At 46.5% G+C, this 71,494-nt stretch overlaps 2 protein-coding genes across 3 annotated transcripts; one reads left to right on the top strand and one right to left on the bottom strand.

Moving 5' to 3' along the window:
- Positions 1–23,773: 23,773 nt before the first annotated feature.
- LOC139703660 (olfactory receptor 11L1-like) lies at positions 23,774–27,780 on the bottom strand. The gene is made up of 2 exons (XM_071607139.1): positions 26,824–27,780; positions 23,774–23,821 (listed from the first exon to the last, which is right to left on the bottom strand). Exons 1-2 carry the CDS (start codon positions 27,778–27,780, stop codon positions 23,774–23,776), a joined length of 1,005 nt encoding a protein of 334 aa, XP_071463240.1.
- Positions 27,781–42,832: 15,052 nt separating this feature from the next.
- On the top strand, positions 42,833–57,136 carry LOC139703670 (E3 ubiquitin-protein ligase TRIM58-like). Of its 2 annotated transcripts, none has more exons than XM_071607146.1 (6): positions 42,833–43,303; positions 45,405–45,548; positions 48,667–48,897; positions 50,876–50,898; positions 50,992–51,092; positions 55,369–57,136. In XM_071607146.1, exons 1-6 carry the CDS (start codon positions 42,881–42,883, stop codon positions 55,953–55,955), a joined length of 1,509 nt encoding a protein of 502 aa, XP_071463247.1. In that variant the 5' UTR covers positions 42,833–42,880; the 3' UTR covers positions 55,956–57,136. The 2 variants fall into 2 exon arrangements, with proteins under 2 accessions (XP_071463247.1, XP_071463248.1); XM_071607147.1 differs by having other exon boundaries at positions 42,834–43,303; positions 45,453–45,548.
- Positions 57,137–71,494: the final 14,358 nt, after the last annotated feature.

The raw sequence follows: 71,494 nt of genomic DNA, 5'->3' as shown, positions 1-71,494 counted from the left end.
TCCCACTCGTAACATCAAACTTAATCATGGAAGACAGGAAGATTTCAATAAGATAAGGTTATACAATTGCCTCTTCTGTTTAACTTATTGGAAATCCTATCTAGAGAAAATAGGGAAGAAAAATCAAGTAAAGGGCATCTAGTTTGAAAAGAAAAAAAAAATGAAACTATCTCTAATCACAGATGACATGTTCTTATGTAGAGAAAGCTTTAAAGAATCCACAAAATACTATTAGTGCTAATAGCTTTTCAAAACTTTAGGGTAAAAGATGTGTATGCAAAAAGAATTTGCATATTTAGACAATAATAAAATTCAGAAAAATTTACTTACAGTTACATGAAGAATAGCACACCAACAATGAGCAGTTGAGTAGCAGACTTGGAAAGCAATTTTATTTATTATAGCATCAAAAGGAACAAAATGTCAGAGGCCTCCAGGGCCATTAAAGTCAAAATTGTTGGGGCTGGGGATGTGGCTCAAGCGGTAGCGCGCTCACCTGGCATGCGTGCGGCCCGGGTTCGATCCTCAGCACCACATACAAACAAAGATGTTGTGTCCGCAGAAAACTAAAAAATAAATATTAAAAACTTCTCTCTCTCTCTCTCTCTAAAAAAAAGAAAAGAAAAGAAAAGATACATTAAAGTCGAAATTGTAATGAGATATCACTTCACCCCGGAAGAATGACTGGGACCAAAAGGAAATTTAAAAAATGATACATATTGGTGAACATGTAAAGAAAGGGGCACTCTCATAGGTGTTGGTGGAATAAATTAGCACCACTGTTATGGAGACTTTCCACTGTTATGGAGGTTCCTCAAAAAACTAAAGTGGATCCACCATTCGCTGCAGCTGTCCACTTCTGAGTCTCAATTCAGAGGAAGTGACATGAGCATACCAAAAAGACACCTGCCCACCCATGAGTATCACAGCACTGTCCATACAGCCGACATGTGGACTCAACCTAGGTGCCCACAGATGGAAGGATGTATAAAGAAAACGTGGTGTGCAACTACACTGTAAAATATAATTTGGTCATTAAAAATGAAATCCTGTCTTTGCAGCAAAGTGGGTGCCGTTACATGCAGTGAAATAAGCCAGACACAGAGAGGCAAATTCCAAGTGTTTTCTCTCACATGTGGAAGTTTAAAAAAAAAAAAAAAAACTTGACTTGAAAATAGAATAGTGATCATCAGCACGTAGGCAGGTGAAGGGGAGGTAAAGAAAGGCTAATTTGATCAGTGCACATTGAAAGTAGGCACTGAAATATCACACTGAACCTATTAGTATACTCATTAATAGGTTGAAAAAATTAAAGGACAACCAATCAAGAGGCTAAAAGATTTGCACACTGAAAACTACAAAACTCTGATGAAAGAAAGAGAACACAAATGGAAAGACATTCCGTCTACACAAATTGGAAAAAGGGTTGTTAAGACATGGATACTCCTTATAGTGATCTACAGATTCAATGCGATCCCTGCCAAAAATCAGTGGCAATTTTTGAAGAAATAGACCTTCTTAAAGTTCATATGACCCTGAATCACCAAAGCAATCTCGAAAAAGAAGAACCAAGTGGGAGTCCCCACACTCCTGAGTTCAGGACTTACTACAAAGCTACAGTGACCAACACTGTGTTACTGACTGTGAAGACGGGCTTGTAGACCAGTGGGGTACGACAGAGGGCTCAGAAACACACCCCCGTGTCTGTGGCCCAGTGATCTCTGATAAGGGGTCAGCACTACTCCACAGGGGAAGAATCATTCTCTTTTTTTGGTACCCAGGATTGAACTCAGGAGGGCTTGGCCATTGAGCCACCTCCCCAGCCGTATGTTGTATTTAGAGACAAGGCCTCACTGAGTGGCTTAGCACCTTGCTTATGCTGAAGCTGGCTTTGAACTTGTGATCCTCCTGCCTCAGCCTCCTGAGCAGCTGGGATTACATGTGTGCACCACTGGGCCCAGTGGAAGAAGCATTTTCAACACAGTGATGGAAAAATGTTTCCTAGTATTGGGCATGGTAATTTGTTGGATAGACACCAAGAGTAAAAATGAATTAGACTTGCTGAGATTCAAAGCTCATGTGGTCCAAGGATGCAGTCAGCTGAGTGGAAGGCAGCTCAAGCCATGGGAGCAAATAGTTAATAATGATATGTTTGAAAGGTTAATACCTAGCCTATGTAATGAACTCCTACCACTCAATAATAAAAACCCAAAAGACCACTATGAAAACAGTGAAAGAATTTCAATACATAGTTCTTCAAAAAAAAGATTGAAAAATGACCACCAAGTGTGTGAAAAAAGGTTCAGTATCACTAGTCATCAGAAAATGCTAATTGAAACTGCAGTAAATGCCACCTCATGCCAACAAATAGGATCACTGTTGAGTATGCATGTGTGCACACGCACACACCCACACACACACACACACACACACACACACACACACACACAACAGAAATAATAATAGTGGTCAGGATGTGGAGAAAACCTGAATCCTTGGGCACTGTTAGTGGGACACAAGATAGCAGTTATCATGGGACACAGTATGGTAGGTGGATCCTCAAACATTAAAAACAAACGACTCTAGTCAGACACCCAAAGGATCAAAAGCATCATCTTTGCAAGATATTTGCACACCTATTTTCAGAGCAGCATTATTCACAATAGCCAAGAGACAGAAGCAATCGAGTGTCTATTAATAGATGAAGGGGTGAACAAAGTGCAGTACCGTTCAACCTTTAAAAAGGAAGGATATTCTGGCAGGCACAATGGTGTGTGCCTTATTCCAGCAACTCTGGAAGCTGAGGCAGGAGGATCACAGGTTAGAGGTTAGCCTGGGCAACTTAGCAAGACCCTGCATCAGAATAAAAAAAATAAAAAGAACTGCTCAGCGATATAGTGCCCAGGGTTCAATCCCCAGTGCCAAATAAGAAAATAAATAGAAGGAAATTTTGAGACATGCTTACAATGTGGATGGACCTTTAACTCATATGCTAGGTGAAATATACAAGTCACAAAAAAGTGTGCTATGTCCACTATGCTAGGCACTGTGAATAGTGCCTGGCATAAGGTCCAGTGACCATCCATATGGTCAAGTGATTTTTACCAAAGCCACAAGTTTATTCCATAAGGAAATAATATGCCTTTTCAATAAATGAAGGTAGGATTAGTGAATAGCCACATTACAGAAAATAGCTTTGGATCCATAACTCAGACTACACGCAATGAGCCAGTCACAAGGCACCACAACTGTGCAATTCCATTTATACAAAATATCCAGAAAAGGAAAATCTATAGACTGCAAATAAATAAGTGGTTGCCAGCATTGGGGAAAGGAGCTGAGGTTGAGAGCTAAGTAGCATGGGGTTTGCTTTGAGAAGAACGGAAATATTCTAAAAGTGATCATGGTGATGTTTGCCCGGCTCTGAAAATCTATGAAAACCGCTGCACTGTATACCATGAGTGAGTTGTATGCATAATTTACTCAATTGTTATCTTTATTGAATTGTAACTCAAAAACGTTATAACAGAGAAGGATTCACACCAACCAAGCAACCTGTGTTCAAGACATCGTGTCGGGCACTGGAGACTCTATCTTGTTTAGAACTAATATTTTTTTGTAGCAATCCTTCTCCAGGATATTCACACTTACTAGCACATTGTGTAAATATAAACACTGGCAGCAGTCTTCTAAGATAGGTAAGCATAATTATTAATTTCAAGTTCAGCCAGGCTGGGCCTTTCCGAGAGGAACCAGCACCTTCCAGGTGCTGGAGCACGTGGGATCTTCTCTCCTGAGGCTGGTAGGACCTCTTAGCACCGAGGAGGCTGGGGGCACAGGCAGGGAGAGGTACTGCCCTGCTCCAAGGCTGGTGTGCTTTGGGCTGTTCTTCTGCAGACCTAATTGCAGGATGTCGTAAGAGAGTTCTGAGATGCTGCATCGCCGGAGAGAAGGCACAAGTGTACTGAAGTTGGCCCCACAAGGCAGATCCAGGGGGCCAGATGAGGTTATCCCCTGGTTCCACCAATACAACCTTGACCTGTGAAGAGGTGAGTAATGTGAGTGGCACGCAACATGCCCTCAAAAATGGCAGCTGCCACCTCAGCCCAGCACGCAGCACTGCATTCTGCCATACTACCATGCTACGACGTGTTCCGTCACCACCAGCATCAACACTGCCATCCAAGGGTCAAACCAGAAACACAACCTGCAGTGAGCTCGGCCAGATAACTTGAAATTCACTCTACACAGAATGCCTTCTAGTCAATAAGGCTATTACAAATTTTTTTCACTGTGACCAACTTAAATAGATTTTATAGTGCATTCTGATACATACAACTGAAATCAAAGTTTCACAAAATAATACTTAGCTCCACTTGAAATGAAATCAATATTTTCTGACTTTTGTTTATGTGTGTTTGTTTTACCAATACTGAGTGACAGAAAGACATCAGGAAAGACCACAGATTCAAGGTCCAGCCCTCCTCCGTTCAAACCCCAGCTCTGCTCTGCAAGTGTGACCAGGTTATACAAGAACTCGGTGCCTCGTTAGCCCTTCTGTGATGCAGGAATAATAACAGCACGTCTCCAGGGTCAAGGTGAAGGTTAAAAGAGGAAATAAGTGGAAGGCACTCAGGACCCAGACTGAGAGAGAGGCTGTCACCCATTTGCTGCAACAATAGTAATTACCAAGCTAGTCAAGACCTGCATGCTGACCCCGTAGTGTGTCAGGACCCACTGAGGAGAATCATTAGGCTGGACTACCCCCTGGCCTGAGTCCCCGGGACCAGAGGAGGCCAGCCAGGGCAGCAGAGGAGGACTGATTAATATGATACTGACAAAAATTTATAAATAGACTTTTGCTGATGGGTATAGTTTGTTTGTGTCTCTCAGAAACTCACACTGAACCCCCTGTGTAGCAGTATTAGAAGGTGGGCCTGTGGGGAAGTGGTTAGGCCCCTGGGTCACTGTCTTTGCCTGTTATATCCTTTCTGCCATGTGATGCCACCTTGGTAGGTGTAGGAACAGCCTGGCCTGCAAAGCCTCACTGACTGGCCCAGAGCACTGCAACCAGCATCAGCAGGCACCCAAGCAAGTGGCCCATCCCCAGGTAGAGGGAGCAGCTGCCCACAGCCCTGCACCCCAGCAGCCTCCTGATCACTAACCCTCTGACTCACAACTCTGGACAAGAGGTCACCAGAATAGGTGTTGGCCAGGCGAAGGATAAGGGGGATGTGTTGATGGCACATGGTCATGGTTGGATATGTTTGAGAGCGTCCCTCAAGGGCCCATGTTGGAAGCTCAGTCCTCAGTGTGGTGGTGCGAGAGGTGGTGGATTCTTTAAGACCTGGGACCTGGAGGGAGGTTGGGAGACAGGGCTAGAGTCTCCCAGCCTCTGCGGGGGGGTGGAGGGGGTGCTTCACTCAGCAAACCACATGGGTTCCATTGGGCCCAGCCCCTCCCTGACTTTTTAATCTTCACATCTCTTCTCTACTGAGTCCCTGGTCACAGTCACGTCCCTCCTTGCTCCCCACCTCCCTTTAAAACTCCCAGCCACTTCAGCACAAATGAAGTCGAGTTCAGCTTGGCCTCACCCTTCCCTGTCACAGACAAATGATGAGAATCTGTCCTGAAGTTAGCCAGTGTCCAGCTCTGTGATGCCCCCTCCTCCTGGGAATCAGCCCCTTCCAAGCCCCTGCTGACTACGGAAATGCTGAGGCCCTGGGCATCAGCACTGACAAGGGGACCAGCCCTCCCTGTTGGGTGGATCAGGCTTGGAGGGACGTGGTGCTGAGCTGGGGGGCTGACTGGCCAAGACCAGGAGGGGTAAAAGGGTAGGTGTGGGAACAGCCTGGCCTGGGAAGCCACACTGACTGGCCCAGTGGAGACCACAGAGTCGTCTAGAACCTGCTGGGACCACACACCTGCCTCTGCTCTGTCCCCAGGCCCCAGGACCATGGCAGGTAGGAGGCTGCTTCTATTTTTAAAGTCCTGGTGAGATTGCAGAACCATGGAGAGGAGCAGGAGTTCTGAGATCTTAGTGAGACAAGTCCTGAGAAAAAGCAGGACTAGAAAGAAGACAAGAGAGGGATGGCCGTGGACAGTGGCACCGGGTGCTAGAGGAACATGCCCACCCACACGCTAACGGGCTTCAGAATCTGACTGGCCCACACCTCTTCCTGCCTCCAACCCGGCTGGAGCATTTGATGAGATGCTGTGTTTAGCTTGAGAGGCTAATGAAATATCTGGGGTGCTTTGTTGATTTTACCACCAACATTTGTACATCGGGGAGACGTGGATTGTCGAATCTGTGTGCAAATGCTGGAGGATCATCCATGCTTCACTGGGATGTGAGACTAGGGAAGAGGCTTCACACAGTAGGCATGGGCCTTAGGCATCACAAGGGGCACTTCAATGACCTCCAGGAGGGACCAGGGCAACACCCACTCGCCTTTTTCCTTCTCAGGGAAAGAGGCTGGGAGGACGGAGGATCCAGGAGCAGGGAGAGGAAGGGCATTATCAGAGCTCACAGGGCAAGGTTGGGCAGAGTAGGAGGGACACTGGGCAGTGGGGAAGGGGGACAGGAGTGGCCCCTGAAGCCAGCCTGGCTCAGGGCCTAGAGGATGCAACTCTATCCCTGGAAATGCCTCTTTATCTTCCCAGGTTTGGCTTTAATGCCTGCAAGTGGGGTAACTCCTGCCTATCCCCACTCCTTCACCCAGGGCCAAGGGGACAGGCCTCCATCTCCCACACAAAGGGATGCTGTTCAGAAAATCCCTAGCTGTTCAACACATCAGCCTCCAGAGCCCCCCACCCTGGCCATCACAGCTGACTGTGTAGGCCACTCTCTAGAAATTTCTGGTACTCTGGATGATGGAAAGAAAGGCATCACCCGCCAGACTCAGGGTCAACTCCCTGTGTGGTCTTGGGATCATCAGTGGTTCTCTCTGGAACTCAGGATCCTTGTCTATAAACTGAAATGGTTGTCCCAATTATTCCAACAACTCATTCAATTTCTGCATCCTGGGGAGGGTGTGCACAAGTCCTGAATTCCAGGGATAAGAATGCATAGTCCTTCATTTTAAGGGGCTGGCAGCCTATCAAGAGATTCAGAGACATAATGCATGAGATTATAATGGTAGATACAGATTATAATGGTAGAAGGCCCACCACCAAGAGTGAACCCTGATAGAAACCATGGGCTTCAGGCAGCAGTGACAGGCCAGAGCAGGCACATCACCTGGGGGAGTTTGAGAACAGGGAGGAGGCTCATCCTATGCAGGGCAGAGGTGATGAGGGAAACCTCTGTATCTTCTTCCCAATTTTTCCATTCACTTAAAACTGCTCTTGAGCAACCGGAAAGGCACGATTTAAAAGTCATCTCAATAACATAGGAACTCAATTCCTTTCATTTCTCCTGAAATGCAAACCTCATCAGAGAAGATTCTGGTGTCCTGAGATTAGTGGTCCGATCACAGCTAAGCTCTCCCACGCTATCCTGGTGTTACATGGTCACCAAGTCCCTTGAATTCGTCTTTCCACATCCTAGCTGCCACATCTCCAGGCTCATCTTCTAGAGCCTGCTTGCTGACAGACCCAATCCTCGCCTTCTCCCATCACAAAGGGGCTGCCCTAAAGGCCACATTTCCCAGGATGCTTTGCCCACTCTTCCAATCGAGCTGGCCAGTGAGAGGGCAGGCGCCACATCAGAGGTGAGAAGCCCATCCCCTCCTGACTATCCCATCCCCGTATGCCTCCAGCTGTAGAAATAATTTAGAGCCAATACAAGATATCCTGCCCCCTCTTCCCTACATATTTCAGAAGGGGTCTCTGAAAACAAGTTTCCTTGCACAGCCACATGGACATAAAAGCACCCTTTCTAAAGAACTCAGACACCAGCTCAGAGCCTCCAGGACCTCAAAGATTGAAGGGGAAGAAGCAGGACTCAAAAGCAAGATCCCTGACTCCACACCACCAAGCCCAGCTCACACTGTGCCACCAACGCCTATCCCACTCCAACACTCTTTGGGCAGACACAGCTTGGGCCCCCAGAACATTCTGCAGCAGTCCCAACACACGTTATCCACCTTGGCATGGATCTCAGGCTTCTGTGGAAAGCTTAGCCAGAGTAAATTTCCCCAACCCCTCCCTGCCCCATTTCTGTTCTGGTGGAGATGGATCACAGTGAATGCCCAGGGCAGGAGGGGAGCAGGTTAATCATTAATAGCACTTTTCTGTATGTTTATAATGGGGTTACTGTGAAAATAAGGAGGCTAGCACACAGAAGTCCACCTTCAGGAGTTCCTGCCCTGTAAAGGGGCAGAGAGCCTGGAGCAGAAGACAGCTTCCTCACTGGACACTTGAGCGAGGGCTGGGACGAAGGGGTGCAGTGCTCAGGACGCACCGCTGTCAGCTGGTGACCACATCTATCACCTGGAGAAGGACGTGCACACACACACACATGCTCTGACAGCCCAGAACACTGAGCCTTTTTCTAGGGCAGTCCTCTCAACTGTGACATTTTCTAAAGATCCCCAATGATAGGTGAGGCATACTCAAAACAACTTCTAACAAATAACAGCTAAGTGGCCTAAACCGAAGTCTCCCCCCATCCAGGTGGGTGTCCTCCTCAGGTCTGGCCTCCCTGTCACGCCTTTCTCCCACCCTTGTGCCCGTCTTGTATCCATGACCCCCGCCCCCGCAAGAGGCTGGCCGGTGACTGAACCCAGGATGACTCCAGCCAAGCTCTATCTCACCCCTAGTTTGCTTCTTAAAACCCTTTATTTTCCTATCTCACCATCCATGGTAGGTAATGGTACCATAATCAACCAGCTGTCAGGCCAGAAACCAGAAATCACCTTAAATTCCTCCGCCTAGTGCTCACCACCCTGGGGCCTCCCCACTGTGCCAGCACAAGCTGCAGCCCACGGTTTTCTTGTGCTGGGGTTTATGCCCTTCTGCTTGAGCACAAAAGAGGCTCCTTTCCAGAACCAGAGGGGCCGTCCATGTGCCCTGCTCCTCCTCCAGGATCTGCTCCTGCTCTGCGGTGGCCTGTCCACTGCACTATCCCACTCTCTGCACCTCCATCTCTGCCCTGCTCCCACAAGGTTCCACGTTTAGTGGAGCAGAAAGCACCTCATGCTGGCTAGTCCCTGCTCTGGAGTCAGGCTGGGGGTGGTGTGGGTCAGGGCAACTCTCGGGGACTCCAGCCTGGAGCTCAGAGCAAGGGCACCAGTGCCCACAGTGAACACCTGAGAAGGCGACAGCTATGTGCACCTGTCCCAAGAATCGGCTGAACCAGAAGGGGCTTCCATAGCTGGTGCCCAAAGAGGGTCGGACCAGCCGCCCGTGCCCCACACTGACACACATACCCCAGAAGCTGCCCACCTCCCTCTCCCACCACAACTAGCGTGGGAGCCATCAGGATCTGCTTTCTCAACGCTCTGAACTGGAGCTGCCCACTCCCCAGCCAAGGGACTTGGTGTCTTCCATCTTCCTTTCATAAATCCAGGAGCTCTATTGTACAACACGGTGACAATAGCTGATAATATCTATCTAGAAATTGCTAGAAGAGATTTTAAATGCTTTCACTATAAAAAAAATATCAGATTATGAGGTGATAGATATGCTGATTGGCTACACTTTGTCATCCCAGAAGATATACATATGCCAAACACTGTGTCACTCTCCAGGGACTTTCCTGAGGGGTGCCCAACTGTCACAGTGGACTTCTGGACTGGGGCTTTCCAGGAGGGAGGGGCTGCTGGCTGGGAATTGACCCAGGCCGTGGGGGTGGAGCTCAGGGAGGAGGCACGCTGGCCCAGGACCCAGGGCGGAAGACCCCCATTTGTCCAGCTGTCTGTGCGCGTGGAGACGGCAGGATCCCCGCGAGCTACTTTTGCGGAGCAGCCCACATGCATCCTCTGTTGCGAGCCCTGTGCAGGTCTGCGCCAGCTGGGGGAGTGGGTTAGGGTCCTGGGAAAGGCCTTGCCATGAGACCATGAGACAGTGTCCCCTGCCCACAGCCTTGGGGAATCAGACTGACAATGTTGAGCAGACTGAAAACTTCTGAAGTGATACACGACAAGCACAGGCTGCACGCGTCCCTCATGCTCCTGAGCAGCTGGTGTCAACGCTTTCTCCTTAGACTCTGGGAACTGTGCTGTCCGTACCTCCATCAGGACCAGCTGAGCGGAGGAGGCACCTGAAGAGGCTGGGTGGAGAAGAGGTGAAGGAGGCGGAGCCGAGGAGGCGAGGCAAGGCTTCAGGTGAAGCATACAGAGGAGGCCACACACGTGCTGAGGTCCGGCTTCTCTACCTCTTCGGGAGGGCCTGAGTATCAGTACTGCCCATGAGGGGTACCTGTCTTTCTGGGCTCAGCAGTGCTCAGGAAACAACCGAGCAATGGGGACTGGTGCTAATTTCCAGACTGGCTCAGGCCCAAAGTCTCCTGTGCCGCCAAGGGCTGGGCAGCACACGGGGATGGCCTGCCACTGGAGACAGTGTTCACACAGCCCAGCCTGGGCATTTGTAGAGTGGACTAATGCAGGGTCATTTGCAGTAGAAAAATGGGTGCTTCAGGATGGAGATGTTTGGGCAAAACTGGAAGAGAAGACATTTGCAGAGGCTGGCTGACTGGAATTAGGAGGATGCATGTTGGAGGAGTGCTATATTTGTCATCCTTGAATGTGAGCTAAGCATGCACAGCTGTGTATAGGCACCACGTCACCACAAATCTGAAATGACAGAGGCTGACTGGGACACACAGGATGGCTTGGTCCCTCAAATCACCACGAATGGCTCTGCTGTGAATGACAGGGATTTCCAAAGCAAAGGCTGTCCGCAAAGTCCTGAGCAAGGAAGTCCAACCCTCCCTGAAAACATGCTGTACATACATATCAATAACAGGTGCCTTCTGGGATAATTCAGTCCAAAACACATGCACTCTAGTCATGTTTGTATGTTAGCCTGAGTTAAGTTGTAGCCCCAGTAATCATACATTTCTGACTGAAGCAAGTGTCCTTCTGAACACTTGGAGATGCTCAGGATGTGGGCCAATTCTTTCCTGTTCAGGACTGTCCCCAAAGTAGTATAGTAGCCACTGGAGATATGCTTATGCCAATATATATAAGAATGTAAATACTTACTATAATAAGTATTAACAGGACATCTGGCCTTCCTATCCATGGACAGGCCATGAAATGACACAAATAGCCACTCCACTAACAGTAACTGTGAGGATGTTCAAGATAAAACACCCCAAGATGGTGCCCTGTGCAGAGAACTAATGGCCCATGGCTAGAGAGCTCAGCTCATGGAAAGACCAATGTTAACTGCATAGACTAAAGGGCAGCCAGCGGCCTGTGGGGAGAGGGACACTGACATCACAGAGCCACCTGGATGTGTCAACAGTTAGAGAAGGATGTTTTAAAGTGCCAGCCGCAGGGTTAAGTTATGCTGCAACAGCAACCCCCAGAAGTCCCTGTGGCTTCACACACCACCATTTACTTCTGTGCTCCAGGACAAGCGTGCATTGGAGACTCTACGTGAGCCTGGCCTAACAGAGGCTCCGTATTAACGCTCAGCTCCCTCTCGCAGCTGCAGGTGGCAGGTGGGGCGGAGGCAGGGGGTGGCTCAGAAAACACACTGAAGACATAGCCACAACCTTCGGAAGTCATAGGCCACTGGGAAGGTAAGACATGATTGACATGAGTGCAGAAACCTGCAATATGCTCTCCCTGCTGTGGGGACACTGCAGAGGAATAACTGGCCCATAACAGAGAACAATGAAGAGGGGACAGCAAGTCATCCGGGAGATCAAGCCATGGCATTGGCACAGAGTGAGACCTCAGACTGGGGACAGGTCCCACGTCACATGCAGGTGCCAGTCACACGCAGGTGGCTGCTGCTTCCCAGCCATGCTCTGGTCTCATGGCCCATGCCGTGGCCCCTTTGCCTAGTGGCTTTGGGGTTCCTTGCTGTCGCGATCAGATCCAGGAGCACGACCTTAGCACTTACACTGCAGTCCTCTGTTCTCCAGATGAAGACTCTGGGGCTGAGGGAGGAGGCAGACCTCGGCTGAAAGTAAAGGAGGGTTGGGCCAGGTGCCGACTTCCTCTCCTGCCCATTGCCCTCGCCCACTGCTGCCAATGTCAGGAGGCCCGGAAAAGAGGCCGTGCTGCCCGACTGCTGCCCCACCTTCCTGGTTCTGAGAGGAATTGCCATAGGCTTGCTCTTACATCCAGGCAGGGGCAGAGAGGCTGTGAGAAGGTTCCATGGCCCTTCCTGGGGCTGATTATTCTCCTGGTCCTTGGTGTCAGACTTGGTGAAATGACACTCTGATGAATGAAACATGGGAAGTGAGGTCTTGCCTCACAGTAGAGGCCTGAAAAACTAGTGAGCCTGGTTCATACTCTGACTTCCCACGACGGTCAGCAATACTTCACAGGGTCTTTGCCATTGGCCTGGCTCCCAAGTTCAGATGACATGGAACCCTAATGCAGCTGCCTCGGACAACACATGCAAGAAATCAATCTCTGATGCTATAACTCCTGGTTCTTAGGGACCACTTGTTACAGCAGCTCTACCTGGCCTGGCCTGTGATGACTGACTCACAGGACAGCACAGCCCTGTCCACACTGCTGGTTAAAGGCCATGAAGGGTCATGCTAAGGCATTTGCCTTATGCAAAGGCAGAAGGTGTGTTTCTATCCTCGGAAACCTCAAGATGCAGAACGCAAGTTGGGGTGGAAACCACTGGGAAGCAGGGTCAGAGCACATGTGAAGAGCACCACTTGCCGTCATGGGGCATGTTCCAGGGCGCATCCCTGCCTGTTGAGGGAGGCTCTGCCTTAGCTCAGAGGGTCCCTTCCATCTCCTCCTCCTAAAGAGGGGCAGGGAGGAAGAGGAGTGGGACAAGGGCAAGTTGTTTCCCAATCACTATTACCTGGACATGGGACGTTATTGCTGTCTATTCCTCACAATGTGCAGATGGACAGGACAAGGGCATGCAGGAGGGTAGGGCTGTCAGGTTGCCCACCCAGCCCGGGATAGCCCACCACAACTCCCAGCAGCCTGCACCCAAGATAACAGAGTCCCTTGGGGTACCGAAGGCCTCTGCCAAACATTGATAAGAGACAGATGGCATTTGCATGTCTTTCAAGGACAGACCTGTGTCATGCAAAGGTAGAGGAGGAAATAAGGACTGCACAAACATACTCAGTCCCTCTTTATGGCACCCATTTATGTGCCTGGCAGCCGGCCAACCTGTCAAAATGCTGTCCTTCCTGGACATGTAAAATAGGTGCAAAATGACCTGGGTCGGAGTGAGGAGCCAGGGAAGGATGATGTCCAGGGCACAGCCATCCCAGAGCAGGGCAGCGGCTATGCAGCTCTGCTGGCCTCAGGACCCTCATGGACCCACCTGAGGGAAGTATAAAAGCCTATCTTGCACAGACCCCAGTGTGAGTGCTGAGGCACCCCAATAGCCCCTGATGTGACTCAGCCTGAAGAGTTTTAACTGTGGCCACAACCCCCACACACACACTGTAGCGCTCCTGGTTCAGGAAAGCTGGTGAGGGAGGGAGGCTCTGAACTTGAGCCTTGGAAGATGCATGAGATGCAGGTGGGGCCACAGCCCTGGTCTCTGGAGGTAAAGGGAAGAGGCAGGCGTGGGGTGTGGAGAAGCCAGCAGAGTGAGGGTAAGCATCCCAGCCCCCAGCCCCACTCAGGTCCAGTTCAAGAGGGAGAGACTGGCAGCCACGGTTCATGGGGCCAGGGATGAATGTCATTCCAATCCCACCATCACTTATCCAAGAGGTGGAGGAAACAGAGGGGGAGAATGTGGAGACAGCCTGGTGACACTGGGCCCAGCTGCTGGTCTGAGGAACGAGGCATCATGCCCTGCAAGGCTGTGGCTCACAGAAGCCTCCTTCCAGGATGGTCTGAGCACCATGGCTAGGGCGGCGGATGTGGACATGATTCCCTGAGGCCATCAGGGGGACCCAGACCATGAAGACAGGGGGTGGCCACTGTGGGGGTGTGACAGGACAGGAGTCAGGCAGAGGTAGCGTCACCCTAGCTGCTGCCCTTCAGCACCTGCATGCACTCTGCTTCACAAGGACCAGCACAGCAGGGGCAAGGCAGGTGGGGCAGAGCCCCAGACCCAAGGAGTGTGGAGATGGGACATTTCCAGGCTGTACCCATCCCCTTTCCCAGGTCTCTCTACACTCATCTTTCCAGCTGCCCACCTGAGTGGCCAGCATGTCACTGCTCCAGGAGACCCAGCCCTGGCAGACCCAGCCCTGTGTGAAGCTGTTCCATCACCTCTGAGGCAGGGCTGTTGGCTAGTTTTCTTCCTTGAACTTGTAATGGCTCCTTGCTCCTTGACTGGAGGAACTCTAGTGGGCAGAAAGATGCAAAGTAAAAGATGGTCAAGACTTACCATGTGCACAAAATCACCTGATCCTCATGGAAATGTGATAGAGATACCATTGTCATTTTACAGTAAAGAAGCAATGCTCCGAGAGCTACAGTACTGCACCCTTGTTGGGAGAACTGGTGCAGAAGTAGTGGGGTTTGAACTCAGGGAGGGGTGGGTCAGGAAGCTGTTATGTAAACTGTCTCTTCATGGTCAACAAGAGCAGCTCTTTCTCTAGGAAGTCCTCACCCCAGAACCTTCCATCCCAGAGAACAATCATGGGACATAGAAGCCACCAGAGGGGAAAATCCACTTTTTGCGTATTTGTTTCTATACTCCAATGTTTTGTTTTGGTTTTTATTATTTCAAAATGTCAAAAACAAAATGTTTTTGACAACAAGCATGTATTCCTTGTAATAATATTTTTCCATCAGGTGGTATTTTAAAAATCAGTAATAGCATGAAAAAAAGAAACTATGGCTGAGTTTGTTAATATTAACATTAATCATTGACATCCATAAAAGTATTCTTAGTATCCAATTAACATGAAACTAAGTAAACATCAAGTGAACATTAAGTCAATTTAGCATGATAGTGTTGGCTCTTGAGCAGGAAAGAGGCTGAGGAAAAGGAGCCACAGCAGGTTGCTCAGGTGTGGGATGGGTGGGTGCTGGGGAGTCGGCCAGGATAAGCAGGAGCCACCTCTACCCTCCTCCAGATTACTGCAGCAGGTGCTGGGCTGAACTGGAAGCCTTGGGTCTGCACCTGTAGTCAAAGCAAAGCAAGGAAGTTGTAGACGTCAGTGGAGAATATTTTCCTCCTAAACATGTCATTGGTAGGGGCTGTCCTCAAATCTTCACTCTGTATTGGCTGATGTGCTCATTCGAGACCCTCCTTTCAATGACCCTCTGGTCATTCTGTAGTCTATCAATAAACTTGGTCTTCATAAATTGTAATGCCAGATTCGTGGGACCCCAATAGACCTCCAGAAGCCGAATCCAATGCAATCACACAAGAGTCTTTATTGCAAGCTCGACCCTGGACTCACAACCGTTCCCGACGCAGCAGTCTCAGGGAGTGAACCCCGGTCCTTTGTTCAGTGAGGATTTTTAGGTTTTGGGGGGATACTCTATGCATCACAACATCACACAGCAAATCATTCCATACTGCAGGAAAATCAAACAACAGCTCTTAACATTGATTAGCACATTCAATGGTGGGAACAAGTTGGGTAGGGGTGATTGGTTAGTACAAGAGGGGGATTCCTTTGAACTGATTGGTTTAAGCCGTGAGGGGTGTACATGCTGAACTACATGGTTTCCCAACATGTTATCAACCACCATAAACTACTGGGGGTTATCTGGCATCCCAGGTATTTTCCCTGTCTCATGCTGATTGGAGGTTGCTAGGGGGTTGCTATGGGTCCTCACCTAGACTGACTGAGTCAGGGACACCTGGTGCCTCAGATCTCTCCTGTTATTACAGACAAACAACTCAGCAGGGTGGGTATGTGCCGAGGAGTGCTGTGGGGTTTTCCAAGGACAAGGGTCACGCCCCCTTCCTTGGACAGGCTTTGCTCTGAGGTAGAGGCTGGTTTCTCAAAAATGGAGTCACATCAGTTGCTCAAAATGAAGAAGTTTTAGCCTTGATTTTAATTCCAACTTTTCAATTTAAAAACAGAGCACACGTTGGAATAAACTTGGCAGAAGATGACTCCCAGCTTTACACAGACAACCATTTTTCCTTTGAGTGTGGATTCACTCCTTCCTTTCAGAATTGTGCTGTCTTGGACTCTGGAAGCCATGAGCTTGTTCAGCTGGGAGAAATCACCTTCTGAAGAAGATGTCCAGCAGTAGGCATCATTCTCCTGGGGAAATGTGCCATCCAGGTTTCCTTTATGTGTCATCTGACATTAATTTTTTTCAGCAAAAATCCCATTATTCCAAATGGATTAAATCTGCCTCAAAATACCACTCCATATCTTTGTCAAAAGTAGATGGTGCAGATATAATTGTGTCAAGAAATCAAAGAAGTTAAGTGAAGTCTGTGTAAATAGCCCTTTTGCTTATTTAGACACAAATTTCAAAAATGGAAGAGATCTTTTTTAAATAATAGAAAATTTTAATACAAAATAAAATCACTTCTAATATGATAGGTTATTTCCTTTTATCCATACATTCTCTATTTTTCTCTATTTGCCAGATATATTCTCTATTTTGGCTTGTTCATCCTAACTCAGGTTTTGAAGGGAGCATGTGTCCCTCAGAAACACTGAGAAAATGAGCAGGCAAACTCTGAGCCATGCAAGGTGAGCTCCGGTGACCTGGTAAACATCCACACAGTGACACCGAGAACAGGGGAGGGGGTGACTCATCTGGGTCTTGGTTGACATGCTGTGGGCGTCAGCTCAAGCAAGGGTTTGCCACGGGGAGTGTATGCTCTGGCTCTGGGAATGCCTCAGCACCAGGGCCTCCAATGGTCAAGGCAGGGCAGGGCATGGACAAGGTCAGACAGCCGGGAGGCCCTTTCCCATGGAAAAGCAGCCCACGGGCACTGGTGCATGTTGGGTTCCCAAACCTGAGAGCCAGATTCTGCCTCCTCTGGGCAGCCTGCAGTTCCTCTCATCTTAGAATATTTGGTCCCTTGATGCTTTGTGTTTAGGAGGGCATATATAGCAGCACAATTCACAATAGCTAGAATGTGGAACCAACCTAGATGCCCTTCAATAGATGAATGGATTTTAAAAATGTGGCATTTATACACAATGGAATATTACTCAGCACTAAAAAATAACAAGATCATGGCATTTGCAGGCAAATGGATGGCATTAGAGCAGATTATGCTAAGTGAAGTTAGCCAATCCCTAAAAAACAAATGCCGAATGTCTTCTCTGATATAAGGGGGGTGACTCAAAATAGGGAGGAAGAGAATGAGAAGAAGACTACCACTAAATAGGGAAGAGAGGTGGGAGGGGAAAAAAGGGAGAAGGGGAGTTGCACGGAAGATGGAAGGAGAACCTCATTGTTATACAAAATACATATATGATGTTGTAATGAGAAAAAGAAAAAAAAGGTGTGTCACATTAGATTGGATAGAGAGAAAGGATGGGAGAGGAGGGGAGGAGTAGGGAGGATAGGAAGGGCAGCAGAATAGAATAGACAATATGATTGGTGTATGTACATTCCATGTATGTATTATATGTCAAAATATATTCTGCTGTCATGTATGTCTAAAAAAATTTTTTTAAAAAAAGACAAATGTCCCCAGCATGTATCACTTATAGTCCTGATCTGAGGTGAAATTTGGGGGACTGGATTTCCTGAACCATAGCTGTAGGTATCATTCGGAGATCTTTAGACACATATGAACTGGAAGAAGAGGGGCTCTAATTTTTTTTTAAATCTTCCTCAGACACTCACATGCAGTCTGGGGGTGGAAACTCAGTACAGAGAACCCAGGGAAGGGTCATAGAGTCAGAATCATCTAGTGCAGGAATCAGCAGCAAATTATAGCCCACAGTCAGTGCCTATTTATATAAATAAAGTTTTAATGGAATGCAGAAACATCCATCTATTTTCTTATTGTCAACAGTTGCTTTTACTCCACAACTGCAAAGCTGAGGACCTGCCACAGAGTCCACACAACTCACATTCCTAAAATGTTTTTCCCCATCCTGTAAGAAAAAGATTGACAGCTCCTGGTTACAAAATTCTCAAGATAAGCATAAGCTCATTTCCCCTTCTTTATTTCAATAGACTTACATTAGTTAGGACATGGTAGATTGTGCTAAGATAACAAATGAACCTCAACATTTCACTGGCTTAACAAATACTTCTTCCTTAAAGTACACATCAAATAAGTGTTGAGGGCTATTAAATAGGAAGGTGGGTCTGTTCCACAAATCACTCAGGATCCCTTGTTGATGGAGACTCCACTGTAACTGAGTCTTCTGGAATAGGAGGTCTTAGTTTCCTAGAAAAAGAAAAGCACATGTGGAAATCTCACCTCTCTTCTGACCCTTTTTCAATACTAAGGAAATAAATGTCACTTTCCTTCTCAATCAACTGGTGAGAGCTAGTCACATGGCCCCACTTTATTTAAAGGTATCTGGAAGTGAAGTCTCCAAAAGGAAACAGGAACCAGCTATCAGTGGGAATTAGCAACGTCTGCATGCCAAACTTCTGCTTTAGGTAGCCTATTAGCGTTTACAGACTGACTGACATGCAGAGTGTGTGTGAACACATCAGTATGCCACTAATCCATTAGGACATTTTTTCTCTGAACCTCCAAGGGAGCGCATCGCCCTCCCCAACAAGCTGCCAAACACCTACTACCAGCCATCCAGCCAACGTGGCAGACATGGCAAAGTGGAGAGGGCTCTATTCTGTAAGCCATGTTTACAAGTTAAGCGTTCCCAAGGAGCTGCGCATCTGAATGCTCTGTGTTGATTCTGTTGTCCTGTGGCCCCTGCAACATCAAGGAAGCTTTGGTGTGGACTGTGTGATGCATGAGAAGTGATCAGAAGCACGCAGAGCATACCCTGTTCCAGCAGGGATCCCTGAAGGCTACCCTGCTCCTCCAGGACAGCCATAATCCCTGCAACCTTCAAGGAGATGGCTCAGGAGGACGGGTCCTGGTATAAGCCATATGCCCACCACACCAATCAGTTCTCCCAGACCTCTACCTCTATAGGGAAGACTTCATCTTAAGGGTAGAGGAGTGGGACAAAATGAAGAGATGAACTTGGACATAAGGGAGAACATTCATTTGTTGACCAGTCTTGTTCCTACCAGCAGGCATCCCAAGCAAGCATATAATGCAGACTGGATTAATATCTGGAAAAACCAGAGGAAAATGTTGCCAGTTATTCTGTGGGTCTGAAAGCAGTCAGTGCATCCAGGTGAGAAGTAAGAAAGGTGAGTGGCTTGTCACAGTGAGTCAACATGGAATAAAGGGTCTCCAGTGGCAGAAGAGATAGAAAGGCAGGGCTGGAGGAGGAGTTTGGGGGAGGCAGTTGGTTCCAATGTGGTGGGAGAAGGTGGGTCTGGCTACCAAGAACCTGACTATATGACCTTGTGGAGGAAAGTTTACAGATAAAACCACCCATCGCACCCATCACGGGTCCAGATGAGTCACGGCAGGATATTTTCAAGATGGCAGTCCGAGGCTCGGAGAGGAAGAGTCAAGGACTCTGAGGAGCAGCTGGGCCCAGACAGACCTGCTTCACCCTGATCTGGCCACAGGCTCCTCTGGACATTGAGTGAAACCTAGAGAGACCCCTTTTCAGAAATATTTTTTAAATGTATAAAATAAGATACATCGGCTCATAAAATAAATTAACTATATATCTAAATACAGTTTAAAAGGTAGTAAACAACCACAAATAATAATATATGACCTTCTGTATTGACTTGAAGAATAAGCTTAGAGGAAGGCCTAACAACTAGTGACGTTGAAGTCATGGTGATGATAAGTGAAATTTAGAGTTTCAAAAAAAACTGTGGTTTAAGAGAACTTGTGGTCTCTCTTGGCAACCAAACCACCAATCTTCCTAACCCACTATTTGACAACCTTCCCTCATCATGGAAGACAAGGCTAAATTTGTTTTGTTTTGTTTTGTTTTGTTTTTCTTCTTCTTCTTCCCTTTTTGGTACTGGGGATAAGTTCCTAGCCCTTTTTATTTTTACTTTGAGATAGGGCCTTGCTAAGTTACTGAGGCTGGCCTTGAACTTACAATCCTCCTGCCTCAGCCTCTTGAGTCACTGGGAAAGACAGGTGTGTGTCTCCTCACCTGTCAAGGCTAAATTTCTTATAGGACTGGAAAAGTAAGACTTTTTCACCCCATGTTTACAGACCCTTGAATGCTATGGACAGATTCCTGGCATGCACCAATGCAGGCTGAGAACTTCTGCAGCACTGGCCTTCATGGGCGGAGGGTCTGGTTAGCCCACTCCTGGATTGATCCACCACATTTCCAGTAGTAAGAGGTGGAGTGAGGAAGCCCCCAACCATCAGGGGCAGTTAGATTCCCTGTGAGTAAACCATTCCAAAGGAACAGACTTCATTTATAACATGTGGGAATGTTCAAGTCTAAGGTACACCAAGAAGAGTGGGGTGAAAACAGCAGAGGTTGTAGGGAAGGGCAGTCAGGAGGCAACCGAACGTGTCACTGGAGACTTCCATGGCTGCAGGGCGCATGTCACCTCAAACTTTATATATTGAAATGCAGTCCCCACTGTGATGGTACTGGGGACAGGGCCCCTCGAGGGTACATAGATAAGCAGGGTGGAGCCTCGTGAATGGGACTCTGCCCTTATCAAAGGGACCCCAGAGAGCTCTCCTTTCTCATGTGAAGGTCCAATGAGCAGTCACCCATCTACAACCTAGAAGGTGGCCCTCACCAGAACCCAGCCTTGCTGGTGAGCAACCTCAGACTACCAGACACCAAAACTGGGAGAAAGAAGTTCTGTAGCTTAGTATCGCCCAGTTGGTGGTATTTTGTTACAACACACCAAGCTGACTAGGATAGACACAGCCTAAACTGTAGGACAGCTCGTTTTCCAAAAAATACAAGGAAAGAAACACCTGGAAGAGCCCTCCTAGAATCAGAACAAATTTCAAACATGGGCTTTGGGAACTGTCCCTTCAAATGAATGAATTTGATCACATAACTATGAGGCCACGGAGGCCCAAGACTTGACTGAAAATGACTAAGCAACCAGCCTACAGGTGGGGAGTTAGGAACCGCTTAGGTCTGGCAAAGGTGACCATAGCAGCAGCCATCAAGGAGATCCGAGCAGCTGTGTCCTCTGAAGGCCACCTGAGGAGGCATACCTCAATTCCTGGCACCATGGACTGGCTAAATTGACACATAAAGGTAAACTTCACATGTGCCCAAGACGTCAGACTTAACCCGTCTCCCGAGTAGACATCTGTTCAAAGAACCAAAGGAAATTGGTGAAGAATTAAAGGAAGATGCAATGACAATGTCACATGAGTCATACTACCAAAGGGCAGAAACTGTGGAATTGAACTGTAGAAATTTCAGATGGAATTTCTGGAGTTGCAAGGGGCAATTGTGGAAGTGAGCATTTTGTAGAGGATCCAACAGCAGATGTGAAGCAGCAGAAGAAAGAACTAACAAACTTGAAGGTGGGCTGGCAGAGGTGGCACAACCCAGATGACAGACAGGTAAAGGACGGAAGAAACCAAAGACCAACTGAGAGTCCTGAGGCACACACGCGTGTTGCGACCCACGCGTAACAGAAGCACCAGAAGAGAGGAAAAGTGGAAAAACATCCAAGACACAATGACTTGAAACTTCCTGAATTTATTGAAAAACTCTACATATACAGTAAGCTCAACAAAGCTGTCCTCCCCTGGCCCATTCTGCACAGCTTGGACCTGCCGAGCCTCCACATCACATGAGCAAATTCCTTAAAATCCTACCCCATGTACATATGTCCAATGTAAATAGCCAACATGAGTCCAGCAGGATGTTTGAGGTGCATTTGTACCATAGAGGAGCATCCTGACTCTGGAGCACCCTCCTGCCCGACTCCAGGGCTGGTTTCTGTCTTTGGTCTGCTGGCTAAGTAGTGATTGACTGGATGCCTGCTGTGAGGTCTGTTCTCCCATCACCACCCCTGAGCTAAGTAGGACAAATGCAAAGGGATCCACAGACACATAAGAATAAGAAAGCTGAAAGACGAGGAAATCTTGAAAGTAGCAAGTAAAAACAAACTACCTATCTACATGTTCAGTGTAATTTCTATCAAAATACCCAATGATATTATTCCCAGAAATAGAAAAATAATCCTAAATTTTGTATTAAATCACAAAAGATCCTGAAAAGCCAAAGTAGTTCTGGGGGGCAATAATAAATTTCAAAAATTTGAATAAATTTAAATAAATTCAAAATTACAGCTGGAGGTATTAAAATACATGACTTCAAAACATACCACAAGGGGCTTGGGGAGATAGCTCAGATGGTAGAATGCTTGCCTCATGTGCACAAGGCCCTGGGTTCAATCCCCAGCACAACAAACAAACAAAAAAACCCACAAAACAGCCTGGTACTGACATAAGAAAAGATGTAGAGACCAGTGGAATGGAACAAATCCACATGTTTATTGCCAGCTAATTTTGAACAGATGCAGCAGGAAAATCTCTTTAATAAATGATACTGGGAAACTGGATATCCAAAATCAGAAACTGGACCACCATCTTTCACTTTATTCCCTCCCCTCAAAAAATCATCTCAAAATGGATCAAAGATTTAATGTGAAACTGAAAACTATAAAAGTACTAGAAGAAAACATAGGGGAAATGCTTCGGAATATTGTTCAGAGCAAAGATTTTTTTTTTTTTTTTAATGTGACTCCACAAACAGACAACAGAAGCACAAACAGACAAATGCTCTGACATCAAACTAAAATGCATCTCAACAGCAAAAGAAATGATCCACAGAGCAACAGAGAACCTACAGAACAGGTGTGGACACCTGCAAGCTACTTGTCCCACAGGCCTTAACAGCCAGAATAGGTAAGAATGTAAGCAACTCAACAGCAAGAAGAAAGGATGATCCCATTTAAAACCCGGCAGGTGACCTGAGTAGACATTTCTCAGAAGATACCTAATGGGCCAAGAAGTATTTTTTAAAACGCCCAACATCACTGATTGTCAAGGAAATGCAAATCAAAACCACAGGAGACAACATAACACTCAGTTAGAATGGCTACTATCCAAAGAGAGCCCCAGCACCGCCAATAGAAGAACACAGAGCCCCAGATCGCCAGGGGGAGAACACAGAGCCCCAGCCCTGCCAGAAGGAGAACACAGAGCCCCAAACTTGCCAGATGGAGAACACAGAGGACCAGCACTGCCAGAGGGAGAGCGAAGAGCCATAGGCACCATGGGCACCACCACCGACCTTGTAAACATAAGCAGGTGAAAGTGCCCAATCCTATCTCCATTTCTAAGACCTCATCCAAGGAAGACCTCTGCCTTCTGCCCCTGAGGCTGAACCAAGTTCTCTCCCTCTGAGCACTGCTACTTGACACTTGACCTGGACCCCGTCCTGCCCAATCCCAGGGTTAAGTGTTATAGTTAAAGCTTCCTCCTGGGGTTTCATAAACTGACTTCCAGACCACTCACCTATAATCGAATCAAGCCTTTTTTGAAGCACACAGGTGGTGGCTGACCAGAACATAAAGCTGTTCCCCTGATCAGCCCCGAACAATTGCAAGGGCGCCCCTTATAAGCCTGAAAACCGCAAAAGGGACATTTGGGGGTCTAGCCAATGCAAGCAAGCCAGGTTACAGAAGCGGGAGAGTGTAGTCAGGTGGCGGGACCCTTAGCCAATCACAATTAGCCCAGTCACCCCAGTTACAGAAACAGAGCCCTGTTACCCTAGTTATAGAAACAATGCCCCATTAGGTAGTTTCATATTCTTAAATGTTTCTATAGCAAAAGGAAAAGAACATCTTGCCGCAGTCATAATAACCCTTCCGCTTGCGTGATTGTTTTACAAAATGGAGTCACAAAACAAAATGGAGTCACTTTGGCTTGACTATCACATCAGGTGCCACTTATACTAGAGACCTCTCAGGCTTTTGCACACTAATGGCCTTCCCCACCTGCGTTGGAATCAACCCAGGGGCTAACATCTTACAATTTATAAAAACACAACTACACCTCCCGTGAGATATTTGGCTCTCACCCCTTCAACACTTTCCTTCAGGAAAACTGTTTGCAAACACAGCTGCTCCCTTCCCTCTGGAGCATTCTCTGGGGCACTGCCCCCTGTGGTATCACCCCCTGCATGACAAGGACACTGCCCTCTCGGGACAGCAGTGCTCTGGGTCAGGCAGAGTGCAACCCCCTGGCTCCAGCTTCCCTGCTGTCCCTTCCTCCTGCCAGCTCCACCCCTGAGCCACCAGCTTTGCCCCTGAGCCCCTAGCTCAGCCTCCTCTGGGTTCCTCCTCCCACCTTTTTGTATTTTCCATTCCTTTGCTCTCTCTTTCTTTGCTCTCTTGATTTTTTGGTTACACTTTCCTGAAGGGACCTGCTTTCATGGATTTCATTATCAAACCAACTTCCTCTACCCCATGAGCTGCTGCATTGACCCCAACAGTTCTTTCTCTGTCTTTTCTTTAAATAGTCTTTAAATAGTTGTAAATGCAAACTTCATCTTCAATTCTATATTTAGTACCCTCCAATAATCAATCATTTCTCTTAGTGAAAAATCCAAAACCTCTACAGGGCTACTAATGATCCACAGCAACAAGGCTCTACCCCTCCCCAGGCTGACCTCTGTCCACCTCCCCAGTCACTCTGCCTCCCTCTTCTGCCCTTCCTGCCACCATCTCAGCCTGGACTTCTCTGTCCACTTCTGCTCTCCTCCTCCCAGCAGTGAAGGTTGAGCACTAGGTGGGCAGAGCTTCCCTAACCCCCTGCTGATGCAGACCTTGCTAAGGTCTGCCTTCACACCCAGCCTACTCTCTGTTCCACAGTGTTCCAGAGAAACAGAAGCACATTCTTATTCTCTATAGGGCTCAAGCCCTCTTGCCTTCTGGAATTAGGCTTCATTGAGGCCAATCTTCCTCGCCTTTTGTATATCTTGTATCTCCAGGCACTGCAGACTGCAGCAGGAGACCTCCTACTTCAGGGGATTAAAAGTATTTGTGGAATTAACGAATGGAACCAGTTAGGGTGTGGGGGGGAGTGGCAGAGATCTCCTAAATCCTGGCTGAGTGGAGGGGATTTGTGTTATGCTGTGGGCCTGAGTCCAGGCCCATCATAGCAGAGTGCACTCTGATCTTCCTCTCCCTTCACCCCTTCCTTCCTTCCCTGAAACTTTATTAAGCAGAAAATACTAAAAGTCTAACTTATCCAAGACAAATGTTTGGCACTTCAAAACTCCTTATTTGCTCTGGGCCTGGGGATATAGCTCAGTTGGTAGAGGGCTTGCCTCACATGCATAAGGCTCTGGGTTCAATCCCTACACCACCACAAAAAAAAAAAAAAAAAAAAAAAAAAAAATCCTTATTTGTTCTCTCTTATCTCTAGGAGATAATGCAGGACAAAACAAAAAAAAAACAATTCCAAAGTCTTGGTTTCCTTTTTCATTTATTCTTGCCCCAGCTGTCACACATCAGGTTTGAGGTGTGCAAGGCCAGTTTCCCCACAGTGGGTAAGAGGTTAGAACTGCCTGTCCATAGGCTGTGAAAATGCAAGGGAATCCCTCAGGGACCAGCCAAGCTGCCTTCTCATGGCTTTTCTATCATCCTCCTTGAAGTCTTTCTTATTCCCAGCATTAGAGAAGACATACTGTGAGGATGGCCTTAGGCCTGAGCCTAAGCCACTCCATTTTAAAAACTCGAGTTTGAAACCTGCAGTCTCACCAGGACACCCCAGAGCCCTCCATTGTGGCCTCAAACAAGTTACTTCCCATCACCCTGATGAACAGAGTGAAGCCCCTGGCAGGCTGTCCTCACCTGATAAGAGGGAAAGGCAAGAAGATCAGGGGGAAGACACCAGACCAGATGTTTCTGGCCCCAGGGTGAATGATGTTACTGAGAAACCCGGTGGTAGCTGATAAGGATTGAAAGGGGGGTCGAAAAGCCCTCAAATTTAGTTAAATAATAAAGCAAATGAACAGGGATTCAGCCAGCCGAAACAAGGATGCACTCGAGCTGGAGAGCCTCATGAGGACCTGACATCTCATCAATTGTCATGGTTCCTGAGCCTCTGCGTGATCCTCACTGCTCTCAAACTCTACCGCCTCATCTGGACCTTGGTGAGAGCTGCAACTTCTCCCTACAATCCTCTCCTCAACCGGTCGTCCACTCCACCAAGGAAAAGCCTGCCTTGGTTCTGGACCTGGTCATTGCGGTCTGAGTGAGTGTGCATCTGCTGGACATAAAGCCTAAGGCTGGAGAATTTTGAACTTAGCACACAGAGGGAATGTCTGTCATGAGCCTGTCATGATTAAGTGTGTTTTGCAGTACTTAGAATTGTTTGCTGTTAATCAATTATGTCTATAGCATTAAGGATTGTTGTTTTCTTGATTAACAATCTATAAAGTTAAACTGTATTGAGTAATTTGAGAGAATAAAGCATTGAAAGGGGCAGAAGTGCGTGGACATTCCTTATTTCTCCCCTCGACTGCATACGTCGCAATTTTGCCCCCTAGCGACATATGCCTAAAGAAGGAAGGTCCCCACACAGAGGCCCATCTTCTGATGTCTCGTTGGCGGGGGACCTCAAGTCACTGATTCCTTACAGCCGCAGGACCCTCTGCACACTAGCGGGGATGCTCAGCCTGGGCTCTGAAACCAGAGTCCTGGTCCTGCCTTGGACCCAGGAGCTGCTGCCTGCAGACCCTCCCTACCTAATGAAGACCTGTCCTCTCACTCTGACTCCACAGCGGCTGTGCTGCCTGCTGATGGTTTTTCTAACAGCCTCCTTGAAGTCTTTGTTCCTCAAGCTGTAGATGACTGGGTTCATCAGTGGTGTGACCACGGTATAGAAGACAGAGATGATCTTGTTGATTTCGGGTGACAGGTGGGCACTGGGGCGCACGTACATGGAGATCATGGTCCCATAGTAGATGGTGACAACAGCCTGGTGGGACCCACAGGTGGAGAAGGTCTTCCTCTGTCCAGAAGCTGAAGGGAACTTCAAAATGGAGGACAAAATGAAGACATAGGACATGAGGGTCAGGAGAAAGCAGACGCACAGCACTGCGACCGACAGGACAAAGATGGCCATCTCAGTGACGTGGGCACTGGAGCAGGAGAGTTGCCTGAGTGGCGGGAGGTCACAGAAGAAGTGGTTGATCTGGTTGGGCCCACAGAAGTCCAGCTGGGAAATCATCATGGATGGCAGAAAGCCTGTGCCTACCCCTGTCAACCAGCAGAGGGCCACCAGGTGCCTGAAGGTGTCAGGGCTCATGAGGAAGGGGTAGTGTAGTGGACTGCAGATGGCCAGGTACCGGTCATAGGCCATCATGGCCAGGAGGAAACACTCAGTAGTCCCAGAGAACACGAAGAAGTAGAGCTGCACCATACAGGTGGAGAAGGAGATGGCCCGGCCCCAGGAGGCCAGGTTGGCCAGGAGAAGGGGCACAATGGTGGACGTGTACCAGATCTCCAGAAAAGAGAGGTTCTGAAGGAACGTGTACATGGGGGAGTGCAGGCGCCGGTCCTGGCTCACCACTGCGATGATGACGATGTTCCCAGTGAGGGTCAGGAGGTAGATGAGTAGGAAAATGGTGAAGAGCAGGGTCTGCCACTCCTGAAGGGTCCGGAATCCGAGCAGCTGAAACTTGGTGACCGCAGACACATTTGGGGCTTGCATCATCTGGGGGCAGGGAGTGCAGAAAACATGTATGAAAAGCACAGGGTGCGAGGACAAGAATATTATGACCGCTGGTGTTTGGACCTTCGGGGCTTTTTGTTTTGTTTTAGGTTTGCATGTGCTGCTCTTGGGAGGTTCAAATGCACAATCCCATGCTCCTTTTATTTGACCACATTTGGATCTGCAGATCAATGGCTCCGGGCTTCCTGACCCAGTCACTCCTCTGTCTCCTCAGTGAGGATTGCAAATGTGTTCTGTTTTCAAACCTCAGCATGGCCTTGTCTCTTTGTACCTTCAGCAAGTGATCTATTTGACCAGAAGCCTGGGGTCCCCATGGGAGCACGTGCAGACTTAGGCCACTAACACCCCCACCTACCGCCTTTTGTCCAGTTCCTCTGTACCCTGAAGGAGTGGTGTGCATGGGTCTCGGCCTGTCCCTCACTTGGGCTGTGTCCTCCCCCACACTGGGAGGTGCTGCAGGTTTCCAGCTCACTCTCCTGTCCAGCAGTGGCCACCTCTCTGCTGGAGTTGTTCCTGTTTACCAAAAGCCTGGTTTTCGCTCCCTGTAAAGGAGAGGTGAAGCACACCATCAAGGTCCAGCTGTGCTGCCTCCGTGGGCGGCCCACCCCCGTGGACTCCTTCCCTGGTGGAGACCGTCCCTTCCTTCAGTGGCCCTTAGTCCTCTGCTTCATTTATGAGTTGGTTTGTTCGTTTGCTTGTTGTAGTGGGGGTTGAACCTGGGCCTCACTTGTGCAAGGCAAGTGCTCTACCACTGAGCTCCACCCCAACCCTTTCGATTTTAGACAGAGTCTCACCAGTTGCCCAGGCTGGCCTTGCACTTGCCACCCTCCTGCCTCTGCCTCCGAGAAGCTGGGATCACAGGCGTGACCACCACCACCCCCAGCTCCTCTGCTTGCTTTGTCCACTGCTCTCAGGACCCCTCCCTCTTCCTCATCAGCTCGTCACTTAACATCCGTGACCTTCCTCTGGGTTCCACCGTAGCTGGCTCTTCACGTTTGCAAACTCTCAGGGTTTACAGCAGCTCAGCATGCAGCTCTTGACTTTACTCATTCATTCATTCATGGTGCTGGGGTTACACCGGGCCTCCTGCTAGCCTGACTCTAGGTTCAGTCTCTCAGCTCTTAACTTTCAATTTCACATGTCAGTCTTGAATATTAGTGTGCAAACAGCTGTCCCATCTGAAATGCACCCACAGATGTCCACTCAGCTCCTGAGCCTTCTGTGACCTCACCTCCCAAAGCTGCCCACCAGACCCTTGGTGCAGCTGTCCACCCCCACTAGGGGGCACTCTTCACCAGTCGCTCAACCAGAAACCTTGACTTTGACCCAATATTAGACTGTTCTGCAAAATCAGCTGGCTCCACCTGCAATTATTTCCAGATCCAGGGGGACCATTATTCTGCCCACTTTGCTGGCTGCCTGGAATAGGTGCCACCATCTCTCACCTGATGGCTGCAGCGCTATCCCTGCGGCCCTCCATGACCACCGTGCCCTACTCAGTAACTCAGTCTCTGTGAGGAAGTGAAAGCCCATCTTACACAGGGGCACAGAGGAGCTGCGGATTGTCCCTGGTTGGTGAACAGAACACTGGCCAGTCCACACACTCCCCTGAAGACCCCCTCTTCTGCTGATTTGCCACTTGGCTCATCATCTCTAAGACTGCAGTTCGTTTTTTGTTTGTTTGTTTGTTTGTTTTTGCTGTGTTCTGTTTTCTCCTCTTGTGCTTGGGCAAAAGCATCAGGAAGGCTACGTCCACTGAACATGGAACCTTTACATGGACTAAGAGGACATCGTAAGCTCTATGAAGCTGCCTTCAGGAGCCCAGCATGGAGCAGGAAGCCTCATGCACACACTGGATCTCTTAAATCCAGCTCAAGATGAGGCCATGGGGACCCCAGGGCATTCTTGGTTGGCTGGGCCCTGTGGGTCCTCTGCCCTGCCTCTCACACCTGGGTCTGCTCTTCTCCTTGCCCATTTGGCTCCTGACTCTCATCTCCTCTGGGTTCTTTTAGCCACCCAGATCTTGCCTTTCTGTCCCCTTCACAGGCCCCTGGGATATTGTCCCTGGACATGTCTGTGGGCTCATTTCCCACATCCTTTTGCCCCCTCAGAGACCACTTCCTGCCTGAAGTCTGGAGGAGCTGGTCACCTGTGTGACCAGCAGGTGACACACATCCAAGGCAAGTGCTGCCCCTTGGCCTGAAGAGCATATCCCAGCAGTTCTGCCTCTGACCTTCGCATAACAACCAGGGGATGCTGGATGCTAGAATTTAACCACATAGAATGATTTGCTCCAAGACTGGGTGATACTTAGAAGCTGTCTGGGCACAGAGCCATGATACAGCTACGCCCCCAGATTCTTGTAGTAATTAACTATGCCATCTTGGAACATGGTCTTTTCCTGCCTTGGTTTTCTCACTTTTTTGTGTGTGAAATTATCATGTAATTAAGTACATCTATTTACTATTCCTTTTAAATGTAATATCCTGCTTATCTCACTCACTTTTACAGACTCTAATATACACTTTATATCATACTTTTATTACCATTGACCTTGATCATGAATAAATTAAAAATAAATCATTTAGCCATGGGGAAGTATGATATGCAGGTTTGTGAGACCCCAATAAAAGCAAACAAGCACAGCATCCCACTAGACTAAGTTTACAGGGTTTTGGGCTCAGTTTCCCAGTTAAAGTTCCTTTTTGGGGGGCAGGGTACTGGGGAATGAACTCAGGGGCACTCAACCACTGAACCACATCGCCAGCCCTATTTTGTATTTTATTTAGAGACAGGTCTCACTGACTTGCTTAACACCTTGATATTGCTGAGGCTGTCTTTGAACTCCAAATCCTCCTGTCTCAGCCTCCTGAGCCTCTGGGATTACAGAAGTGCACCACAGCTCCTGGCTAAACTTTCTCTTATATGTTCAAATGCAACAAGAAACTAAACTTATTTAATTATCATTCATTGCTTAAATACTTTCAATAATAAACTCACTACAATTACTTAAATATTATTTCCAACTTTTAAAATTAGCTTCATTAGCCGGGTGCTGTGGCACATGCCTATAATCCAGGAGGATTGAGAGTTCAGAGCCAGCTTCAGCAAAAGCAAGGCCTAAGCAACTCAGTGAGACCCTGCTTCTAAATAAAATACAAAATAGGGCTGGGAATGTGGCTGGGAATGTGGCTCAGTGGTCAATCCCTGGTACCAAAAAAAAAAAAGGGGGGTGGGGAAGAAAAGAAAAAGAAAAAAAAATTAGCTTCATTACATTAGCAGAAAAGAATAAAAATTGCCTCTCAGAACACTGCCTGCTTCAGTACTAGGGCAACCAGCATAACCTCAGGTCTAATTCTGTACTTTCTTTTCCAAATTATATGAGAATAAACACAATCAAGAATGTTACTGTTTTTATATGCCATCTGCTTACGGTACATTAAATGGCCTTTGATGTCTCAGGAAAACTTCTTAAGTTTTTGTTTTTTGGTCATTATAGTTTTATATTCCAGCAACTTTAGGCAAGATCATCTCTTTTCACGTAGGCAGAGCATGTGTGAAGGCTCAAGTTGCCTTGACAAGGAGGAATCCACAACCATAGCCAGGAAACTGTGCCCTTGGATGTGAAACACATACCATGCTGATTTTCTCCTTGAAAAGCTGCCTCATCTGCACACGCCTCCCCTGCTGTCCCTCTGGCCATCACACGGAGACCCAAGGGCTGCTGCTCTGAAAGCTGCCTTGCCCTCCTCTGACCCAAAGTCCGCCTGCATTTTCCTTGTGAGAGCTGGAACTTGTCTCTCCTGCTGGTGTCTGGCTCTGGGTGGAGCGGACTTCTCCTTTCAGTAACCCTGGGTATCTTGGGGACCTGGCCCTTCCGAGAATCCTTTTCCCCAATGTGTTCTATAATTTGCCAATCAAGTCTGTAAACAATGAAAGATTGAGATTCCTCTGTGTCCACTGAGGAATTTGTTGTGGATAAAACGTTGAGATAGAAGCAATTCGTACATTCTTTTTGAAATGGATTTTTTTATTAACTTAGAATGGGTCCTACCTTTGCTATAATATATGTATGTATATGTGTATATATGTGTATGTGTACATGTATACATGTATGTGACAGCAAAGGTAGGACACATATACAAATACACATATATGTATATACATATGCATAATATGTGCAAACTAACTCATTCAATTAAAGAAATCTTACAAAAGCTCATTCTTTTTTTTTTTTTTGGAACTGGGGATTGAACTCAGGGACACTCTACCACTGAGCCTACATCCTCAGCCCTATTTTTTATTTTATTTAGAGACAGTGTCTCATTGAGTTGCTTAGCACCTCGCCACTGCTGAGGCTGGCTTTGAACTCTCGATCCTCCTGTATCAGCCTCCTAAACCTCTGGGATTACAGGCATGTGCACCATACCCAGCTCAAAAGGTCATTCTTGGGCTGGGGATAGAGCACAGTTGGTAGAGTGCTTACTTCAAATGCATAAATAAGGTCCTGAGTTCAATTCCCAGCACCACAAAAAAAAAAAAAAAAAAAAAACCTCATTCTTAGTGAATCTCTCAACCTAAGAAAATGTAATATATGAATTAAGGATGAATTGAAAAAGATTATCAACCCAGCTCTTAAGTATAGGAGGATTTATTTTTAATCTAAGTATGTGGAAGTCTGTCTACTTAAGGTTCAATTTATTAATATTTCTAGTTAAAGTGATTTTGAATATTTCAGTTTAAAAGAAAGTGATAAAGAAGTTAAAAATAAAAACTCATTTTTACTTTTTTAACCTATCATTAATTTAATAAATACATGTATATTTAGCACCTACTACATGCTTTAACTTCTTTCAGGTATTAGGATACACGAGGGAATCACACAAATAACATGACAGTGTAGTCTACATCATTACTTATTTGTGGATGCTGATTTGATTAATATACAGTTTTTTTAAAAATATGATTTATATGTATAATTTTAGAAAATTTGGAAAAAGAAAGAAACTACAGACAAAATGTATATTTCCAAATACCCAGAGTGCTATCACCTAGAGTCAGGCTCCTGGTGCTCTGCCTTAGACACTCCTCCTGTGGCTCACCTACTGGGTCACACAGCAGGGGTTCTAGTCTATAGTCTGTAGCTTGGCTTTTCTGCAGGTCTTTTTTTTTTTTTTTTAATGGTTAATGTCCAGCCTGGCGTGGTGGCACATGCCTATAATCCCAGTGGTTTGGGAGGCTGAGGCAGGAGGATCGCAAATTCAAAGCCAGCCCCAGCAACTTAGCAAGGCGCTAAGTAACTCAGTGAGACCCTGTCTCTAAATAAAATACAAAATAGAGCTGGGATCTGGCTCAGTGGTCAAGTGTCCCTGAGTTCAACCCCGGGAACCACTCCCCACCAAAATAATAATAATAGTTAATGTCTGTGATAGGCCTTTTCTCTCTATAGTGGGAAAATTAATATACTGTTTATGGATCCTGTTTCAGGATAGACCATTTCCATCTGATGTCATTATAGCTCTTCTAAAACCTGAGTGCTTGCAGAGAGAGGCTTGGTAGGGCCTGCAAAGCAGATTGTGTATTCTTTCTTTGTCAGCTGCAGAAATAACGTGACAGACCTATGTGCAGGTCAACCCCAGCTGGAGAAAAGAAGAAGGCCAGCTGCAGGCTTTCAAAGACCATCTCAGCTCACCTCCAAGGCCAGAGGGGCCCTGGGATAAAGCAATGCGCACAGTCACCACTAGAATATATCAGCTGCACAAGTCAGTCCAGCTGCCCAGTGAGAGCTGGTCATGGTAGGCAAGGGCATCAGGAAGCTACCGACCAATGTTCCGCCATGTCATGCCAGGGTGGGCTTCCCTATCCTGCAGCAAGGAGACACTAGCTGGAGACACATTGTCTCTAGAAGGAAGGGAATATTGACATGGCTTGAAATGTATAAAGTGCAGGGCACAGTGTGCATTTGTATGTTCCCACAGGATTAAAGACATCAACCTGTGTGCACCCACAGGCTGCAGGAACTTAGTTTTGGAAGGCCCTGCTCTGTGCTCCTCTCCCACTCAGTCATTGCTATGGTGTGGCTCTTACTTGTCCCTCAAGGGTTCATCTGCGGGAGTGTGGGTGAGCCCCAGAGAGATGGAGATAGAGCCAACAGGGCCAGCCAGAGCCTGTGCCATGCTGTTTGGACTTTCAGTCACCAAAAGTATCAGCTAAATTGTTCTTTTCCTTATAAAGTCAACCCATCTCACGTATCATGTTAAAGTAATGCAAAATGAACTCATGCATTCATCTTCCCCTCTTACTCCCAGCCCAAGTCACATGGTCATTCTTTCCAAGAAGCTTTTCTTCCTATGTGCACCATGATTTCTGAGAGTGACTCAAGATAGTAATATGTCCTAAGAAATGCTCATTTGTAGTCATTAACTTCATAGTGGATCAAGCATCCTGTTACTGGCTTCTCATTTTGAATGTGGCACACTTATTTTTGAATTGCATATTAATTAAGAATTATGTTGTGAAATTGGGTATGGTGTAGTCTTCCTGCAATCCCAGCAACTTGGGAAACTGAGGCATGAGGATAGTATGTTCTAGGCCAGCTTTAGCAACTTTGCAAGACCCCATCTCAAAACAAGAATTTAAAAACAAGCTGGGAAAGTAAATCAATGGTAGAATACTCCTGAGTTGAATCCTCATTAACACACGTACACACACAAGGTTACACTGTTGAATTAAACATAAATATCCATTTGTGCATCACACTAAATTAATACATTTACTAATGTGTAAATATTTAAATTTTATCTTGGATTAATATTTCAATTTTTTATATATTTTCCAGTAAATTTTAATTTTTTTTCTTCATAGGTACATAGTTGATTAATTTATTGCTGCACAGAGAAGTTTGAAATTCTGAAATGAGTTAGCACCATGATATTGGTGATATTATGAGTAGCCTGGCTATGTTGTGGTAACTGCTGTAGATATTTTGGTTCAATAAAAGGAAATGTGTCTAAAACTCAGGCTGAAGTTGCATGCAAGACTATCTATTGCTTAGGTATTACAGAAGGACAGATGATTTGATAGATGGATAGACAACCAAGTGTTTTCTAAAATTTAATTCTATAATTTCATAGACAAAATGATCCTGAACTAAGGTGGAGACACAGTTTGTTGACAAAACCTAAACTCAAATTTGTCAGTATAGGAATTGCCTCAGCACAGGGTCACAGGGGAGGGATTTCCCAGGAGTGCCAATCAAGGCTTTACTGCCCCAAAGCCCCAGCCCCTCATCCTAACACTGCACCATTGCTAACCTCCAGAGAGGGCTTGATGTGCAATGGGTACGTTAGATGTCCAAGTCCTGCAACCTAAGTTATTGGAAGAATTATTGTCACATATATTATTTTTATTTCTATTTTTTTTATAAAGGACTGGGATTATCTTAATAGTCTATGTCATTTCTGGCTGCATTGTCTGTGTACCTATTTGATCCCCTGGGCTATTATGAATAATGCTTTGCACTCTTCCCAGCAGAGTGAGAGATGACATTGTATTTTATCAATATGTTAATGTCCCAGGAAAAATTGGGCAAAATGATTTCTTTTAAAAATTAGAACCATTCTCTGGAATCAAGTAATTGAGTTAAACTAGTGAATTAGCTGAAGCAACCAGCCACAGAGGATAAATGAACAGGCTCGAAACCACCAGTCACTCTTTCCAGGACAGTCCCATCCTGAAACTGGCAGCCCACTTGCTGTTATCCTGTCACCACCTGGCCCATAACTAGAGAGGGAGCCTTACAGAGGAACAGCTCTGTTTGGAACACACCCTGGAGATAAGGAAACTCAGAACAGTTAGCCCCTGAAGACAACAGTGTCCCCAGAGACCTGCACTTCCTCTTCTTTCTCCCATGGTGTTCTGTGGCTGGGGAGCATCCACTGGGTCACATCAGAGCCACATGCTCCACTCTTAGTTTCCACCATGCCTTATGTAGAATCCATGTCACCATAGGGAACAGGCAGAGAAGTCTGTGTGAGCACCAGGGTCACTGCAGGGGCAGGTGGGAACATGGGGTTTGCAAGTTGTCTCAGCTTCAACTGCTCTTGGGACAGTCACGGGATTGTAGATGCTACATCAATAGAATGAAGCTCCAAGGGACACCAAGGGACGAGAACTCATGACAATTACACAAGCCCTTCAAGGTCCCATCCCACCAGGCAGCTCAAGGGCTGGTAAGGGAGGCCCACGGGGAAGAGGCCAAAGCAGGCACAGCAGGTGGTGAACCTGCTGGGCGCAGGTTAGACAGAGGGCATCCACCAGGGCTGGGACGGCTTCCGGATGTAACTGCTGGGATGCGGCTGTCACCACCACATCCACCTAGGAAGATCAGCTCTTCAGAGTAATTTTACTTTTGTAAAGTTAAATTTTGGATGAATATTGCTTTTGAAGGGCCTAGTTAGGGTCACCTACCTTTACTTATACACTTTGAAAATATGTCCATTTCCAAAATAAGTTTATGCCAGAATCTCTAATCTTTTGGATTTTTTGTTGTTCTTTGGTTTTTGTTTCTTTTTTTTTTTTTTTTTAGGTGATCCTTTTTTTTCTCTCTCTCTCTCTGTTTTTTTTTTTTTTTTTTTGCATTACAATTCTTAATACACCTTTATACCACAATTTATCATACTTCTGTTTGTATATAAGATATGTTGACACTTGTTTCTTTATTTAAGTGTTTTACCTCCTGTTTCCACTTTTGGGAAACCACCTTCAAACACCATGATGAGTTTTTTCCTGATTTCCCTCCCACCTTGCCTCGAATTAATCCAATAACTATGTCCTTTATCTTCCTTTAAATGTCATAGAAGGCAGAAGAAAATTGTTTTTCCTTTGGCTCATGGTTTTTCCTTCTTGTCCTGCAGTGGAATTTGTGGGAGACCCATACATTCAGACCCTCTTAGCATGGACCTGCAGCAGGAGTGCTCAGGGCCAAGGCATGTTTCTGTATTAAATGTCATCCACAACTGCACAGTGTGAAGCCTGGACCTGCTCTGGCGGCCTCTGAAGAAGTGTGCAAGTCCGTGGCCTGGAGAAGTGCCCCCGCCTTTCTCCTGCATTTCACACAGACTGGAGACTGGATCCATACGAAGGGCTGGGGTGGCCTCTAAGCTCCCTGGAGAGCTTCCCGGACACCTTGCCCAGTGGAGGCCAGGGAGGCCTGGCATATGTGTCTTCCATTTGTCAGATGGACAATGGGCCTTGTGCAGCTGCAGTCAGGGCTGGGCTACCTCTAAAAGCCAGAAGAGCACCCCACGACTTTGCTGTGCCATTCCACCCCAGCTGCCCTGGGATGTCCCTGAGGATATACAAAGCCTCTAGTCCACACTGACCCAAGGGCTTCCACACTGACTGCCTCATCAGCAGTGTAGACATACTGTGTGCGGTGACAATGTGAGTCAGCCATTGGGATCCATTTTCTACCAATAAAAATCACACTTTCTGGAATAGCACACACAACTAGCCCTATCCGGTCTCCCTGGAAGGCCACCTAAGAAGGAGAGATATCAAATTCCTGAGGACCCAGCACACCAGAAAAACAGAGTCCTGCATCTTCGGCCGCTCTCTGCACACTGCTTCCTCTGAATAGAATCCTCGGAATGACAGGGCAGGCTGTATCTGCCAAGCCTCCTGAGCACCAAGTTCAGACATGAGCTCCTTTGTGAGCTTTCAGGCCCATCCCTGGGCTCACATGCTACCTGTGTTCTGCTGCCCCTCCCCCCAGTACTTGGGTCTGGCAATGTCACCCCTCTGTGTCACTATTTTGTCCATGTGCCAGTTTCCCCTGAAGCAGGACGTGCACTCTGGTGCATGGCAGCTGAAATCATCTATTAAACCAGTAAGTGGTGGCCTGCAGCCAGCCTAAGGAACACAGGACAGCACTGTCCAGTCCAGCCCTGTCCACAGCCAGTACTGCTCCCTACATGTGCTCAAGCGGAGACTTTCTCCCACACAGAGCGGATATAAGAGAGATGGCAAGTCTCTCTTGGGCCATCACATATTTTTTTTATATTTCTTATTATATTTATTCCATTAAAAATACTTCCAAAATCTACAAAAGTTAAATGTTCCTCTAATGTAAATTTGCCTCACAACATCCATGGGCCATCACATTTATTAACTTCCTGCAGGAGCTTGACTTGACTTTACTCTGTCCTGGCTCAGAGGAAAGGGACTTGGGAATAAAAATGTGAACAGAATGCATTATTGTCCCTGAATCAGGCAAATTGCATAAAATAATGATACAAACCACTCTTTAAATGTAACATTATCACATAGATACAGTTTGTTGAAATGCAGGTGCGCTACCTGGAGCTCTGGGCATGGAGAGTGCTGGGGAGGGCATCCGCGTCCTCCGTATCCACCTCTGGTAGGCCCTTGGTCCACTTTCACCATCACTGGACCCTGGGAGTGGTCAGAGCTTGGCCCTTCTCCCTGAATTCCTTCCATAGCAGCACCAAGGTGCACTGGGTGCCAGCATCCCTCCCTGGGCAGGGAAGGCTGGTGCTGTGCCTGCAGGGAGTAAGAGACCACCTGGGTGGGCCAGGCTTCAGTGGGGCTTCTGGGGAGAAAACACAGGGCTAGGAGCTCACACTCATTAGGTCAGTGCAATAGAAAACAGGAAACAGGGCTGGAGACACGGTCGCAGTGGAGTGTTTGTCCAGAATGTGCAAGGCCCTGGGTGTGGACCCCAGCATGAGCACTGAAAAAGGAAAACCATGAAAAATAAGAGCAGAAAATAGCAAGTGTGGGGAGCTTGTAAAGAAAGTGGAACCCTTGGCACTGTTGGAGAAGCTAGAACTACCTTATGATGTGGAATCCCACCTCCAGGTGCAGACCCACCAGAATAAACCAGGGCCTGGAAAGATTGCATGTGTATCTGTGCTCTTAGAGGCATTCCACATATGGCTGAAATATGGAAGCAGCCCATGAGTTCCCTGACAGAGGAGTTAATAGTCAACTGTGGGGTGTGTGTATGTGTGTGTGTGTGTGTGTGTGTGTGAAATGAAACATTATTACGGTTACACATGAAGAAATCTGCAACATGCTACCATGAGGATGATTGTTGCAGAGGTGACACTGAGTCAAGTAAGTTGACAGGAAAGACGAGTATCAGAGGACGGCACCTGGGTAAGTCACTGGGAGTGGGCAGGATGAGAGGGACAGAAAGCAGAAAGGTGTCGCCAGCCACGGGGCATAGCAAGCAGGAAGTTATTATTTAACAGAGCGACAGCTGTGTACGGTGAAATGTTTAGGAGATTATCATCATTTTCAACACTATTGATGTATTTAATATTACCAACTCTGTGCTTAAAAACGGGATTGTTAATTAAAAAAAATATATTTTTTTAGTTGTAGTTGGACACGATACCTTTATTTATTTATTTTACGGGGTGCTGAGACTTGAACCCAGTGTCTCACACATGCTAGGTAGGCACTGAGCTACAGCCCCAGCCCCCAGAATAGTAAATTTTTTGTTAAGGATATTTCACCCCATTAAAAAAAAATGTCAGGATTACAAATGCAGGATGCAATTGCTTAAGTGGAAACAAACAGAGACATTTAACAACCCCAAGCTGGAGGGAAATGCTGAGTCAGACCTGGTGCTCTTGAGGTCTCAGCTCAGGCTGTGGGGCTGGGAGATTGTGGATCCTCAAGCAGAGAGGAGGGTGGGACCCGGGAGAGATGAGGGCCTTGGCCAATAGGGCTCCTCGTAAACAGGAGGCTGTGCAGAGACCAGGAGCCCACCCCTGGAAGGAAGCTAAGGCCAGCAGCAGAGGAGAACTTGGGTTCTGTATTTCAGCCAGCTGATGGCCTCAGAGGAGGCAGGCCAGGGAGGCTAGAGGAGGAGTGGAGGATGGGCAGGGTTCCCCCGGGAGATCCTAAACTCTGCACCCTGAATCGGTCAGGATTAGGGTCAGGAATGGAGAGGCTGAGCATCAGAAACGCGTTAACAACAAGGAGTATTGGCACAAAGATTGTTCAGCCTGAAAGAGAGACCGTGAGAAACAGGAATTCAAGTTAAATAATCAGATGCCCGGGAGGAGCTTCCCACGGGCTACTATCATCCACCCCACCATTGGCCCACTCCTAAGGGAACTTTGTTTTTAAGAACAATGTTATAGACCTCATTAGCCTCCCAGTGTCAGAAAACAAGCTTAAGAAGCAATTTTATGCCTGGCCCTGTGGTGCACGCCCTAATTACAGTGGCTTGGGAGGCTGAAATGGGAGGATTGGGAGTTCAAAGCGATTCTTATCAACTTAATGAGGCCCTTACCAACCCAGCAAGACCCTGTCTCCAAATAAAATGTTAAAAAAAAAAAAAAAGCTGTGGATGTGGCTCAGTGGTTAAGCACCCCTGGGCTCAAGCTCTGGTGCCAAAAAAAGAAAAAGAAAGAAAGAAAACACTTTGAGCTTTGCGCTTAACAGCTCTAAAACAATAAGTGAGCTCCCCTACCTCACCCCAACCTCCTAAAAACCACCATGATCCCACCAGAAATGATGACCTTTCCTTAGCCTGCCAGTCAGATGGGGGTGTCTGGGTTCAAATGACCCTAATAATCAACTTATCCATGCATGGGAGCCAATAGGTTGCTTTATTGTATTTCAAGTTTTGTAAATTAGATATTCCAGCCTCTGCCAGAGCCATGGGGACAGAACAAGATCATACAGTAACACACAGAATGACACAGATGTCATGTTGGATGCATAATGGTCACCTCTGAATTCTCTCCTACCTTCTAAACTGTCCCCTCCCCCTGCTAGTATTTGCTGAGTGTCATATGTGCCACTCACTCTATGAAGTCCCAATGACATGGCAGTGAAAACAGGAGCCCGCCCCGACCTGAGGCAGCTCATCTTCTGACTCATTATCCTTGCTCCACTTATTTTGTCATCTCTTTTTCTGTCTTTAATTAAATATATCCAGCTTATGCCAGGACCTCTCTTTGGCATGTGGTGCCTCTTAGCTCATGTGACCCTCTGCACAGCCTTGTAAGAGGGCCGCAGCCCTGACCTCCAGTGTGAGATGAAATGCAGCAGGGAAAGTGACCCAGCTCGTCCCAGCCTCTTAGCAAGTGGCACAGCCTGCAACCTGGAACCAGGTCGGCTTCTCTAATTCCAGGCCCACGGCCCTTTCCCTTTCTTCTCAAACCTCACATCTTCAGTGTCCTGCTCGCACCTGAAGTGCTGATCCATTTCACCTCTCCACCTCACCTTTGGGCAGGCAACCTCAGGGTCCTTTACACCCCACTGACTACCAAAGCCCAGGCCAGGATTTGTACTCATAGGCATGAACCTTGGAGGACAGGCCAGGGCCTGAGTCATCTGGCCCAGCCACTCCCTGCAAACTTATCTTGCTGCCACTCCTCAGGCCCAGCATGAGCCTGGCTGGCCGCCTCTGGCCACCTGGTGCCCCAGCTGCCTTCCTCCACACCCGCTGTGTGCACTGGTGGGGGATCTACCTGCAGCTTCACTCACCCCCACACATCAGCAGACCTGGCAGGGTCTTCCTGGACCCTGCAGGCCACTGTAGAATCCTCTGCTATATTCCTGCAGGACCAGTGGGTGATATTTCTCCCAGGTAATAACTTGTAATGACACATTGGCCTGACTCTGTGCTCATCTCTCCCAGTTGACCTCAAGGCTGCCTGAGAGATGAGGTCCTGGCTCTGTTCCTCATCCTCACGCCTCAGGCCCCAGGGTTCCGTGGCTACCAATAAACATAAACATGCACAGACAGACTGATTTGCCAGAAGCACGACCCACTGTCACCTTAAAACTCATCCATAGTGAAATTACACTTTGTTCAGATGACAGACACTCCCACCGACCTGCCAGCCTTCTGGATGACATTAAAGACCTCATTGTACTCCTACAACTTTGCCTCCCCTTGGGGGAGCAGGTCTTTGGTTAATCCCCTACCTGCTCCTGTCTCAGTCTCCCCCCTCCCATAGATGCACTGATGGTGGTGGGAAATGTGCCTTCTAACTAACACCTTGGATTACCTCTTTCTCACTTCCAGTGTATGTGCTGCCCCAATTGTAATACACCAGTCCATACTGGCTGTCAGCAAATGGGTGCCACATTTTTTAAAATATTTATTTTTTATGTGATGCTGAGGGTGGAACCCAGTGCCTCCCACGTGCTAGGCATGCGCTCTACCATTGTACAACCTCAGTCCCAGTGCCATATTTTTTAAACCTTCAGAATTGTTGCTGGGCTGTAGACCTATCATCATTATGTGCATCTATTCAGGTATCTCCTCTTCAATGGTTTCATTTCTTTATCATTAGATAATTCACAGAAGATAGAAAAACTAAAGTTGGTGGAAAGAAGATTAAGAAAACTGAGCATACTATATAAAGAAAAAGATTTAAATAATGACTATGCTATAGGAAGACCATGGAGTGGATTAGCAATAAGGAGAGGAAGGAGCTCAGTTATTCTTCAAATCTCCTGACCCTGGAAACATTAGTAGCTGCTCCACTGCGAAGGTGCACGCCCAGACTCCAGGGAGAAAGGCTCAGCTGGGCTCACCCTTAGGCAAGTATGTGCCTCTGTGTCGAGTTCACCTGGAATATCGTGAAGACCACAGAACCGGGCTACAATCAGCTAATTCCCTTCATCGATGCACTTCAGGTTACTTTGTAAAATCTTGTTAAACTTTGGACTTTTAAACTTTTGAGATAAGTAGTCAAATCTCCATGATGCTTCCCTTTCAGATGACTTAAATGTTGCATTACCAAAGCACTCAAATAAAAATATTCCGTGGAAGGAAGAGTGAGGAAGAGAGAAAGAAGAGCTCAGCTTCCAAGGAGATAAGGATTACTTGAATGTCAATTTTTACTCCTGTGGTTGAGGGTGTCTGAGTTGTAAATCATCAGCAGAAGTGGTTAATTAAGACTCTTGAACCCCAGCCAGCGATAACCCATCCTGGCCATGAGCCCTTCTCTTGGTGCCAGGCGACAGAGGAGATAACTGGCTCCGCGCGGCAGCGGCAGCCACGCGGCCAGGCGAGGCCAGCACCATGGCCTCCGGGGCGCCCGGGGAGCGGCTCCAGGAGGAGGCCCGGTGCTCCGTGTGCCTGGATTTCCTGCAGGACCCCATCAGCGTGGACTGCGGCCACAGCTTCTGCCTCCGGTGCATCTCGGAATTCTGCGAGAAGTCGGAGAGCGCGCAGGGCGACGTGTACGCCTGTCCTCAGTGCCGCGGCCCCTTCAGGCCCGAGAACTTTCGGCCCAACCGGCAGCTGGCCAGCCTGGTGGACAGCGTGCGGCAGCTCGGGCTGGGCGCGGAGCCCGCGGGGGCGCGCCAGTGCGCGCGGCACGGCGAGGACCTGAGCCGCTTCTGCGAGGAGGACCAGGCATTCTTGTGCTGGGTCTGCGACACCACGCCCGAGCACCAGGGCCACCGCACGGCGCCGCTGCGGGAGGCCGCCAGGAGCTACCAGGTGAGCGCGGGAGCCCGGGGTGCCGAGCTGGGCCGCGGGCCGCTCGTGTAGGACGGAAGGCACCGGGGCACCGAGCGCCCGGCCCGCTGGGTCGTCCTGCCTCGGCTCCCGCTAGCCAGCGCGGGACCGGCTGCTTTCAAGCTGGTCTTTTTCTTCTCGATCCCAAGCCGGCGGGCTGTGCAGTGAGTCTCGGTGACAGCCTTGCACCTCCGTCGTACTTGCTTCCACTGACGGGATTCCTAGGGCGCAGCGTTTGCCTGGTGTCTGTCTAGGTCCCTTAACATGGGCACCAAGGCCACCCTCGGGCTCGGACCTTCGTGAGGAATAGCGTCTGCTCAGGCCTGGACTGTCTGGGTCCCCTGAAGTAGGACCGAGTTGCAAAGGTGCTTGACCCCAAGAGCGCTCCGAGGGACTCTGCACAGGTGTCTTCCCACAGGTGCCCTCTGGTCCTGGGACATACTCTAAACACGTGCCTGTCCCGGAATCTGGAACAGCTGCTAGCACAGAAGAGGTCAAAGCTGTCTTTTTAGTCTACTGGCACAGTTAGCCAAAGCACTCCATCACACTGCAATTAAGTTCCAAGTACCAGCTTTCTTAAAGCGTTCATTTATTTATTCTATTTGTTTGTTTTAAGTTAAGGACTGGGGTATTCACCAGCCAACATTCATCTGGACAATCTTGGAAATTTCTCTCTTGATTTTTCCTCTTGATTTCTATTATCCTCTACAAAGTACAGGTATAGGTGCTCTCTAGCCTACCTGAAAAGTCAAGTATGCTTCTGTCTGTCTAAATCCCCAAAGTACCATACAGAACATGGCTGCTGTGATATCGCTAAAGATGTTCTCTGTTTTCAGTAGTCAATTAGATAAAAAATAAGTACCATCCAAACTCCTTGGTCTGTCAATCAGACTTTCTAGGTTCTGAAGTCCCCTTCCTTCTGCTCTTATACAAGCCAAACATGGGCCCCAGCAAAATTAGCCTAGTCACTCTTGTCCCCAAACATGCCTCTTCTTTCACCTCCTTGCTTTTTTGCTCAGTGTCTTTGGTTCCAGGGAGCTTTCCTCCGTCTACAAGTGAGAATGGCTCTATTTCTTACAAACACCAAACATATGCCTCTTTTTATTCTGATGCCACCATGAATTCTAATGTTACTTTATGTGTACTTTATATAGGGTATTATAATATTTTAAAGTGAATGATATATATGTAAGATTTATTGAATAAGTTTAGAGGTAGAATTTGTATTATTTTCTACTAAAAACATATTTCTGTATGTGTTTTTATGGGAGCTTCCTGTTTTAAAAAGAAAGGCATGTATATGCCTCTTGGAAGGGTCTTATCATTGAAGAGATGTAATTTCTGGGTTTTTGTTTGTTTGATTGTTTGGTAGGCTTTTTTACACTTATTTTACTCCTTTTGAGATGTACAGAATATTGTGGTTTTCACCTAAAGTATTTTATTTTATTTATTAATTTATTTAATGATACCAAGGATTGAACCCTGGGGCTTTACCACTGAGCCACATCCTCAGACTTTTTATTTTTTTATTTTGAGATAGGGTCTCACAAAGTTGCTTAGGGCAGTGTTAAATTGCTAAGGCTGACCTTGAACTTGAGATCCTCCTGCCTTACCCTCTAATTTGCTGAGATTATGGGCATGCACCACCGCACCTGACTTCATTTAACATATTTTAACCAACAAGATTTATTTTTGGTGAAACACCATGACTTATAGTACTAATAACAAACACACTTTTCTCATCGTAATTAATAAGAAATTGTATCACTCTTCAACCTAGCACCAATAGATGACATTTCACCTAATAATGTCTTCATTTCTCTCCATCTATTTTTTACATATTCATTATAAGCATTTTTTTTTCAAAATTGGCACCGTTATAAAATGTACTTATTTGACATTGTAATTCTATTTCTTGTCATTAAGTTTCCTATCGTGTTGATGTAAAATGTTTTGCCACTCATTTTTACATTTTAGTCATTGTAGTTTTACAATAGTAATGGTACAAGGAGTACGATTTTAGATGAATCTTTGCATCTGGTATTAACTGAGTTACCAGTGAAGGTGTCCACCTGCATTCTAGGGAGTTTTCCAGTTGATCCTGCAGGTCCTCACAGTCTGCTCCACACAGGTGAAGCTGCAGATGGCGCTGGAGCTGGTGAGGAAGGAGATGGAGGAGGCGATGATGCAGGAAGCCAATGTGGGGAGGAGGACTGTGCTGTGGAAGGTAGGAGGCCTTGGGCCTGGGGATCTGCAGGCACCACCCTCTTCCTGAGTCTCCATTTGTTGAGAGCCACAGTTTAGTCAGAATGACGCCTGGCATTTTTCCCAGATGGAATGGTTGAAAGGTGACCCTGCTCTGGGATTAGGGCTGCTGGGGTGGGGGGATTAGGGCGGATCCTGCTGGGAATAGGGTGGCTCCAGGATTAGGGCGGATCCTGCTGCCTCTAGTTAGGGAGCCCACTACTTTGGAGTTCCTTTTGAGTTCTCTCAGGGTTCTGAGAGAATTGGCGCACAGAGCCCGGTGGAGGCAGTGTGTTCCCTGGAAGTGTGTGTAGAGTGCTGGTGAGAGTTCGGGAATAAAGGTTGCTGTTTGAACCTACAAGGCTGTGTGGCGGCTCGGTTATTTTGTGCCCAGCCAGACTGCAGCATCCATTCTCCAGCGAGCTTGCCATTTACTTAGGCGCTCCATAGAAACATCTCATGGCCATCCTGAATTGTCCCAGACCCCAAGTGATATTAAATATAAATAGCTTTACTCTCTTGATCTTACTGTGAAACTCACTGCTGGGGTGGGTGCCACCACCTGCTACTGTAGTGTCAAACTGTATTTGTCGGACAGTTAAACAGTGAATGCCACAGGCTTGGTGACAGATGTGGTGCAGTTCCCAGGGGCCATCTATACAGGGAGGGACTGGAGCCTTCAGCCTCCTTGGGTCATCCATCCACGGTCCCCTCTTTCTGCACCTCAGCAGCCCCTCCCCCCTTGTTTTTCTCCTACATTTCATTTACACACAGTGGCTGTGAACCTGGACCACATGCCCTCCTCTCCAGTTCCACAGCTGGAGAGGCTTTGAGTCACCATGCTTGCTGCTGCCATTCATGGCAGAGGCTGGAATGTTGCTTGGCCCCCTACAGTGCCCAGAGCAGCAACTGCACCCCTCAACAGTGAATTGTAGGTCAAACCTGCCACAGTGCCAAGGCTGTGAACCACATATAGTGTCATGTTGGATGGGTTTATTAGGTACACAGTACAGTATATAACATGATCAGATATATTTTATAGAATATTCCTCTTCTTTCTCCTCCAAATCACCATGCTAAAATCATTCTTTATATTATTTTCTTCCTCAAAAATTTAGTTTGATACACTATCTTCATACAGATATTTTCATAAGGACCTTTATTTATTTATTTATTTATTTATTATTGTGCTGGGCATTGAAACCAAGGTGCTAGGCAATTGAGCTACATCCACAGCCCTTTTTACTTTTTATTTTGAAACAGGTCCCACTAAGCTGTAGAAGGTGGCCTCAAACTTGTGATCCTCCAGCCTCAGTGAGTCACTGGAATTACAGTGCACCACTGTACCTGGCTCACAAGGACCATTTTTGCTATATTTTTCTTATGAAATAAGTCTTACCTTCTCCTATTGCTATGTCTATTATAGGTAAAGTTAAGCACTGATTCACAATCTTTATTATTTAAAGGTAATAATATTTAATTTTTTAAAATATTGGCCTGACCACAGATTTATGAAATCAGGAACCCAAGTGCAAGATCTGAATTCCCGCATTTTAAAACCTCCAACGCGTGTCATAACATAGAAGTGATGCTAAGATATCTCGTTCAGAGGCGAGTAGCCATGTCTGAACTTCTTGGTCGCTCATGTTCACATGAGCCAGAACCATCAGGCACAGGCTTGATGGAAAGGAGCTCTAAGTTCTGCAGCAGCACTTCTTCTTTCTTCACATCCAGAGGAAATTGTGGCACTCAAGAGGGTGACATGAAGGAAGCTGGGCTGCCGCGGCCTCTCCACCCCGTCATCCCTGGTGCACCCCTGGACTCCCCTCCCTGTGTCAGTGCTCAGCCCTCTCTCCAGCAGCCTGCCCTGGGAGACAGTGTGCATTTCTATGCCTCTCGGGAACCAGAATGTGGAATGCAGAGTCAGTGTCCCTGAGGAGAAGGCCAAGAGTGTATGAATCAGTGATTTAGAAAATAGTAAAGGAGGTAGGAATGCAAAATGGGAAGAAGGAAGTGGGAGACCTTGGCGCTGTGGCCAGTGGGCCATCAGCTCCTTGTCAGGAGGAGTAGGCACTGTCCCCGTAGGCTGTCGCTCAACAGCACTCAGCCTCTGCGGTGGATGGCAGCAGTAGGCGGCACCTCCCCGAGAGGGGCGATCCAAAGTACCTCCAGTCATTTGGGGAGAACTATTATTTGGATTAAAAATTATATATATATATATGTCTTTTATAATAATTTTGATGATAATTTATGTCTTTCAATTAAACCAAGAAATTATCAGGTTTAAAAACAAAACAGACAACCCAAGGTGCAGATGCTTTGGGAGGGTGACTTGCCGCTCATGCTCAGTTTAAAGCTGGGTTTCTAGCTACTAATTTCAAGAGAATAACATTTAGATGCGATCCCCTGTGCACAGTGTGATCCTTAGGTTCAGTCAGACACCGACATGTGAGGGCCAGGTGTGCCTCAGGGGCAGAGCGCTTGCCCAGCCTGAGTGAAGCCAGGGGCTCTGTCCTCAGCACCAGGAAAGCAACAACAAGAGCCGTGATGGGAGATTTGGGTAGGGGCTGGTGTAATAGCCTGGAGTGAGTGGCCTGCGTGGCAGTTAGCTCTTCTGGGCTCTGCAGAGGACACGGCCTTGTGCTGGTTTCTTGCTTCTCCTGGGACAAGAGAACATCTGTGTGTTCTCCTGTCACATTGTCCCTCACAGCCCAGGCCTTCTGCTCTTCCTGGCCACCCATCCAGCAGCAGAGCCAGCCCTCTGCTGTGGGGCCACACAGGCTCTCGGAGGTGCCCAGATGATCCCCACGCTTCTCTTTCTGCTGCATTTGACTCGTGATATTGAAATCCGCTTGTCAAAGGCCTTGCCTCCGGCCCTGCAGCACAAGGGGGCCCATGGGCACAGTCTTCCCAGACTCTGAGCTTGAAAACCCCACCGGCCGCCTCTCCTGTTCCCGGCCTCTGGTTTCTGAGGTCCTCCCCAGAGGTGCAGAGCGAGGCGGGGGTGGGTTCGGGGGTGGGGGTTGATGCGGGACGTCCCTTCTCTGGCTGCCCATCCCACACACCTTGCCCCAGCCTGATGGGGTCTCCTGTTGCTCCAGGAGAAGGTGGAGATGCAGCGGCAGCGCTTCAGGTTGGAGTTTGAGAAGCACCGTGGCTTTCTGGCCCTTGAAGAGCAGCTGCAGCTGTGGAGGCTGGAGGAGGAGGAGAGAGCCACCCTGCAGAGACTGCGGGACAGTAAGGACCAGCTGGCCCAGCACAGCAAGGCCCTCAAGGAGCTGGCAGAGGAGCTGGAGGAGAGGTGCCAGCGCCCAGCCTTGGGGCTGCTGGAGGTGAGGTGGCCTCAGGAGGCCAGGCCCACAGAGGCTGAGGGGATGGGGACAAGCCTTGGCATGGGACACGAAGGCACCCAGCTCTCTAGGACAGAGCTCAGCAGTACTTCCTTAGAAGGCATCTTACGACCGAATACTGGGCCCTGAGTCAGGATGAACCCAGAGGACCATTTAGCTCATGCAAAAGACAAAAACTTCAATATGTGATGAGTTAAAATTAATTATTTATGGAATCGTGAACAGCTGGGGCAAGGATAAGGTGCACCATTCTGGCTGAGAAACCGTCCTTTTATCAAAGATGATATTGCTGATTTTCATGAATGTTCAACCCCCAAAGCCTCTGGCAGCCCATTTCATGGAAAATAGCCAGAAGTATGAGCAGTGCTTCACCTAGTCCAGCTTGAAATTCCTGTGTTAAGTCCTAAGGGGAGTGTATGGTGGGAGTGTATGGACTCCAGGCATGGTGGGAGTGTATGGACTCCCCTGCAGATTTCTCAATCTGTTGGGACTTCAGAGCAGCCTTTTTAAAGTTTTAATTGGAGACAGGGTCTCACTCAGAGGCCCAGGCTGGCCTTGAACCGCCCCCTCCTGCCCCAGCCTCCCCAGGGTCTGGGGTCACAGACACAGCTGTTCTGCCCCACAGGTGTTGTTCACAGGGCTGCCTGCAACAGAAATTCATTCACCTGGTACTTTTCTCTGTACCTTGCCCCAGTGACAGGCAAGGATTCTAACCTAAAAGAGAGTGCAGATCCCCACTGAGTGGCTGGCCCACAGTGTCCCAACTGACTCGCCTCTGGACACTGCAAGTTCCAGGCACATAAACCCAGTCGCTGTCTTGTGACATTTGCAAACACAGTTGTCAATATTGTGGCATCTGATGGGGAATCACTAAGTAACTGCATGAAACGCTTTTATCTACCAAGCACTTTATTCAATCTGTCCATTCTATCTTCATTCCCATTACCAATGTCATGGCTGTGCTCATTTCCTAATGAGTAAACAGAGAGCCAGAAAGAAATTAATTTTTCAAGTATAGGTGGCAAGTAAGCACATGAACGTTGGCATTTTCAAAAATAATATTCACTGCATTATCTCAGGTAACATCTCATTTAAAATGAGTATTTCTTTGCACCATATAAATGTTAAAATGGTTTATAGTACAAATCATAGTAAGAATATAGTCTTACATAATTTTTGTCTGTGTCCTCTCTCTTTCTTCTCTGATACCAATGATCTTCATTTTACCCCACTGGCCAAGCCCCAGGCCGATCATGTCCATAAAGGAGAAGGCAAATGGTTTCCCTGCATTCATGCCTTGTTGAAATTTGTCCGACCGTTGACCACTTTTAGGGAAGAAGACAAGTGTTGGAGGTGACCTTTTTGTTACCCGCTTTGAGATACACTGTTGCTGGATAGTAATGACTTCCTTTCTTATCTCCTTAGACAGTTAGTAGCTTTGTCTGTTGGTTCAGAGAATTCGAATTTGAAGATGACTTTTTCTGGAGTACTGGGACAGACACAGGGCCCTGTTCAAGTCAGGCAAGCCCTCGACCATGAGCAATATGTCCAGTCCCAGGATCTATGCCGTACTTATCTCTGTTCCTCGAGTAAATTCCGAAAACATGTAGGATTTTTACCCTAATTCTATCTGTATAAAATGCAGAATGTAACTGTTAAAATAGCCCAATAACTAGAGCTATCAGTTGACAATCCACAGTTGATGGATAGGTTTCATGGGAATTAATATAAACTTTGTGTAGTCTGACTCTGTTCTAATTATATTCCTGATTTTTAAATTTTAGAGTCATGTGAGAATTCAATTATAGCCTTTTTTGCCTTTAATTAACAGAGATTCACTGTCACCTGCAGTCTTATGTTGCTTGTTAATTATTTCCAGTACATTCTAAAGACATTTTCGTGGTGTGTCCCCAGTCAACTGTGGGAAGCACTTACACCTGCTTGTGTCTCTTACTTCCAGGGTGTGCAAGGAGCCCTGAGCCGGTAAGTGTACTTTCCACTCCAGTGAGGGAGCGGGGGAGGCGGAGAGGGCTGGTGTGGCCATGCTGACATTTCCAGGTTCGCTGCTCTTCTCAGAAGTAAGGCTGTGATGCGGCTGGAACCAGAGACCATCCCCATGGAACTGAAGACCACGTGTCGCATCCCTGGCCTGCGGGAAATGTTGAGGAGATTCCAAGGTGGGTGGAGCCCTGGAGCCTGGGAACTGATGCTGAGAGTGTGGGGCTTACTGCTGCCCTTACTGCCCTGGCCTGTGGCCACAGCAGAGCAGCCACAGCAGAGCCTCAGGTCTCTGAAACTCACTGTGTGAGTGTGCTCTCATATGCGAGGGAGCTCACAGGGTGTCGTGGCCTCTCACCTGGGGCCCAGCCTGGCAGACCTCCAGCTCCTTCCCGGGTACAGTGCGTCAGCCCTGCCCAGCAGAACATGTGGGTGTCTCCCTCGAGGAGTCCATCAGTTCTCCAGGGTTGCCCCGCTGGCTCCCACTCACTCAATTCTGACACTGTCCACCTGCAGGCATCATCGAATCCCACAGGTTGAGGGCCTGGTCCCGCAAAGCTGTGCCCTGCTTCAGGAGCAAGGAACAAGCAGGCTGTGGCTTGTGCCTCTGACCAGCCAACTGCAAAGCAGCTTTCCCAGGACCCGCTCTATGAGCGCGGTTTGTTTGCTAGAGCAGCTCCCAGAACTCAGACCCTACTCACACTTGGTCAGTTATTGTACAGGGTGTTGCAGAGGATGGGGACCAGAAGCCAGGTGGAGGAAACCAACAGGGTGGTATGGGGAGGGGCAACACACCCTCTCTGGGTGCTCCTTGCAGGATCTCCTTGTGTGCAGCCACTGTCAAGCTTCGCCTTTGGGTTTATGGAGGCTTCATTTAGCAGGCATGACCAGTGACACCACTGGCCACTGCTGACTCCTGGAGCTTCAGCCCCGCTCTCCTCCCAGAGGCAGGGGGATGTTGGACTGAAGGTTCTATCCCTTTAATACAAAGGGGGTTCCCTGGAAACCAGCCCCATCCTGAGGTCATCGAGGCCTACAAGCACCAGCCATCTCATTAGCATGCAAAAGAGTCCCTTGTCTCAGGACTTTTGGGAACTGGTGTGTCAGGACCTGTAGACCAAAAATACACTGCACTCTCTCACCATGACTCAAGCACTGCCCTTGGCCTTCCTGAGGATTTCAGTGTTGGGGTGAGTCTGGCTGTGAAGGGGTGGAACAGTGCACCTGCCTGCAGGAAGGGGGAGGGGACATTTGTGCACAATCCAAGCGGATGCCAGTCAGGGACACCCAGAGGGTCTGCATGAAATGGCTTTCATGTTGTTCTGTAAAATAGTGACGATTCAATATTTTTACTATTTCCTTTTAAAATCTACTTTGCACCACATAATACAAACTGTGGCTTCCCAGGGACAGTCTTGTCCTGTAATGAGAAAACCTACCTCAGTTGTAGCACCCAGTGACCCCCCCCCCGTTTGGTGGACAGGTGAACATACACTAGCCATGTGACTTGATGAGGGCCTTCGCAGCACACCCCCAGACTCTGTCACCTCCTATGCTTTTCCTTTTTACCGAATGAAATAGTTAGTGAATGAATCCAGCCCATGCTGCCTAGTTTATGCTGCCCTTTCTACAAGTGGAGTGAATCATTGAAGAACAAAAGCAAATCAAATGTGCTATGACCGTGATTCACGGTGCAAATACTGACTTCAGTTACCCAGGCACACGGCTATGAGGAGAGGACACGGGCTTCTGTAGAGTGTGATGAGGGTGGCCAGAGGCTCCAAGTTTGAACTAGATGAGGGGAAACAGTGACGTCCACTAATTTCTACAATTGATGCATGTTAATAATCATAATAATAGAAAGAAAAAGCTGCGCAACAGGGAGAGGAGCAGAGCGTCGGGAAGCAGGAAGTGCGGCAGGTGTACTGGGACGTGAGGACAGGATGGTGAGGGCAGCCCAGGGGGAGGGCAAGGAGGACAAGGCAGCAGGGCTGGAGAGGTGGGCTGCTTCTGTGAGCGGCACTCAGCGGGAGAGCACAGGGTATTCCTGGGGAGACAGCACGGTAGGACTGGCATGGTGTGCACATCATCCCGGTGCTTTATTGTGATGAATTAAAGTCACCAAGACAGCAGCTGGTGTCCTTTGTCACTGATCAGTAGCAGATGAGTGTAGGTGACCCCCAGTGTTGGTATGAAAGGTTCCAAATGGCCACATCCTTGGCCGGCCATGGAAGCGGAGCTGCTGGGATCTGCTCCTGAATGAGCTGTGTGTTGTGGTGAGAGGAGAGTGAGGAGGACCCAGGGTCTTGGACCCCGAGAACTGCCACACAAAACGGCTGGTTGTGCTGATGGCCATGCTGCAGGCAAGGCCCAAGAAGGGCAACTGGCTGGTTTGGGGGCAGGTTGGTGCTGTGGCAGGTACTGAGCATCCAAAACTGGCCAGGGAGGCAGATGAGTTCACAATAAGGACCTTCAGGGGAGAGGCCAGGCTGGCAACACGCACTGCAATCAGTAGCGGAGGACTGGAGTTGACTGGAGAGTTGAGTGAGCCAACCTATAACCATAGGGCGTGAGCCGGAAAAGAAGTCCCCAACTTGGCACTGCAGCTTGTCCTGGGGCAGTGACGGAGGAGGGGGGAGATCAAGAAGGAGGGAAGCATGGGCGCTGGTGAGTCTGGAAAAGAGTAGGAGTCTCTCCAGGACAGTCAGGTCCTCATGGTGCCGACTGACACAGGAGCATCCCTTCACCACCCTGGTGGCCACTGGGCAGGTGGGCAGGACAGTTTGTTGTGTGCGATGGTCCCATTATCCTTGATAGCTAGGTTTAGGAGAAAGGAACAGGGAGAACTAGTCAAAGCTCGTTCACAGATTTCTTTGGCTAACAATGGAGCTGAGCATTGTGCAAAGAGGTGGCATGTTAAATGAGCCCGGCAGTCCCACAGGAGCCACATTCCAGGCTGGTATTTGCTTCCTCTGGAGTTGGGAAACCAGGTACAGTCTTTGAATCTCCTCATCAATATTGTGGGGTGGTAATAGCCACATTAGAGGTGGCTTCCTAGCCGGGTTTGATGGTACATGCCTGTAATCCCAGCGGCTGGGGAGGCTGAGGCAAGAGGATCATGAGTTCAAAGCCAGCCTCAGCAAAAGCGAGGTGCTAAGCAACTCAGTGAGACCCTGTCTCTAAATAAAATACAAAATAGGACTGGGGATGTGGCTCAGTAGTCGGGTGTCCCTGAGTTCAATCCCCGGTACCAAAAAAAAAAAAAAAAGAAGAAGAAGAAGAAGAAGAAGGTGGCTTCCTGATTTAACATAGGTAATGAACACACAGAGCCTAATGATGTGGCCAGTTAGGTTTAGGTATCCATAGAAGTTCATGACGTGTGGCTTGAAGATGAATTAGACTAGTACGAGTAGTAACTGTTTTTGCCATGACCTTAAGGTCTATTAATGAATTTACTACCTTTGAGTACTTATAAGGAAGTACTCTGGTTTTGATGTAGATGTGTTTGCCTACTGTGTATGTGAGTCAATCCTGCACCAGTCTTGCTGGGACTCCACAGTACATGTTAGATGGTCCTCCTCTTGCGGAACCAATCACTACAAACAGCCACTTTAGACAACATCCACTAGTAAGCTCACAGGTCCAAAGATCAGACTTGCAGGTGGGAGAAGCTGGCTCCCTTGCTTGGGTTAGGGTCTCTGAAGGCCAAAACCCAGGGGTTGGCTGCACTGAGCCTCTCTGAGGAGTCTGGGGAAGGACTTTCCAGCTGGAGTTCCCTGCAGCTGCAACGCCACGGTCCTTGTTTTCCTGCAAGCCATCATTTGGGCCACTCTGCTCCAGAGTGCTCTCACCTTCCCCTCATGTGACCCTCCCCTTCCACCCTGGCAACGCTGTATCAGAGCCAAGTCTAAGACTCTCTTCTGCCACCATCCTGATAGCTAGAGGACTTTCTAGTTTTAAAGGGCTCGTGGGATTAGGTCAGACCCTCCCAGATAGCCTCTGCTGTCCTAGAATGTCACATAATCATGAAGGTAATAACACCAGGGCGTGGAGTCAGGGCATCTAGCTTACAATTCCCCCACCACAGTCACACCACTTTGAAAGTAGTGGATTTCATATTAATGAAATTATCCTATACGTTTTAAGAAAAACAATCCCCAAGCAGTTTATAAATTTCATGCCAAGCGCAGATGATCCTAAGTGCACCCAAGAGCTCTGGGTGCAAATGCAAAGTTGCCTTCGACTGGGCGTTTGGCTTCCCAGCAAGCTGACAGCGCTGCTGTCCTAATGGCCTGGTTAAGGCCGCCCTGGGCGCCCCAGCAGATCAAAGACGTACTCAGACCCTGGAGAAAGGCCTATTTCTTGGGGCAGTCTGAGAGAGGGCGTTGCGGACGCTCACCCCCGGGGCGTCTAGTCCTTCCCGTGCATTCACGTTTCCCATCACTCTCTCTGCAGTGGACGTGAAGCTGGACCCCTCCACGGCGCACCCCAGCCTCCTGCTGACGGCCGACCTGCGCAGTGTGCAGGACGGGGAGCTGTGGAGGGACGTGCCCCGCAACCCCGAGCGATTCGACACCTGGCCCTGCATCCTGGGCTTGCAGAGCTTCTCATCAGGGAGACACTACTGGGAGGTGGTGGTGGGAGCGTGGGCCGAGTGGGGCCTGGGCATCTGCCAGGACTCGGTGCAGAGGAAGGGGGAAGCCACGCCGTCCTCGGAGAACGGCGTCTGGGCCCTGTGGCTGCTGCGCGGCTGCGAGTACATGGTGCTGGCCTCCCCGTCCGCGCCCCTGCTGCAGCTAGAGCGGCCGCGCCGCATCGGGGTCTTCCTGGACTACGAGGCGGGCGAGGTGTCCTTCTACAACGTCACGGACGGGTCCTATATCTACAGCTTCAGCCAGGTGTCATCGGGTGTCCTCCGGCCCTACTTCTTCGTCTGCGACGAGGCGCCGCTGATCTTGCCACCGATGGCAGAAGCAGAGGCAGAGAACTGGGCATCCGGGGGCCACCCTGACCCTCCTCTCGTGGGCGACCTTCAGTCCTGAAGTGCTGTGCTCAGGGTCCTCCCGCAGCCAGTCCAAGGGCCCTGGAGAGCGGCGGAGGAGGGACCTACAGCTTCACCAAGTGCCCAGCTCAGGGCAGCCTCTTGCTCGGGCCTGAGGAGGTTCCTTGAAATCCAAGCAGACAGGAGATGCTGTGTATGCGGGAACGTTGGACCTGGAGGGTCTCCTCAAACTATTCCCGGATGGCCCCCCACTTACTCGATGGCTTTTCTTTCAAATTAATAGTCTCCTATTAAAGAGTTCTGTACGTTCGTTATAATTTCCATTCTCTTCAGTATCTTCCCATCCCCAGGCTGAATCTCGAGGCTGAGAGATGGAAACCCTGCAGGGGGCCCGAGCAGACTGAGGCTGCTCCCTCCAGGACACTCCCCCCTCACCTTCCTGGCTGGCTCCTCCTCTGTCTCATTCCTTGTCCACCACCACCACCACCACCACCACCACCACCCCGCCTTTTTTTTCCCCCTAGATACCTCTGGTTGTTTAAAGTTTCATTTCCTTTTACATCAACATATTCAAAATCATCCTTCACAAGTGTGTGTTTCTAGTCACAGTCTTCACTTGCTTTCTGTCTTTATTCTGGGAACAGTTTTTGAGGGTCGTGAAATTCATTGCTCCAACCATAAAATGGATTTCAATCTTCTCTCTATACCTCTGCAAATGTTTGTAAAAGTAGGAATGCCCTAGATATTTGATCCAACTGGTTTTCTTCAGGGTCAGGAGGGAATAAAGAAGGTTTGCATCAGCTTGCCAAAGGGCTGCACCCATTCATGGGGCCAGGGGACAGCTGCAGCCTCCTGCCTGCTCAGGGAACTGGCCCCAGGACTGCAGCAGGTGTCCTTCACTTGGGGTCTCCTGTGCCTGGAACAATTTACTGGCCTTCACAGTATTAGGGTAGGTATTTAAGGTCATGATTGATGTGACTAGTTTAAATTAACTGTGTTATTTAAATAAAATGGTAATGTTGAAAATGAAAGGATAACAATAACTATTTTTGAAGTATATTCTGTACCTTTCCAACAAAATCCTTTAAAAGTCATGGAAGACCCCCTATTCTGTACCTTTGTATTCATTTTTATCTAATATGTAATTGCTAAACCAATATTGTAATATTCTAATGCTAAATGCTGAAATGATGAACAAATATAAATTATGAGCAAATTTAATTAATGTTATCTTGATAATCTGTCCAAAGTGTATTCTTCCTTTTTAACTCCATCTCAAAGTTCAAGATGCTTTGTTTTCTTCCTGGAGATTTCTGCGACTGTCCTTCCCTGGCCTTGCAATCATGTGAATGACAAATTTCTTTTCAGATTTTTAATTGTTTTGATGACAAGTAAGTGCTTGCCCTCTCTGCCTCTCATTTGCAAACAGAAGAGGTAGAAAGATGTTGTAGAAACCAAGCTGTCTCTGATGTGCAAGCAGTGCAGGGGACAGCTCTGCAGTGCAGCCTTCCCCACCGGGATGACAAAGGCTCTCTGGGGTGAAACCTCCAGGGACCCGGCCATTCTCTGGGACAGGAAGCCTTCTCTGTGGGAAGTGGCAAGTCTACAAGCCTCTGCTCTCTCTGCAGGGTGAAGGGAGCCTCAGGAACATCGCCTGCCTGCCCTGGAACCTGACAGCCTTGTCTCAACAGTGGCCTTGAGACTTTTCACCTCCTGGGTTTTATTTTGATTTCTGTGGGCCACTAAATGTCAGTCCTTCTCAGCTCCAGTGTGCTAAGCTTCAGGGATCTCCACAGTTCCTATTGCGACCTCTTCTTCATTCCTTCCAATTCCTAAAATGTTCCCACCATTCCCCTGGGATTCTGGCTCATTACCCGCCAGATCCTTTAAATCCGTATCTAATTCCTGACCTTCTTCATTCTTTCTCCTGAGCCTTAGCTTTTCACAGTCAAGTGCCACGGGTCATCAAAATCGATATTCTAGGGGCTGGGGACATAGCTCGGTTGGTAGAATGCTTGCTTTGCATGCACAAGGCCCTGGGTTCAATCCCCAACACCAAAAAAAAAAAAAAAAAAAAAAAGATATTCTAAGCTCTATATGCCTAAATCTTAACCACAAATATCTCCCAAGTCTCCCTGAATGATAAAAAGATATTTAAAGCCCTCCCCTTCTGAAGGGAGGCCTGCTCATTTCTCTGTCAGGTAGACCAAACATCTCAGTGACTCCTTTCTGCATTTCACTCCAGCTCCCATCCCTCAGCGGTAACACCCTGTTGGCTCCCATGGACCAGAGTCCAGTCAGCCCTTCCCCACCCCCATCCTGGTAGTCTGAGCTTCCCCTCCCTCGAGATCACTGGGTTCATCTCACAGTGGTCCCTTCACCTCTGAATGTAGCCCTCATTGCTCTAAGGTTTATTTTAAAATTTTTTTTTTTCCTCTCTTCTCCCCTCTCCCCCTCCCTAACAAGATTTGGAAGACAGTGTCATCTTTTCTTCCCCTAGTTAACTGCCCTCGAACACCTGCTACAGGAAGAGGGTGCCTGCTGAGAATCTGGGAAGTGAGGATCTCCAAAATGTGAATACTAATAGGCCATCAGGGCAACCTGAAGGCCCCCTCCTGGAATGTAACTCTTGAAAAAAAATTTTTTTTAATCTCCTTTGCTAGCAAAGCAATGAAGCTTTTCTTTCCTTTTCCTCAAAACCTTGGCCTCATTATCAAATTGCATTGGAGACAGGGACCAAGGTTTTGGTTACAAATCTTGGCACCCCAGATGGGACCTGAGAAGAAGCCCTGGCTCTGGGTTTCTTGGACAGTCCTGGCACCCCATGAACTGCACTTCCATGCTAAGGATGTAAGATGAACTTTTGGAGAGCTCCTGGAAAGTTAGGGGTGAGTGGGCCTCGGGTGGAACTGAACCAGAGGAGCTATTCCTGTAAGTAAAGGGAGGGACGGAGGGACTCCCAGCAGCTGCTGAAGCCCCTGAGCTCAGGGGGACTCCCACCTTCCTTCCCTGCACTGTAAGGATCCCTCCATCTTGGTCTACTTGGAGAAAAAGGAAACTGAATGCAGTAAAGTTTCGGCACCTTGGCCACCTGGTAAGCTGCCCAGTGCACACTGAGACCTTTGATTCTACACTTCTGGTCCCCTTTGTGGGAGCACCTGGTTCCCCACCCCTATGGGAACATCTGTGACACCACTGATGTAGGAGTCGCAGATAAGCGGGAATTGGGAACTTGGGGAGATTTTCCCACCATCTTGTCTGTTTTAAAGGTCCCCATCTGTCTGCCATGGTTTGGGGATCCTCTATGTTTCTCTGTCATTATGTTTCTTTGTTTGTATCTGTTTCTGGCCCTTTAAGACATGGGCAATAAGGAGTTGATCCTATAGATTGTTTCTTGGGAAAGATCTTGACTGAATGGGCTACCTATAGATGTAAACGTGACTAAGAAAAAATCATGTTTTACTGTGACAATCTGGTCTTTGGTTTTCTAAATTATTGTACAGTTGGGAGTTGGTCTGTCAGAGATAAAATAAGTGTTCTGTATATACAGACATGTAGGCCATTACATAATAAGGAGTCTTAACAGTCAAAACTAAGTTGGATGCAAAAGGTGCTGCCCTAATGTGTGAGCAGCAGAACACCAAAGGAGGATTGAAAAAAAGAAGTTGTTTTCCTTTCAACCCAGTGCTGACAGTGTGAGCACCTTCTCAGCCTGGCCCCAGGCAACTTCAAATCATCCTGCTGTGGGTCAGGATCGCCAGTTCTTGGATCAAAGAATAAACAAATAAATGAATAAAACTCAAGAAAGCTGCCTGGTCTGTAGAGAAATGGGCAAACAGGATCTGCCCTCTACTCTGCTTTTTAGCCACTCTTTGCCCAGGGATAAAAGTTTGAGACCGGGGCTCAGTTTGCTGCCTCTGAAATCAAATGAAATGTGTGCGGGCTGTAGGTCTCACTGATTTTCTTTCTGTGTTCTTGTCTCATGGGTTCAAAGAATGAAATCCATGGATGATGGCAAAGGATAAAAATTTTTTTAATTATTTTTGAGTGAGGAAAAAGAAATGAAATTCCCCATCATGTGAGGAAGAAAGTGGCGGAAAGCTTTTTTCCACTTGAGTACACTAGTCTGGGAACTTAACGCTGCTGGATAAAGGCTCTGATCAGAGTCCATGCTGAACAGACATTAAAAGCGTTCGAACTAATTGTTGGAATCTATGCTGTAGGATGTTGGGAAGGGATAAAAGTTACTGGCTTGGCCGTGACTTTCTATTTGGCTGAATGCCTTTAGCCCTGAAGTCTGAATTTTTTTTTTTTGCAACCTCCTTTTGGGTCCACCCCCATTTCCATTTTCCTGCCACCCTGGGGACAAAAGAGTGGACTGGAATGCTGGACCTCACTGGGTTTACTTTACATTTGGAAAAATTAAACAAATAAATAAATAGCCTTATCTGGAGCCCATTACACTCATTGTCTGATGATTAACTAGCCTATTTTAATGGGGTGTAAAAAAATAAAAATAAAAGCTGCCAGTCACTAGGAAAGGGGCAATGGGTTCCAGTACTCTTCAATAAAACAATAACCTGGGGAGAAAATAGTCTCCCCTTTCTAAGCTCTGACAGCATGTCCTATTTGGTCAGAGGACACTTGTGGGTGCAGCCCTACTTGTTGCCCAAAAAGCTAAAATACAAGGGCCTAAGCACTTATGTCTTGACCCTGCTGATTTCTGCAGAGAGAGGTCCCTAACAGTCTTTGTATGGTCAATGTGACCTTCCTTGTACAGAATTCCCTAGATACATACACACATACAAATGTAGAGAGAATCTCTGGGTACAATTGACAGTGGGGAACTCACTTAAAGTTGATGGCATTATGATGATGATAAGGGAGACTGGTCAAACAAGGATAACCTGTGCTCCAACCTCTTGAGCACAAACTGGAAGGGAAAAAGATTAAGGCACAATTTTTTGTTTTTAAATATTCCAGACTGATCCCTCTCCTGGGATAAAATTTGTTATAAAAATTAAATGTACAAATAACATGCTCACGCAAAGAGTAACAACTTCATTTGCAAGTGCCTTCCTCTCTGCTGGAGGTCTCCTAGAAGAGAAGGAGGCCTTTCTGGCCAGAGGGACCCTGAGAAAGTGATCAATGTTTTCTCAACCACAATTTTATTTTAGGAGGAAATAACTTGCCCTTGAGGGGAAGGGATAACTCCTTAAGAGAGAGACATTAATGGGGATTCATCCTCTTCTGGACGGTTGTTGGAAATGTGACTTGAGTCAGCTTTTCCAGATCTCCTACTCTGCCTATGCTGCCTGTTAAAAAACTCCACACTAATGAGGAACAATTTGTGCAAGGCTTGAGCTCTAAAATATTAAAGTGCGATGCCCATTACTTTTAGGTTTTTTCTTTATTAGAGAAAGAGATACCTTACAATTTTGGCCAGGCTTGATTTTTTTTTTCATGAATAACCTGAATATATATGTCACTAGAGATATGTATACATCTGAAACTAAATATGTTTGTCTGAGCCTTATCTAAATGTTCTGTAGAAGTTTATAAAAATGAAAGTTCATATAGGTTTAACCAACTAGCGCTATCTTTTATATATTGCATCTGACATAAAAGAGCCACACTGCCAATTGAGAAACTGATATAAATCTGTCTGCTTTAACTAAGTCTAGTTCTGACCAATAACACTGTTCTCTAAATGTATAAGAGATTTAAGGCTATCCTTTGATTTTTGGTAGTGCTGCTAAACTCTGCAAACCTGTAACAATCTATGAATTCTGAATTTTACTGTAAAAAATTAAACCTGATTAATATAAGGACATCTGTGGAATCATGATGCTAACTACTAGTTCTTTGCATATTAAGTATACTCATGTTCTTCTAACATACAAGTTTTAAAATATAAAGCTTGGAAAAGCACTTTACCAAGCTAATGTTCTCCAAACTAAATTTGTCTGAAATGGTAATTTTAAACTTAAAGAAAGAGAAATTTAATTGGAGATTTCTTTATGTCATTTAGTGTTCTGTAACAGGACCTGTTATCAATAAGATACACACACACACACACACACACACACACACACATATATATCTATATATCTATATCTATCTATATCTATATCTATATCTATATATCTATATATCTATATCTATATATATATAATTTTGTTACTTTTAAAAATATTTATTTATTTTGTTTTTTTTTCCTAGGTGGACACAATATCTTTATTTTTATGTAGTGCTGAGGGTCAAACCCCATGCCTCAGGCATGCCAGGTGAGCACTCTATGGCTGAGCCACAACCCCAGCCCTTATGTTACTTTTTATACTGGGGTAAATGTAATTTAAAAGATAATAAGTGCCTGAACTTTTTAAAGGTGGATATTGTAAAACATGAAAACATCTTACCACTTTCCACAAAAGGGTTAAAAGCTCTCTAAGCTTTTCTTTCATTCATATTTCAGATATATGAAGAGCCCCACCCTACCTTAGATAAGGCTCTGGCTCCCACTTCAGCCCTTGGCCAGCATAGGCTTCATAGGTGAAGGTTTGCTACCTGGGAATCCAAAGGGAGTTTGAATTTAAGAGACAGACTCTAATTACCTTTAAACCAGCTCCAGTATGGCTTCTCGTACCCCCAGCCTCGAGTTACCTATTAGAGTAGTGAGGTTTACTGAAGAGGAGAGAGAGAGAGAGAGAGAGAGAGAGAGAGAGAGAGAGAGAGAGAGAGAGAGGGAGGGAGAGGGAGGGAGAGAACACATCAGGGAGTGGAGTTTTATTGGGGAACAAAAAATTCTGGGGAAAATCCCATCCAATGAAGATTAAGGGGGGCAGCATCCCAAGGTCAGGTGAGACAATTGGGTCTTCAGGGGCTGTGGTCAGGCACACCTCCACATGGACAAGCCCTCGGACCTGAGAAGGGTGGGGAAAGCTCTGAACATAAAGATGTGTCTAAGCACCTCTCTCCCAGCTGGGGAGGTGAATCACTTGCAAGGATGGCCTCCCACATCCCACTTTATTCCATGTTAGAATGGCTCCAAAAGAAGCTAGACTTCTGTGTTCAAAAGACTGATTTTTGTTGTAAAGATTACTGTGATCTTAAACAGGGGATAGAATATATAACTATGTAAAGTTTCAAGATTATAAGTCATTTTTCTTGATTCATAGCTACTACACAAACGGAATATGTTTTTGCTCTGTTAATTTCATTTTTTTAAGAGAGAGAGAGAGAGAGAATTTTTAATATTTATTTTTTAGCTTTCAGTGGACACAACATCTTTATTTTATTTTTATGTGGTGCTGAGGATCGAACCCAGCACCCTGCGCATGCCAGGCGAGTGCATTACCGCTTGAGCCACATCCCCAGCCCTTCATTTTTTAATTTTCCTTGTAAACTTTATAAATGTTTCCTGTTTGTGTTTTGCAGAGGTACTGCTTCTAAAAGAAAAAGGAAAAAAAAAAGAACTTGGGTTAATTTGGGAGAATAAGCCATCATCTACAGGATAAATAGTATAAAATGCTGATTTGCAGTACTAATACTAACCCAATTAAGGGAAAGGGTTAACTGTAAACTTACAGATATTAATGCTATAACCTGTTACTCCCTCTTTAAGACTGGTGCAATTGGCTTGATGGGTGTTTAAAACCAAAAATTTGGAGACAAAAGTCAAGGAAGTAAAAGGGCAAAGGAAAAAGCAGCCAATATTTGGCCCTTGGCCTCTAACGTCAGCCAGCACACAGGGAATCATGGGACCCTCTAAGGGCTCTGAAACCCTGGTGAGTCACCTGATCTGGCAGTAAGGGAGATGGAGAGGACCCTAGAGAACAGAAAGCCAACTGGTGGTGCATATTCTGCAAAGAGGAGGGTCACTGGAGAGTGAAATGCATGAAGCTTCCAAGAGAAGCCACATGTGTGGTCATCAAGACCCTGACCTGACCCAGCTTGGCCCATGGCACCACTGATAGATAAAATCTGAAGGAGCCAGGAGGCTTCAGCCATGTCCCCAAGAGTGATTGCTGATCTCAGCTGACGCTTAAGAATAGATGGGACAAGGTCAGTTTTGACCAAGTTGGTCTTGAACACCTGGCAGGAGAGTCTAGCCTGAGCACAGTCCTACAGGGACATTTACAAAAATACTATATATATATATATATTTAATAGAACTTAGGATGTACACTTGTGTCAGCCCTATCAAAATTAAGGAAGCTGGAGGCTGTAAAGGAAAGGTACTTAGGAAAGTGCCTAATATTTAACCATCACGGAGGACTCCAGAGACACAGGCTGTCCTGCATTCCAGAGACTGGCTGAAATACCGATTGTTTTCATTCTACTTGTTTGCCAAAAAAGTAAAGCTTTCTGTCATGTTTATTGTTGTCCTGGCATAAACCTTGCTTATACCTTGTCCAGCCACCTGCCAGCTGCCACCATGGACCTCTGGACTGCTGTGGTGTTGAATATCCTTAACTGTCCATGCCCCACCTCACAGAAAACAAGGACTTTGGTCACTTTCCCCCAACTTGGCCCTCCCTCAGCTTGAAGTAGCTTGAACGTGTAGAAGTAGCCCACTTTTCCATAGAAAAGGAAGGTAGAAATTGACAGTGGGGAAATGTAACAGTGGTCCCTTCACCTTCTGGATGTAGCCCTCATTGCTCTCTCTCTTCTCCCCTCCCCCTCCCTAACAAGATTGGGGAGACAGAGTCATCTTTTCTTCCCCAGTTAACTGCCCTGAACACACACACTACAGGAAGAGGAGGCCTGCTGAGGATCTGGGAAGTGAGGATCTCCCAAATTAACAAGTGAATCCTAACAGTTTCAATCCTTGCTGTCCCTGTCCCTCCCATTCATTCTAATCCAGTGGATGAACTGACCCTGACCCTTCCCAGATTGTGTGTGTGTGTGTTTGTGTGTGTGTGTGTGTGTGTGTGTGTGTGTGTGTATGGGGGAGGGGGCTGCTCCTTCCATTTAGAGACAAAGATCCCTGGTAGCCTCACTTCCTGCCCAGGGCCTTGCCCAACTCCTTCTGCTTGATAGTCCCCTTCCTCAGGCCTCTGGGACCCCCTTTCTTCCCTCCTTTGGGCTACTCTAATCCTGCTCCCCGGGAAGCAGGAGGGAGCAGCTGCAGGAGGGAGCTGCTGCAGGAGGGAGCTGTTGTGCTCACCCACAGCCCCTGGGCTCCCCGCCTGGAAGGCCCCAGGGCACCAGGGCTCTTTCCTTTCCAACAAGGTGCACAAGTCAGCTTCTATTGGTCCCTTATATATTGTTTTAGAATTAATTTATTAGTTTATTCATTTGGCAGATGCAAGGACCAAGAGGGAGAGGTGTTTAATCTAGGGACAACATAAGTCTTGGACACATTCCCAGCACCTCAAACACGTTTGCTCCTGGTCAGCACTGAATGCTTACTTGTTGAATGAATGAATAAATGTTTGACTTTGTGGAGAGCAGAATTAAATTATGGATCTGGAAATGTTTTGTGAAATGTAATAAGTTGTTATGATATTTTTAGTAATAATAGTAACCATTGTCCAATAAAGGGTTTAAGTTAAAGTTTTTTATTTTTTGTTTAATTTTTTTGGCAGTACTGGGGATTGAACCTAGGAGCTTTGTGGCACTGAACTACATATCCGTCTTTTTTTTTTTTTTAATTCTTATTTTTCAAGATAGGACCTTGCTAACATGCTGAGGCTGGCTTTGACCTTGAGAACCTCCTGTCCCAGCCTCCCAAGTTGCTGGGATTATAGGCGTGCCTCACCATGCCTGGTTTCCAGTAAAGCTCAGTACCAGGGGCTCAGTGGCAATGTCAGTGTTTAGGTACAGAGACAGTGTGACAGAGCCCTGCTGGAAAGCGCCTGAGTTCAGCCACACAGGAGTTCATCCTAGGCAAGGCATGGAGCCTCCTGCCATTCCAGCTCCCTGTGATTTCACAGAGACACCCTTGCATTAGGCACCCCTCATGCTCCATAGCCATCCCTCAAGATGCTACTCTGGCTAGGAAGCTGTAGACCCGCTCTAAACGCCTATGGATTAAACCTTCTCATTGGAGAGTGGATTCCCAGGCCCTCTGTTTGACTCTTTCTGAATGTCAGGGCAGAGTGCTCTCTCCAGAAACAAACTCCTGGGTCTGCCCTGCTCCCCACAGGCTCCCTCCACTGCCCTTCCCTTTCCTTGCTGTATGTTGATCTTCTTCCTAGCTCACATCACTTTCCTCTGTCTGACAAATCCTTAAATGCAGCCCTAATAAATATCAAATTCCCTAAAAGGCCTGGGTCCAATTCCCAGCTATAAAATACAATAAGATAAAAAAGATAAAATACAATACAATAAAATGAATAAAATGAAATACAATATAATAAAGTAAAATACAATACACTAAAATGCAATAAAAGGCAATACAAGGCAATGGAAGACAATGGAAGGCAAAGCAAGACAATACAAGACAACACAAGGCAATACAATGCAGTAAAATAAAATACAGTAAAATACAATACAATACAGTAAAATGCAATACAATAATAAAATAAAATACAAAAAAATACAATGAAATAAAATAAAATACATACAATTCAATATAATAAATTAATATACAATACAATACAATAAAGTAAAATACAATATAATAAAATGCAATACAAAGCAGTACAATGCAAAAAAATAAAATAAGTAAAATAAAATAAAGTAAAATACAATACAATAAAATGCAATAAAAGGCAATACAAGGCAATGGAAGGCAATGCAAAGCAATAAAATAAAAGGAAATAAATAAAATAAGATACAATACAATACAATACAATAAAATACAATACCATAAAATAAAATAAAATAAATACAATACAACAAAGTAAAATAAAGTAAAATACAATACAGAACAATACAATACAATACAAGGCAATACAATGCAATAAAGTAAAATAAATAAAATAAAAACTGTGATATACAATACAATAAAGTAAAATGCTATGAAATAAAATAAAATAAATACAATACAATAAATAAAAGATAATAAAATAAAATATAATGCAATAAAATAAAATAAAACACAATAAAGTAAAATAAAATAAAGTAAAATGCAATAAAATAAAATAAAAAAATAAAATTAAAAAAATTAAAAAACAAATATACATAAATTAAAAAATAAAAAAAATATAAAAATTTTAAAAATTAAAAAATAAAAAGTAAAATAAAATAAAAATAAATAAATTTTAAAAATTAAAATAAAATAAATTGAAAAAATTAAAAAATGAAATGAAATGAAATATAAAATAAAATGTAAAACAAAATAAGATAAAACAAAACAAAATAAAATAAAATAAATAAAAAATAAAATAAAAAATAGTAAAGTAAAAAATAATACAAATAAAATAAAATAAAAAATTAAAAAATAAAGATAAATGAAATGAAATATGAAATATAAAACAAAACAAAATAAAATAAAATAAATGAATTAATTACAAAATAAAATAAATAAAATAAAAAATAATACAAATAAAATAAAATAAAAAATTAAAAAATAAAATAAAATATAAAACAAAATAAAATAAAACAATAAAATAAATTAAATAATATGAATAAAATAAAATAAAAAATAATACAAATAAAATAAAATAAAATAAAAAATAAAAAATTCAAAAATTTTAAAAATGAAATGAAATAAAATTAAAAAATAAAAATAAAATAAATAAAATAATAAAAATTTAAAAATACAAATAAAATAAAATAATAGAAAAATTAAAATAAAAATAAATGAAATACAATGAAATGAAATATAAAATAAAATATAAAACAAAACAAAACAAAATTAAATAAATAAATAAATAAAATTAAAAAACAAAACAAAATGAAATAATAAAATAATAAAATTAATAAATAATACAATACAATACAATAAAAATAATACAAATAAAATAATAAAATAAAAACATAAAAATAAAATAATAAAATGAAACGAAATATAAAATAAAATATAAAACAAAACAAAAAAAAATAATAATAATACGAATAAAATAAAATAGAATGAAATCCTCCATGTCAGATCCCGGTGCTCACTTTCCCGGTAGCGCTCCCACAGCTGGGCCACAGTCTGTGTTCCCAGAAGCCTGGGCTCATCACTCACGTCACTAATTTGACAGGCAAGCTCTCTTCTCAGGTCCCTCTCTAGTCCGTCGAGAGAACTAGCTAAGCGGCCATTTCCGGGCAGTGGGGACGGCCTGAGAGAAGGCAGCTGGGCGGTGGTCACCTGGAGCTGGTGGGACGGGAGGTGAACAGCCCCTCAGCCGCCGAGGAGGGACTGGTTTAAACTCCCAGCTCCCAGAGGGCAGAGGAGTCGGCGCCGCCGGACTGATTACACCGCCCGCTCTTGGCACCAGCCTCCCATTGAAGGATTTCCACGGGAGACTCGGGCTTGCTGCTGGACCCTGCTGGATCTGTCTGTTGCCCAGGGGAGGCGGAGGGAGGCCTGCTGGGTGCAGAGCCCAGCTCCGCCGACGCAAGCTGCTCGCTGCCCTTGCGGAGTGGTCTCTTCGCCCCTCTCCACCACCTCTACCAAAGTACCTGAGCAGCATTTTGATTGACCGCTTGGTCATCCAGGAAATCAATTAGCTGGCTCTTTCTCTGACACTGCCTTGCTGATTGCAGGGTCTCAGTTTCTCTTCATTTGATTACGTTTCAAAAAAGTTGTAGCCTGTGACATCGTTTTTTGCCTCTACAAGAGCATCATCAACATGGGCACATATGCACAGTCTGAGGAATCAATCACAAGATGTTCGATTTCCTTCTGGTTAGTTTGAAATTAAAATACAAACCGGCATAGGCTGACACCTCCTTTCATATCCAAAAGTAAAAAGAAGTAAACATAAGTAAAACAAGCTTTTTGTTCATCCGGGCCCCTCTGGAGTTCTTTCAGTAGGTGGACAATGGGTATTTTTCTTTTTCATAGATAAAATTGTTAGCCAGAAGATGTCAAAATACATTTGTCCTGTTTTTAGTAGATCCAAGCGTTTGGTTGCTTCTTGGCATGTAATACTTCTGGGGGGGGGGGGGGGGCGATAAATGGCCCTGGGATTTATGTCCTCTGAGCAACCCTGGATGGAGAACTCCAGTTTTACCTGTGTGAGGTATTACTTCCTTCTGATCTCGAGGGACAAATTCTCATGGTCCTCATTTTCTTCCTGAACCCTATGGGAGGCTGGAGCATTTGAGGTGATGCTTGCTGAGCCTGGTGGTTTCAGAAGTTTCCCCAGAGCTTGGGGAGGCTGATGCACCTGGGCATCCTCAGGTCCCTCTCTGATATTTCCTCAGGGGAGCTGCATCAACCCGCAATTGCCATAAACCCCTCTGCACACACGTGTGGTCCATTGGATAGAGGAACGGGCTGAGCCTGAAGGCGCACCCAGTTCCTCCCGCGCCTGGCACTGTGCATCAGGGGGGAGCAAATGGCAAGATGGCGACCTTCTGCGTCCTGATTGGCTGTGGCCCCTAGCAGTGCACAGTGTGCAAGGAGAAATGGTGAGTGGGTTTCTGATTGAGAAGCTCATCTCAGAGATGTGCTCTTCCAGGTTGGTTTGCTGAAGAAAGAAGCTGAGCTGGGGTTTGGCTCAGCGGTAGAGCCCTTGCCTGGAAAGCTCCATGCCCTGGGTTCCATCCCGGGTAATGGGAAAAAATCCCAAGGCTGCCTCAAAGGTGTGGAAGGAAAGAGAATGAACAGCTTGCTCTTTGCTCTTGAAGAGTTTATGGTCTATGACAGACACACCAAAGACAGGTGCACATAGGAACATGCATATCCAATCCAAGTTACTTAAGTAAAAGAAGCAGTAAATTTTTCAATGCGAAATCATATTAAAGGATTGGGTATAAGATTGCTTAGAAGGTAACTTGTGAAAAACAAAATCTTTTTTTTTTTTTTTTTTAATGTTGGAACTGGGGTTTGTTGGGGAAAAAAGAACTGAGATTTGACAGGCAGAACTAAGAAAATGGAATCTCTGACGTGAATTTTATTGAAAACAAAACAAAACAATGGAAAGGGCGTGGTCCTCAGGCTCCAGTGGGGTTGAGGAGCCTGCAGCCGGTGCCTGGGTGAGGGGGCGGGCCTGCGCCCTTCTCTGAAAACAAGATCTCACTCTCCATCATCTGTCATTGCATTCATAATTTCTGTCAATTTTGAGTTCTTTAATCTTCAATGCTACAAAGTAAAATTATTTTTAAAATTCAAACAAAAATAATTTAGTTTTAATTTCATTTTTTTTTTTTTTTTTTAAGATTAACTAGAAATCCTCAACCATATAACTACCTCCTCGCTCCAGGAACTGAAAAGGGCACTTCTTGGACTTGTGGCTTGCGAGTGGCCCTTTCTGAGACAGACAGTGAGTACTTCGGGGAAGCTTTCCCGCTGCGTGACCAGCCCGCAGCCCCCGGGCCTCAGGACCAGCGAGTGGCCCGCAGGACCTGTGAGTGGCCTGGCCCCCAACCCTCGCCCACAGCTGAGCAGGTGCGTTCCTAACGCCGGGCCTCCTGCCTCAGGGGGCGCCCCACTCTCTGCGGGCTCAGCGGGGCGCTCTGTCTGGCAAACCCGTGTTTGCAGCCGGTTCTTGGCCTCTCCACTGTCACCGTGGTGGGCACCTGGCGGGGAGCCCTCACCAGTTTAGTGCGCAGCACTGCTGGCTGTGTTTCGCTTGGCTCGGTGAGGAGGAAGAGCTTCCCCAAGGTCAGGGAGCCCTGGCTGCAGCTCCACCGCTGTCACCAGCTGGGGGCTCCCTGAGCCGCGCGCCCACTGCGCCCAGATGTAAAGGGCTGTGGGAAATCTACCCTTTCTCCAGGAGAGAACATGGAAGAGTGTTGACCAGTCCACAAGAAATACAGAGAAACCCACCGTGTGCAGGAAAAGGTGGCGGACTTTTTAATAGAATAACCTTGGCAGGGATGGTAGAAGGTGTTTGCAGGGCAAACTGCTGGGGTGCAGAGAGCCAAGAGGACTGGGCAAGTGGCCGCAAGGGACTTCTCCATGCAGGGAATAGAGGATCCACTTTATTCTAGAGTGAGGATTCCGGGAGAAAACACTTGTCCTTCCCAGAAGGTAAAGGAGCCCTGCACTCCTTGGGGGCCTCCTCCACAGAGAGGCAAGTGTGGGCAGCAGGACAGGTGCTCCTGCCCCTCTGCTTGGATTTATTTTGATTATTTATTTATTATTTATTGATTTATTTTGGAGAGAAATAGGTGATGTTTATTTCCCATTTTTTAAAAGTGACTTTTGGGTTAAATTTGAACTAATGTGACCAAAGGCACTACTCTAAGGTAACTCCCAGCAGGGGTCATGTTTCTGCTCCTCTCCCACACTTCTCTAAGCTCTGGGTGTCACCCACATTTTTCAACTCTTAGATCAACCTATCAAAAAAGCAAAGGACTTTATGCTCCAATTTGTATAGCCTTAGTCATCAGTGGGAACATTCCTACCTCCTACAAGTCACTGGGTTGTGAATCACTTATAGTCTAGCGAGCTGTTCCAAGTCATCTCTGATTTCTATGTTATTATAGGTTTTTCTTGCCAACGTTTTGAAAAAAAAAATTTACAAAGTAGTC

This window comes from Marmota flaviventris (genome assembly GCF_047511675.1).
Source record: "Marmota flaviventris isolate mMarFla1 chromosome 5 unlocalized genomic scaffold, mMarFla1.hap1 SUPER_5_unloc_2, whole genome shotgun sequence".
NCBI lineage: Eukaryota > Metazoa > Chordata > Mammalia > Rodentia > Sciuridae > Marmota > Marmota flaviventris.
The sequence above is the reverse complement of the archived record's forward strand: the minus strand, read 5'-3'. Positions and strand labels throughout refer to the sequence as shown.

Coding starts and splice junctions, on each gene's coding strand:
- LOC139703660 (XM_071607139.1), bottom strand. CDS start 27,780: ATGCAAGCCCCAAATGTGTCTGCGGTCACCAAGTTTCAGCTGCTCGGA. Junction 23,822..26,823: donor GAGTCAGAGTGAGAGGACAG/GTCTTCATTAGG, acceptor CTAGGGTAACAG/GGCTCTGTTTCTGTAACTGG.
- LOC139703670 (XM_071607146.1), top strand. CDS start 42,881: ATGGCCTCCGGGGCGCCCGGGGAGCGGCTCCAGGAGGAGGCCCGGTGC. Junction 43,304..45,404: donor AGGCCGCCAGGAGCTACCAG/GTGAGCGCGGGA, acceptor CCTGCATTCTAG/GGAGTTTTCCAGTTGATCCT. Junction 51,093..55,368: donor AATGTTGAGGAGATTCCAAG/GTGGGTGGAGCC, acceptor CTCTCTCTGCAG/TGGACGTGAAGCTGGACCCC.